This window comes from Lactuca virosa, chromosome 8 (genome assembly GCF_052849685.1).
Source record: "Lactuca virosa cultivar CGN04683 chromosome 8, Lactuca_virosa_CGN04683_v6, whole genome shotgun sequence".
In the NCBI taxonomy this organism is placed as follows: Eukaryota; Viridiplantae; Streptophyta; class Magnoliopsida; order Asterales; family Asteraceae; genus Lactuca; species Lactuca virosa.
Window position 1 is genome coordinate 314,001,175 of NC_136433.1, and position 72,089 is coordinate 314,073,263.

Sequence of the window (72,089 nt, forward strand, 5' to 3'; positions counted from 1 at the left end):
AGAAGTTAGTTCAAAGTCTCATAGAAACTTAAGTCAAATTTGAAGACTAGGACTAGTATACTTGATTCCTCAATTTCGCTTGAATCTCGGAATCACTACATAGAATGCCAATAAACCGATAAAAATAAATTACAAACATTATTTATAACTATAAAAGAGTTATAATACCATAAGATAATTTAAAGTCTCAAATATTCTATTTATTTTGATATTCAAAGTTTATTAAACTCCAAAACCCTAAAAGCCCTAAAAACTCATATTTATAAACTTTAACCTTAAAAATCCTATAAAAACAATTATGAACCTTATAATATTATCTTATCATAATAATTATTATGAAATAAAATTCAATGAAAAATAAAGATTTAGTTATTAACATTTACCCTTGATTTATAAGTCAAAAATCAAGAGTTTTATGCATAAAAACTAGGTTAAGGTGCACATTTTATAAAAAGTTGGATATTTTTATAAAAGATTTGAATTTTTATAAAAGAAACAAGAGAGAGAGAGCCTCTCCTCCCTTAAAATCGGATCCCTCTCTCCCCATATCTCTCTCACACTCTCATTCTCCAACACACACACATCTCTCTTCTTTCTCTCTCTAGAAAACTCTCTCTACCTTCTCTCTACTTTTTCTCTCCAAACACCACTCCATTCTCTCTTCCTCCCTCTAAAGAACCAAGAAATATTCCAGAAAACAAACCCAAGAACACTCCTCAAACTCGAAATCTTCATCATCTTGTGGTATTCTTGAAGGTAAAATCGATTTCTACTTCACTTTTCCTTCAAGTTTTGCTCTTTTCTTACACTTTCTCCTTCTTCATCTTCTTCAAACTTGTTTTCTTTTTGTTAAAATGGTTTTTAGAACATGATGAATGTGTTTTAACACCATGCATGTATGATAAACAAGGTTGCATGTTCATGATCTTAGTGCAAAAATCGATTTTAAGGATTAAAACATCAAACTCAAGTTAAGAGTTTTTGAGAAACAAGATTTTCTTCATAAATGCATGTATACATTTTGATAAGTTTTAATCTTTTGATCTCTGGAAACATGACCAAAATATGAGGTTATCATGATATATTTAAAATACTTCAAAAGGTTTACTCAAGGAAATGATGAAAACCCACTTTTCTAACCAATCATCATGCATGCAATCTGCCAGATTTCTTTACCTGACTTTAAACTGTCATATCTCACTCATTTCTTAGCCAAAATTCGTGATTCTTTTTCTGAAATATAATATTTTGAGTTAGCTTTCAAACCCATCTGACCTCACTGAAAAATTCCAAAATTTCGATTTTCACCAAGTTTTACAAAACTGTTGCTCAAACAGCACTTTCCTTATGAACATTTGTTTTGTGTTGCATGTTCAAAGGACTTATTCATCACTAAAAATCATTCAAAAATTATTTTGAACTCTTAATATCATGTATTAATAGGTACAAAAATATCTTGATTCAAAAGTCTTTGTAACATGTTGCAAAAATTGTCAAAGTAACATCACTAATCTTTACATAAATCACAAGAACCAAGTTTTCTCTATAATTTATTGAGCCTTTAGGCATGGTGTTCAACATAAAAAATAAGAACACAAATTGTCATTGTTATCAAATTGTATGAAGATGCATTCTGGAAATTTTCAGCTCAATATATATTTCTTTTATTTTTATATGAAAATAATAAGAAAATAAAGTGTTAAATCATATAAAATACTTAAGCTAGTAAATAAATTATGGAAAAATTCTTAGATGATCCTTTAAGTTAATAAACATCTCCCATTAAGTTTCATCCATTTTTGTTACTGTTTAATATGGTTTTGAATTTTCTTTTTGTTTAGCTCTAATAAATCATAAAACCACATTAGGGAATATAAAAATGGTATCTGATAATTTTCGCAGCTTATACTCTCTTTGGAACACTTAGAAAAATATTTTCAGAATTTTTCATAGTCTATTCCTATTTTTCTCCGATTTTTGTATTTATAATGGACTAAAAACAGGAAAAATAGTTTTACTCATCCAAACATTATGAAAATTTACCAGAACACCTTTTAGTACATTAGGATGCTACATAAAAATTTTGATGATTTGTCTCTTCTGTATACTATTTTTCTTCTATTTTCCCAAGATTAAATACACTTAAACCCAATTTTTATTAGAATACATACACAAAAATCATAAAATTGGGATAAACAGTTTAGAAATTCATTTTTATATTTTTCCTAGCTTAATAATGACTAATAACAGCGTTACAAAAATTTTGGACAATTTTGGAAACTATTTTCTATTTATTTCAATTTTTATTAGAATAAATGCTCAAAAATCATAAAATTGGGTTAAATTGTCTGGAAATCTATGTTTATATTTTTCCCAGGTTAAGTACGTGTAATGACATTACTATAAAAATTTTGGGGCATTTTCTTAAACGATTTCTATTTTTCATGAATTTTTATATATTTATAGAATTAAATATATGAAAAGTGGTTATGCATATCCATAATCCATGAAAATTTATCTAGAAGTCTTTTAACATATTTAGAACCAAAATCTGAAGTTTGGGAATTTTTATTAATTGTTTAGTATTTTTCATGATTTTATGGTTATTCAAGAAACTAAAATGGTGAAAAATAGTTAGACAAATCAAAAATTCAAGAAACTTTATCTTGAGGTCTTTGACTTCAATTAAAACTGAAATGCAAAGTTTGGGAACTTTTAGAACTAAATTGATTTAGTTTTGAATATTTAATCATTGGAACACCTCTAAAATGTTAAATATTAACATTTCAATAATGGAAATTTTCCACTTAAATTGTTATATAACAATTGATTCTTTGAAACTTAATTTCCACAGAAAAATGTTTGTAACTTATCAATATTAAATTTTGACACATTATTGGCATAATTCTATTGTAGTAGTAAGTATACTAGTGTTAGATTTCGATTAGAGACTCACTAGCGAATACCATTATTGTAGGAATCGGTAGTGGTACACGTGGAACGTAGTTCAAGGCACCATTTGCATCATCTAAATGTATTGTGAGTATTCACGCACTCCCCTATTTTCAGTTTTTATGTTTTGGGGTGGAAAAGAATGTCCCGAAAAACTATTATTTGAATGTTGTATTTAAATTGATTTGTATCAAACATGATTGCTATTTTATTGCTATGTCTCTCTATGTATGTCTATGCAACACGGAACATGAGAACTTATCGTACTAAGGCCCTTCCCTTATCTCTAACCATTAACTCTTTGAGCCAATGGTCATTATGGATAGCGCTATTAGGAATTGACAACTCCTCACTCGCCCTATTGCTGGAGTGCATGATACCATATTCATCTATGGAACGATAAGCATAGATCTTGATAGGGCTTCAGTCATAGGTTTGGTTGAGACTCATTGTTTGCTCATACACATACAAACTCGTTACTTATTATAGCAATAAACTTGTTTATTAATTATAGCAATGAACTTTGTTTCTCATTACAACAACGAACTGTTATTACTGAAAACTTATATACATGTTTTAGCAATGAAATTGTTTGCTCCTTGTAGCAACGAAATTGATTGCTCATTTTAGCAATGAAACTTGTTTACTCGTTTGAGTAACGAACTTTATCTTCCATGAGAATATGAATGTTGCATCTTATTTGGGCAACATACCTTATCTCTCATGATGACAAAGAACTTTGTTTTTACAAACTTATTTACTCATCTTAACAATATACTTTTATTATTGGAAACTTTTATCAAAACTTTGATTTCAATTCATGGAACCAGTATTATTTTGTTTATCTGTGAGTACTCACCAACTATTTTTATAGTTGACGCTCGTTTTACATGCTTTTTCAGGAATCATCGAGTAAGTGGCACTTAGGGACACTTCACCTTTAGGAGCATTCGCATGTGTTGTATTTCAATTTACATTGTAATTTCTTTTAAAAGTTGTTCAAACCCATTGTGAATTTGTAATGATTTTTAATACTATGGTTGGTGTTGTCTTTTAACTTTTGCGATGAAACCCTTTGTACTGCCACGCCCTGTGTTTCCGCTTTAGCGGGGTGTGACAGTTTGTTCTGAAGGGCCCACACCGATGTGTGTGGGCCCTTCAGAACAGCCACAAGGGATGCTAACCGCTTCTATGTGACTTTTACTGATGATTATAGCAGATATGGCTATATCTACTTAATCAAGCATAATTCAGAAACCTTTGAGAAATTCAAAGAGTTTAAGCAAGAAGTGGAGAATCAGCTGGGCAGGAAGATAAAGATGCTCCGATCCGATTAAGGTGGTGAGCATCTTAGTATCGAATTCCTGGACTATCTTAAAGAGTGTGGAATTGTTTCACAGTTGACGCCACCTACGACACCACAGCTTAATGTTGTGGATGAGAGGCGCAACCGAACCTTATTGGACATGGTTCGTTCCATGATGAGTCGAGCTTCGTTACCAATCTCATTCTGGGGGTACGCCTTGGAGACTGTCGCCCATATCCTTAGTAGAGTCCCAACTAAAACGGTTGCCAAAACACCTCACGAGATGTGGACAGGGAAGGTTCCATCGTTAGCACACATCAAAGTTTGGGGTTGCGAGGCTTTCGTGAGGCGCGAGACTCACGACAAGCTCGAACCTCGAAGTAAGCGGTGTATCTCTTCTACAGACCGAGTGACAATGTTGTCTTCGTTGCGAGGAGAGGGGTTTTCCGAGAGAGGGAACTCATATTCCAAGGGGACAGTGGGAGGCAAATTGATCTTGAAGAACTTCAAGAGTCAAGCGGTGAAGGAACCTCAAACACTAGCGATCAACCAGAGGAGGAAACTCCTGTCGATCCGATTGACGAGTCTGTACCTCCGTGGCGTTCCAGTAGAGTTAGAAATACACCTGAGTTTTATGGTTTCCATATTACTACTGGAGGTGATACATTTATTAGTGATAGCACACTGGTAAATTTGGATGAACCTAACAACTACAATGAAGCCATCGCAGGCCCGGAGTCTGCTAAATGGAAAGAGGCGATGGACAGCGAGATTCAGTCCATGTAAGACAATCAAGTTTGGAACTTGGTTGACAATGCACTGGGTCGTAAGACAGTCGGGTGCAAATGGATCTTCAAGAAGAAGACAGACATGGATGGGAAGGTACACACTTATAAGGCGCGACTGGTTGCGAAGGGCTTTACTCAAACTCCGGGAGTTAACTATGATGAGACCTTCTCACCGGTAGCGAAGATTAAGTCTATTAGGGTTATGCTAGCCATTGCTGCATTTCATGACTATGAAATATGGCAAATGGATGTCAAAACCGCTTTCCTTAATGGGAAGTTGGCTGAGGATGTTTACATGAGTCAGCCGGAGGGTTTTGTCGATGCTAAGTACCCTAATAGAGTGTGTAAGCTTGAGAAATCCATTTATGGTTTGAAACAAGCATCTCACAGGTGGAATCTTTGTTTCGATGAGAAAGTCAAAGAGTTTGTCTTTTCTAGAAGTGAGGATGAGTCCTGTGTATATGTCAGAGCTAGTGGGAGTATAGTTAGCTTTTTGGTATTGTATGTGGATGACATACTACTCATAGGAAATGACATCCCAACTTTGCAGGAGGTGAAATCCTGGCTTGGGAAGTGTTTCGCTATGAAGGACCTTGGAGAAGCTGCCTATATCCTAGGGATAAGGATATTGAGAGATAGGAGTAAGATACTAATTGGACTTAGTCAAAGTATCTACTTGGACAAGGTGTTAAAGAGGTTCAACATGCATAATTCCAAGAAAGGTGACTTACCGATCTAGAGCAATGCCAAACTGAGCAAGGCTCAGAGTCCGAGTACAGAGGCTGAAATAGCTGAGATGAGTCGATGGGCATATGTTTCTACTGTTGGCTCGATCATGTATGCTATGACTTGTACTCGCCCTGATGTGGCCTTTGCGTTGAGCATGGTCAGCAGATATCAAGGGAATCCTCGCAAGGCTCACTGGACTGCGGTGAAAAACATTCTCAAGTACCTACGGAGGACTAAGGACTGGGTCTTTACACTTGGTGGTAGTGATGACTTGAAAGTGGTGGGGTATAGTGACGCCAGCTTTCAAACCAACAGAGATAATTTCCGCTCTCAGTCAGGCTGGGTCTTTACCCTGAATGGAGGAGCAATTACTTGGAAAAGTTCCAAGAAGGAGACTGTAGCTGATTCAACGTGCGAATCAGAGTACATAGCAGCGAGTGAAGCGACGAAGGAGGCGATATGGCTGAAGAACTTCATCGGAGACCTTGGAGTTGTACCAGCTATAAAGGATCCTGTGGAGATTTTCTGTGACAGCGATAATGTGGTTGCCTTAGCCAAGGAACCAAGGGATCATGGCAGGTCCAGACACATCGACAAGAAATTTCACTTCATAAGACACAAGATAGAAGAAGGACTCCTCGTGGCAAAGAGGGTATCTTCAGATGAGAACCCGACAGATCCCCTCACGAAGGGACTGAGTAGGGTTAAGCATTCACAACATGCGAGGCACATTGGGCTGAGAGATGATATTAGTTTTAATGATTAGATAGCTATTTCGAAACTTGTAATAGATAAACTGTAATTGCCGCTTGATGCTTAAATAAAAGGTGTTTTTTATTTACTAGTATGGTACTGTCTCATGTCAATTGTTTATTATTGTTTCATTTTTTGCATGTTTTGACTTCCAGAATAATTGGATTATTCAAACCATCCATAGTCGGTCATACTTTGGAAGTAGGTATTGAATCAAGACTGTCATGAATTTGGCTTGTAGATTGTCAGAAATGGTTAGAGATTGCTATGACATTCATGAGTGCTCATAAGGTCTGAGTATTGGATTCAACCCACACTCACTTGTATCACTTCATGGAATTTATCTCGAGTGATCGTGAGACGATAATATCATATAATCTTCAAACCTAGATATATGAGTTGTTGACTATGAGTTGGTCGTACATTGATAGTACGAAAACGCATCGGTAACTCGATGCTATAAAAATTGATGTTGTGTATGATTCAATGAATAGTTAGTGCAAGCATATATTGTAGAAGTTTATCTGTTCCTTTTAGTCCTTGGAGGATTAAAAGCGATATCTTGGGCCCCTCGGTGATTTTGTTTTGACCTATGTGTCGGGCACGGTCAGAACTCAATTGATGTGTTAGATTAAGTTCTACGTCAAACAAATCAGAAATCGGGAAACAAACTGCTGGACAATAGGGTTGACTATGTTCCATGTGTTTGTCCGACTGATATCTTGAGAACAGAGGATTCTATGATCAGTTGTCTAAAATGGTACGTCCAAGTTCGACAAAGGCATTTAAGAGCCACGATTCCTAGTCGGATCCTGAGGTCATACTTGCAACTATAGTTACTAGACTTATCCAAGTGGGAGACTGTTGGATAAGGTGTCTTAGTCCATAACTATATTTGGTATGTACTTGACCCGGTTTAGCATGGTCCATTTGGGTTGCACTTCACCAGAACAATTTGGACTTTTGTGAAGAGGATATTTGTGATTTGTTAATATATTATAAGTTATAATATATTAATATGAAATCATATTATTTAATTAGTATTGATCAAGAATTAATTTGGAATTAATTTTGTGATCAAAAGAGACTAATTAAATAAATGGGGATTGATTGTGTAAATCATTCATTCTTGTATAGCGGGCTTATGATTCATAATTCTTTGTGTTGGGCTAAACCAATGTGGTAACCCATGGATACTCCATGGAGGTTAAAACCCATGGAGCATAAGGAATGTGGAAAGTTATGCATATTAGGGTTTGCATGGTGTAACCCTAACCATGACTCACTATATAAGTAACCCCCTAGCTATCAAATTCGGCACTAGTGAGTGTGTGCAAGAGTGTAGCCGATTTTGTGAGCATTAGAGTCCTCTTCCAAGTTTTCCAAGTGTTAGTGGTGATTGTGATTCCACTTGAGGCATTCACATTATTGGTGTTAGGCTCTTAAAGCTCCAAGCAACAAGCTACAACAAAAGTTATGTTATCTAACTTGATTTATTATCCAAGTATCAAAGTTTTGCATGCTAGTTAGGGTAATACCATGGAAAAAGAAAGTTTGCATGTGTAATAGAGAAAACATAGATCCAAGGCATTTAGGGTTGCATGTACACCTTAGGAGTGTTAGAATGCTCAAAACCCATCAAGAACTACATGTTAGTGATAGGCTAGGGATATTCAGGAATTGCATGCCGGAATTTCCTGATGTATGATACCTAATAGCCTAGGGATTTTCATTACTGTAGTTGCTTAGTGTATGCATCATAGTTGTACATAACTAAGATTATATAGCCTGAGAATTTTTGGTCAAACAGCACTTTCCTTATGAACATTTGTTTTGTGTTGCATGTTCAAAGGACTTATTCATCACTAAAAATCATTCAAAAATTATTTTGAACTCTTAATATCATGTATTAATAGGTACAAAAATATCTTGATTCAAAAGTCTTTGTAACATGTTGCAAAAATTGTCAAAGTAACATCACTAATCTTTACATAAATCACAAGAACCAAGTTTTCTCTATAATTTATTGAGCCTTTAGGCATGGTGTTCAACATAAAAAATAAGAACACAAATTGTCATTGTTATCAAATTGTATGAAGATGCATTCTGGAAATTTTCAGCTCAATATATATTTCTTTTATTTTTATATGAAAATAATAAGAAAATAAAGTGTTAAATCATATAAAATACTTAAGCTAGTAAATAAATTATGGAAAAATTCTTAGATGATCCTTTAAGTTAATAAACATCTCCCATTAAGTTTCATCCATTTTTGTTACTGTTTAATATGGTTTTGAATTTTCTTTTTGTTTAGCTCTAATAAATCATAAAACCACATTAGGGAATATAAAAATGGTATCTGATAATTTTCGCAGCTTATACTCTCTTTGGAACACTTAGAAAAATATTTTCAGAATTTTTCATAGTCTATTCCTATTTTTCTCCGATTTTTGTATTTATAATGGACTAAAAACAGGAAAAATAGTTTTACTCATCCAAACATTATGAAAATTTACCAGAACACCTTTTAGTACATTAGGATGCTACATAAAAATTTTGATGATTTGTCTCTTCTGTATACTATTTTTCTTCTATTTTCCCAAGATTAAATACACTTAAACCCAATTTTTATTAGAATACATACACAAAATCATAAAATTGGGATAAACAGTTTAGAAATTCATTTTTATATTTTTCCTAGCTTAATAATGACTAATAACAGCGTTACAAAAATTTTGGACAATTTTGGAAACTATTTTCTATTTATTTCAATTTTTATTAGAATAAATGCTCAAAAATCATAAAATTGGGTTAAATTGTCTGGAAATCTATTTTTATATTTTTCCCAGGTTAAGTACGTGTAATGACATAACTATGAAAAGTTTGGGGCATTTTCTTAACCGATTTCTATTTTTCATGAATTTTTATATACTTAGAGAATTAAATATATGAAAAATGGTTATGCATATCCATAATCCATGAAAATTTATCTAGAAGTCTTTTAACATATTTAGAACCAAAATCTGAAGTTTGGTAATTTTTATTAATCGTTTAGTATTTTTCATGATTTTATGGTTATTCAAGAAACTAAAATGGTGAAAAATAGTTAGACAAATAAAAAATTCAAGAAAATTTATCTTGAGGTCTTTGACTTCAATTAAAACTGAAATGCAAAGTTTGGGAACTTTTAGAACTAAATTGATTTAGTTTTGAATATTTAATCATTGGAACACCTCTAAAATGTTAAATATTAACATTTCAATAATGGAAATTTTCCACTTAAATTGTTATATAACAATTGATTCTTTGAAACTTAATTTCCACAGAAAAATGTTTGTAACTTATCAATATTAAATTTTGACACATTATTGGCATAATTCTATTGTAGTAGTAAGTATACTAGTGTTAGATTTCGATTAGAGACTCACTAGCGAATACCATTATTGTAAGAATCGGTAGTGGTACACGTGGAACGTAGTTCAAGGCACCATTTGCATCATCTAAATGTATTGTGAGTATTCACGCACTCCCCTATTTTCAGTTTTTATGTTTTGGGGTGGAAAAGAATGTCCCGAAAAACTATTATTTGAATGTTGTATTTAAATTGATTTGTATCAAACATGATTGCTATTTTATTGCTATGTCTCTCTATGTATGTCTATGCAACACGGAACATGAGAACTTATCGTACTAAGGCCCTTCCCTTATCTCTAACCATTAACTCTTTGAGCCAATGGTCATTATGGATAGCGCTATTAGGAATTGACAACTCCTCACTCGCCCTATTGTTGGAGTGCATGATACCATATTCATCTATGGAACGATAAGCATATATCTTGATAGGGCTTCAGTCATAGGTTTGGTTGAGACTCATTGTTTGCTCATACACATACAAACTCGTTACTTATTATAGCAATAAACTTGTTTATTAATTATAGCAATGAACTTTGTTTCTCATTACAACAACGAACTGTTATTACTGAAAACTTATATACATGTTTTAGCAATGAAATTGTTTGCTCCTTGTAGCAACGAAATTGATTGCTTATTTTAGCAATGAAACTTGTTTACTCGTTTGAGTAACGAACTTTATCTTCCATGAGAATATGAATGTTGCATCTTATTTGGGCAACATACCTTATCTCTCATGATGACAAAGAACTTTGTTTTTACAAACTTATTTACTCATCTTAACAATATACTTTTATTATTGGAAACTTTTATCAAAACTTTGATTTCAATTCATGGAACCAGTATTATTTTGTTTATCTGTGAGTACTCACCAACTATTTTTATAGTTGACGCTCGTTTTACATGCTTTTTCAGGAATCATCGAGTAAGTGGCACTTAGGGACACTTCACCTTTAGGAGCATTCGCATGTGTTGTATTTCAATTTACATTGTAATTTCTTTTAAAAGTTGTTCAAACCCATTGTGAATTTGTAATGATTTTTAATACTATGGTTGGTGTTGTCTTTTAACTTTTGCGATGAAACCCTTTGTACTGCCACGCCCTGTGTTTCCGCTTTAGCGGGGTGTGACAGGAAATGGTATCAGAGCCGAAGGTTATAGAGAATACCGGTTTTCCTTTGGAAAACCACAACTATAGCCAAAAAATTTCAAAACGTTTTTAAAATACTGAACATACTACTAGTATAACTAATTCGAGTACGCATTATTGGACTTTAATTAAGTATAGCCTAGCCAACTATGCTTAATTAAGGAAACTTAATGTGAGGCTTGAAAAGGTTATAGTAAAATTATGTTCAAACCAATTTTCAACTTAAACTTTTGAAAAACAAAATTTTTCGGCGTGCGTACGGGCATTGCATATTATAGGCATTCATCTATATACACTTAGAAACTAAGTGCACTTTTATAACAATGCCTTTATTTAGAAATATTCTTGTCCCTTATCAAGTGCTAGGTTAACCACTTAGGTTATATCACTAGCTACTCTAGGAGCAATGCACTTAGTACTGAGAATGAGTATTCCTTGGTAGCTATTGACTTTAGATGTAAGGTTAGTAGGTAGATATACACTAGTAATAATCATAAGTCGAAACCTATACAAATTATTCCTCAATACCTCTTCATCGTCTTCGTACTAGAGTTACAACTAGGAAAAAGCGTTTCGATATCGACACGAATGATAATTGGAGCATCGCGTAAGGAGGTAGATGAGTCGCCACTAAGTAATCACTTGGATACTGCTGGACAATTGATGTGTCGGGCACGGTCAGAACTCAATTGATGTGTTAGATTAAGTTCTACGTCAAACAAATCAGAAATCGGGAAACAAACTGCTGGACAATAGGGTTGACTATGTTCCATGTGTTTGTCCGACTGATATCTTGAGAACAGAGGATTCTATGATCAGTTGTCTAAAATGGTACGTCCAAGTTCGACAAAGGCATTTAAGAGCCACGATTCCTAGTCGGATCCTGAGGTCATACTTGCAACTATAGTTACTAGACTTATCCAAGTGGGAGACTGTTGGATAAGGTGTCTTAGTCCATAACTATATTTGGTATGTACTTGACCCGGTTTAGCATGGTCCATTTGGGTTGCACTTCACCAGAACAATTTGGACTTTTGTGAAGAGGATATTTGTGATTTGTTAATATATTATAAGTTATAATATATTAATATGAAATCATATTATTTAATTAGTATTGATCAAGAATTAATTTGGAATTAATTTTGTGATCAAAAGAGACTAATTAAATAAATGGGGATTGATTGTGTAAATCATTCATTCTTGTATAGCGGGCTTATGATTCATAATTCTTTGTGTTGGGCTAAACCAATGTGGTAACCCATGGATACTCCATGGAGGTTAAAACCCATGGAGCATAAGGAATGTGGAAAGTTATGCATATTAGGGTTTGCATGGTGTAACCCTAACCATGACTCACTATATAAGTAACCCCCTAGCTATCAAATTCGGCACTAGTGAGTGTGTGCAAGAGTGTAGCCGATTTTGTGAGCATTAGAGTCCTCTTCCAAGTTTTCCAAGTGTTAGTGGTGATTGTGATTCCACTTGAGGCATTCACATTATTGGTGTTAGGCTCTTAAAGCTCCAAGCAACAAGCTACAACAAAAGTTATGTTATCTAACTTGATTTATTATCCAAGTATCAAAGTTTTGCATGCTAGTTAGGGTAATACCATGGAAAAAGAAAGTTTGCATGTGTAATAGAGAAAACATAGATCCAAGGCATTTAGGGTTGCATGTACACCTTAGGAGTGTTAGAATGCTCAAAACCCATCAAGAACTACATGTTAGTGATAGGCTAGGGATATTCAGGAATTGCATGCCGGAATTTCCTGATGTATGATACCTAATAGCCTAGGGATTTTCATTACTGTAGTTGCTTAGTGTATGCATCATAGTTGTACATAACTAAGATTATATAGCCTGAGAATTTTTGGTTTAGCCTTATTTCCTATTCCTTGTTTGTCTGTGGGCTTAAGGAAGAATCAATTATTCGACTGTCTATGTGATACAACGTTATGTATGAATAGCATACACGAATGGCTACAGGGTTAGTGCAAGTTTCATGACTGATTATGTGAGCAGTCGGTCAGATGAGGGATGATTAAGCCACTCTTGAGAGAATGAGTATAGGATGTATACATATTCTAGTTATGGGTTTGTTTTTGGTTAGTTTGTGGCATTGAGACAAATACATGTAGGTGTGGAAGGTAGTATTGGCCCGTACTACTAAAAGCATAGGACTCGTACGTGTAGCAAGTCACAAACCCCGAGGGTTTAGCCTCTTTGTGGTTGTAATAGTACAATGTGGCATTTCTGATATATTTTGGTTCATTTTAAATATGTTGTTCATGAGATGATCTGGTTCTGGATCTGGAGCGGGTGGCTAGGATAGGTCGGACTTAACTGATGATCAGATATGAGAGTTGATTGCCACTAAGGTGGCTACTGCGGTCTTATTTTCTATTCTGGAACTGTTTGGGTCTATCAAGACAGTTATTATTGAGTTGTTCGATGATCGCTATGCTACCCTCACCGAGACTGCTATTGTTATAGCCACCGTAGTCATCGCTGCTGCAGGAGGCCGAGGATGAGGCTCATTCCAGTATAGGAATTCAATAACATGAAGCCCCCAAAGTTCGTCGTGGTCAAGGACCCAAATGTGGCTATGATATGGATTTCGGATGTGGATGGTTGTTTCTTCACCTGCTCCTGTCCAGAGGACTGGAAGGTCAGGTGCGCCCTAAACCTCTTTCGACTGGGCGCGAAGGACTGGTGGAACCTGCTGACTGGATCCTATACTCCTGAGCTAAGCATTGTTGTTACCTGGGAGCAGTTCTCGGAGATGTTCTGCACGAGTTATGTTCCCCTGATGGAGAGGGAGAGATTGTTTTAGGAGTACTTGGATTTGATACAGATAATAGAGATCACCAAGATGTTCACTGAGACGGATTTATTCTGTCCCGAGTTTGTTGCTTCAGAGCAGGCCCAGATGACGTGATACTTGAGCATGCTCAAGACTAACATTCGACAGTTTGTGTCTACCCACCGCTACAGTACCCTCTCCGAGCTTCAGGATGTCACGTGGAGACAGGGGATTAAGATCCATAATCATACGAGCGAATGGAGGTAGGCTCCCGTTCATTCACAGCCTGCAGCAAAGCAGTTCAAGCTCGCTCATTCACGATCTGGGAGACAGAGGGGCCGTACTTGTGGCAAGTGCGGCAAGGTTCATGAGGGTGATTGTCGATCTTCTTCTGAGTGCCACAAATATGGCAGGGAGGGTACATTTCTAGGGATTGTCATCAGCAAGCCCCGTTAGCGAGCACCAAGATTTGTTTCAACTATGAGCAGGTGGGCCATGTGAAGGCCAACTGTCAATTTCTTGCTGCCAGGCCCATGTAGGCGCCAACTACTTCTACCCTTCAGATCACGGATGGACACCAGGGTAGGGCGGAGTTCTCGTGGGCTCAAGGTCGTGCTTTCCAGCTCATAGCAGAGGAGGCCAGGGCAGCAGCGGACGTTGTTATTGGTATGTTTTCATTTATTAATCTGTCAAATTAATTTATGGTATGCTAATGTTTATGATTCTGCTAGGTACTTTCTTAGTGAATTCCTTGCTTGCTCTTGTGGTTTTTGACTCGGGTGCGAGTCGGTCCTATGTGTCTCAGTCCTTCAGTAGGAGCTTTGATATGCCTATTGGAGAGTTGAAGTTTCCATTGCGGGTTTCCATCACCAACAAACATGGTGTTTCTACACTGAGCATTTTTCAGGATTGTACCTTTGAGATATTTGGAGTGCATTACCCAATTGATCTGAACCCTATCCCCATGGGGGATGTGTGCGTGATAGTAGATATGGACTGGTTGAGCAAGTATGGTGCGATGATTGACTACAAAGGTCAGCGGGTGATAGTTCAAACCCTAAGTGGGGGAGAACTAATTATTTATGGAATGGGTACCAACTTTGGATCTGCCTTTTGTTCTGCTGCCAGAGCTTAGCAATATTTGCAACATGGGTGTGAGGGTTACCTTGCGTATATGGTTGACACTCGGGCCGGGAAGGAGGTTTCGGTTTCAGATGTACCAATAGTCAGAGAGTTTCAAGATGTGTTGTTGTAAGAATTACCTTGTGTGCCTCCTGAGAGGCAGGTTGAGTTCAGATTTGATTTGGTTCCCAGTGCGGCCCTGATTGCTAAGGCGTTGTGCCGCTCAGCACCGCCAGAGATGCAGGAGTTGTGCTCTTAGCTTACGGAGCTGTTGGGAAAGCATTTTATCAGACCAAGCAGTTCGCATTGGGGAGCATCGATCTTGTTTGTGAAGAAGAAAAGTGGGTCTCACCGCATGTGTATTGATTACCAGGAGTTGAACAAGTTAACAGTGAAGAACTTTTACCTACTTCCATGGATTGATGATCTTTTTTATCAGCTGCAGGGTGCATCTTGGTTCTCCAAGATCGATTTGAGGTTGGGGTATCATCAGATGAGGGTTAGAAAGGAAGACATGGAGAATACCGCGTTTCAGACTTGTGATGGTCGTTATGAGTTCGTGGTGATGCCGTTTAGGCTCACCAATGTGCATTTGATGAATCGAGTGTGTAGGTTGATGCTCGATTGATTAGTTATTTTTTCATCGATGATATCCTGGTCTATTCCAAGACTAGGGAGCAGCATGAGGAGCACCTTCAAGAGCTTCTTAGAGTTTTGAGGCGGGAACGACTCTATGCGAAGTTCTCAAAGTGTGAGTTTTAGTTATGGGAGGTCCAGTTCCTAGGACACCTCGTTAACCAGAACGGGATTTTTGTCGATCCAGCCAAGATTGAGGTTGTTATGAAATAGGAGGTCCTAAACTCTCCCTCAGAGATCAGGAGTTTTCTAGGTTTAGTAGGGTATTATCAGAGATTTATTCAAGATTTCTCCAAGGTTGTTGTAACCCTCACTAGTCTGACGAGGAAGGGCATAGATTTTCACTGGGGGCATGAGCAACATATTATATTTGAGACATTGAGGCAAAAGTTATGTGAGTCCCCAGTGTTGACCCTCCCTAAGGGTGTTGAGGACTTTGTTGTATATTGTGATGCATCCATCATCGGTCTAGGGGCAGTACTTATTGAGGATTTTGTTGTATATTGTGATGCATCCATCATTCCTGGTTGGCGATATGGTTTTATTGAAGGTGTCACCCTGGAAGGGCGTAATACGCTTCAGGAAGAGGTGCAAGTTGGGGCCCGGATATATTGGGGCGTTTCGAGTGATTGCCAGGATTAGTAGAGTGACCTATCGAATGGATCTGCCTGAGAAGCTCAGTCAGATTCACAGCACCTTCCATGTCTCTGAACTACGGAAGTGTGTAGCTGATGATTCAGCAGTGGTTCCTTTAGATGATATTCAGGTTGATAATCGCTTGAACTATGTTAAGAGGCGAGTGGAGATTTTGGATATGAAAATGAAGGCCTTGCACAACAATGTGGTTCTAGTGGTCAAAGTTCAGTGGCAATATCAAAAGTGTTCCGAGTGGACTTGGGAACCTGAGGCAGAGATGCGGGAGCACTACATTGAGTTATTTGCAGCGTCGGACTTCGAGGATGAAGTACGATTCAAGTGGGGGAGAGTTGTAACACCCAAATCCCAAGGTAATTTGGGAATTTAAGTATTTAAGGTCGCCACAACGTGGGGGAAGGCGCCACGACAAGGCGCTTTGAAGAAAAATCGCGGGCTCATTTAAGGTCGCCACAACATGGCAATATATGGCTACGACGTGGCAGCTGGAAAATGACAAACCCTATTTCCAAGTTTTGCTACCTATTTAATGGAATTAGGAGGCTAGGGTTTGCTCACGCTCAGCCTCCATCAGCCCCCTTTGATACTTGAAAACCCAAATCTTTTCTTCCTTTGTTTGAACCTTGTTTTGGTGATTTTCGAAGACATTAAAGAAAGGAAGAAGAAAAAGTGAACTTAGAATCTGCAAGCAAGCTATCATCCTTGTTGTAGCAACCTCCTGGACTCTTGTAAGTACTCAAAAATCGAACCTTTATGCTTTATGTGACTATATCTAGCTATTTTGTCACTTAATCTTCATGTTCTTGATTATTGGTTGGTGGGATCTCGTAAAGTTTGCAACTTTAGGAATCTCCATGCCATTTAGGGCATGTGGGGACTTGGATCTAAAATGTTAGTGAGCTTTGATGCCATACATGGATCATTGTGTCAAAAACCCTCATTTTGACCTAATAAGGGTCCAAGACATGCATTGTACATGCATGTATGGAAAGTACGGGTTTATATGTGGTTATAAGATGCTAGAAAACATTATTGGAAGTGTGGATCTAGTAGTCTTCAAGAGAAAGTGTGACGATGGATATATGCAGAGTTTAGTTCATGATGACATATCTACAGGATTGGTAATTAGGGACGATCAAATCAGGATTCCGACTGCACTTTCAGTGAGTTTGGAATTTTCTCTGAGTTTGGAAGTTTTTTTGAGTTAGTTGCACAAGGGTGGGATCTTTTTATTTTACTTAAGGTTGGAATTTTGTTTTGGTTGTTAGGAGAAGGTTTCTGTTAACAATTAAGGTTCGTCAATTAGTTAGATCCGATTGAAACTCACCTTTTGGTTAAGGTTGTGTTGAAGATGAATCATAGTCGCCCTGTGGAGCGTTATGTATTTACATAGGGAGTGTGAAATCTTGACAGTCCAACAAATGTTGTCATGAGGGTATATGTGGACTGAGTAAGATAGCCTCAGAAGACTTGGACCAACTTTATGGAATGGTTTTCATTTGATTTATTGCTTTCGAGTTGGAACAAGCGTTCAACTATCTATCTTATTTTATGGTTGCACACGATCATGATTTCATTGGATGTTGCTTCAGTGGAAGCCTGGTCTCTAGGGGTTGTGTGCTATATTATTTTGGTAAGTGCTGAGTAAAATATTGTTTGGGTTCCTACAAGTCGGTAGGACGATGGTCGTGTGCCTATAGGTCCAATGAGGTGCTGGTCGTGGGTCTTCAGGCCCATGGTTGGATGATGGCGAGAATAATGTGGAACCGTGAGTTTATCTTTCTAATGAGTAGATGGTGTCATGTCGTATCGTGAAAAAGTAGGATACAACTTTGGTGGATGAGACCTTTAGGTCTTGGTTTGCTGGTCTTTTGGGCATATATGAGAAATAGAGCAGTGTGGTATTGCTATTGGTGGCTCAATGGCCGAAAGGCTTTGTTCGAACATCTGTAGGATGCTAACTTGTTGGAAAAGTAACAGTTATTGATTGCTAGTTCCTTGTTGATCTTCTTCTTAGGGGATCATTGTTTGTTTTTATGATAATGGTTTCATGTAAGTTATGTTACCTGTGATGGAGCGGTGGGTGATGGTTACTTGTTAGGAAGTCAATTTTGTATTTGACGTCCTTCGGGAATAATTTCCGGATTTAGGATTGGTTGAAATTCACGATCGGGTTGGCATAAGTGTTCGTTCTACATGGTTTGATGGTGTTTCTAGTTAGGGACTAGGGTAGGTATCACGATTGGGTGATCGTCGGCCATTATGTATGTTCCAGGAGTTTTATCCTAAATGATTCCCAGTTTTGTAAAGTATGAGTTGGTTTATAGAGGTAGTTTCAAGAGTTTTCCTGGTTTGAGTCGTTTTCACTATGAGTGGGGTCGTACCATTCGGGAAAAGGGAGATGTTTCAATTGATTGTTTTTAGGAGATTAGGTTCTTAGTGGTTTCTCAAATTTTCTCTATGGATGTTTTGATATTTATGAAGCGGTTGGAGGAAGCATGTGGATTACGTTGGTGTTGTTATTAGAAATTCTAATCGAGCCAAATTTCGAGGAAGAAATCCAATTTACGTGGGGGATAATAATAACATCCAGTTTTGGGATGTTTTCGATTTCGAGTTAGCAGGACGTAATTGGATCGAATAAAGGTATTGGGATTCAATGGAATAGAGATTAGACCCCCAATGGATGTTGATAATGTTGGTTAAGAGATTTAAGCGCTTGAATGGTGCGTTGGAGCCAAAGGGAAAAATAGGAAAACTGAGATTTCAGACTTCTTGCTTGAATTAATGAATTTAGTTCGGTATCTTTTAATTCAAATGTAATTGGATAGAATTTTGAGGCTCATTAATACCTTCGTGTGTATATATAGATCACCGGAAACACAGTTGGAACGAAGAAGTTATGACTCTCTAAAGTTGGAATGGAATAGGTGAAAACCCGTCACCACGACATGGTGAGAAGTTCACCATGGCATGGCACACTGTTCAACCTAATCCCATCAATTAGAGTTTTTTTTTTGTATTTAAAGGCTCAATTATGGATTTTAGGTCATTTTGGAAACCTCCATTGTAGAATATTAGCTCTCTTCCAAATCCTATCTTCCCTATCTTCTCTCATCCATTATATTGGTTTTTGTGGCTTTTGGAAGGAAGCTTCTTGCAAGATGGAGTTCTGGAACTTTTCCTTAGGAGATCTTAGCTCTCATCCATCTTCTAGACCTTGGGCATGATTCAAGTTTCCATGTTTACGCTTATAAGTTGTTAGATCTAGATTCTAAACATGTCTTGGTTTAAATGAAGATTGTGTTATTGGATATGATAAAGTCTGCAACTTTATCATTCCACCTTGTCCTAAGAGTGTTTTGGTTTACGGATCTAATCTTTCATGATCTTTGGGCACCATGTTTGAACATGCATGTCCACCTGGAATGGTGTGGAGCATGCATTAGACATGCATGTCCATAAAGTTATCATTTTTATCAGCAATAAGTATGTTTGAAGGCCTTTTGGAAAGTATGAGATTTGAACTTGTCAAATTAAGCACTAAATGGATTGAGTGATTTTCTTTGGGACCACGTCATGACATAAGCCTGGCTACGACGTGGTGGCTAGGAATCATCGAAATCTGATGACGGGACCACGACGCGGTCAAGGGCTTGTCCGCGCCGTGGTGCTCAAAGCGGGTTGACCGTTGACTCTTTGACAAGTTGAGTTTTAGTCAAACCTTGGTAGAAATGAGTGTTTACATAAGGCCTATCTATGGCTTGGATTTAGGTAGCTTGTGTTAGTTGTTTCTGTTCCTAAGGTTGCAGTTGAGATTCTGTTGTTTAGTTCAGGTAAGTTTTTTCACTGTGTTACCTATATCATATGATGTATGCGAGCTGTTCATAGCTCGAAGTTGCTAATAACCCAAGTTATTGTATGTGAGCTACTAGTAGCTCGGGGTTGTTGATTACCAAAATTGTTGTATTCGATTTGCTGATAACTTAGGGATGATGATAGTCCATAGGGTTGTGGATAACATATAACTGTTATATATGTTTTGTTGTGTTGTGTTGTACGTGATACTTTAGGGAACTCACTAAGCTTTGCGCTTACAGTTGTGGATTAAATGTTTTCATTCACTTTTGCAGTTCGTGAGGAAGTGTGACAACTGTCAAATTCAGGTCATTCTCGGACTTATGCATCTTTTCATAAACCATATATACACATCATGCCATGGCCTAGTAGTAGAGATTAGGTCATAATCTTGTAGAAACTTGGATCCAACTAAAATCTAGGACTAATATACTTTACTCTTACGATTTTAGTAAGTTGTCCAATTACTGTAGGAAATGCCAATACCTGAATTAGAACAAACTTCAAACATTTGATAAAATTGAAAAAGGGTATAAAACCCTAGAAACAAACTAAAATCTTCTAATTTCACATCCACATGTTGTTAAATATCTAACAAAATCATAAAGCCCTAAAATGCCCTAAAACCCAAAATTTATAAACTTTATTTTTTTTTCAAACTCCATAAGATTTATTATGAACTTAATAGTAATATCTAAGAGTAATAAAAATTTGGAAATATAATCAAAGATAGGAAAGATTAAACCATTTATCTTATTCCTAAAGTTATAAGCTAAATTATCAAAGATTAATGCATAAATCAACCTAAATACAATTTATAATTTTTTTAAAAGTTTATAAAATATAAGAAAATGATCTAAATGTAATTATGAGAGAGAGGGCCTCTCTCATCCCCCAAAAGTCGACCGCCCTCTCTTTACTCTCTCTTACACTCCACCACATACACCACTCAACACTCTCTTTCTCCCTCTCTAACTCACGGAAATTAGCATCCAAGAAGTTCTTTCCACACCAAAAGTCATCTTCTTCAAGTGTTCTTCTTAAGGTAATCACCAAAGCTAAGTATTTTTTTCCTTCATTTCTACTCATAATTTCACCATTCTATGCATTACTTTCTACTTCTACTCCATTCTATGAAAAGATTTTGAACCACATACCATATCCACGATTTTGAAGATGATGGTGGTAGGTTTCAACACAAAAGCAACATGCATGTTGCACAAGGTGGAATCCCATGATCCAAACCTATGTCAAAATCAAAATAAACCACTTTTATACAAGTTTTGGTAGAGATATCATAATATTAACCAATGTTTACTTTCAAAAACGATTTTTTTAAACTTTTCAAACTCATGCATGGCCTTAAACCAACATGCATGTGTTGATCTTCAAGCCTAAGATGTTTGATAATCAAAGTATGTTGTTAAAATGTTCAAACTCATGCATGAAGTGATTTTAATCCTCCAAACTATCGAAAACTCATATTTAACATGAATCCGATTTTTCCCAGAATCTTACCAACAAAATGAGAAGTTCTGGAAATTTTCAGAAAATAATTTATTTTTCTCGAATTAATATAATTATTTAATGAAAATAGAACAAAACTTTATATAAAATAATTTTTACAGCCAATAAATTCTGAAATTTTTTTGAGACGACCCATACACTGATTAAAGACATTGTATGAAGTTGCATGAACTTATAGGGTTGTTTTATGTTAATTTTGAAATTGTTTTTGTTAAAGAGAAATAAATAGTAAAATATTTTTATGAATGTCCAAAACCAAATTTGATAATTTTTGCAAATTTTGGACATCATAAAGAATCCATGCAAAAACTTACAGATTTTTCCATGACAATTTAGTATTTCCCGATTTAATGACTTGTTAAGAGATTAAATTGATGAAAAATAGCAACACTTATTCAAAAATTATGAAACTTCATCGGAATATCTTATATTACATATTGATCATAAATAAAGAAGTTTGGCGAATTTTACCTTCTGTTTAATAATTATTCACGAATTAATGTTTATTTAAGTGAATAAAACAAAGAAAAATAGCCAAACTTATTGAAGAATAACTTGTATACTTATACCAGCTTCTATATGTTTAATAACCGTATTACAAAAAGTTTGGATAATTTTGGAAACTGTTTTCTATTTATCTCTATTTTTGTTAGAATAAATGCACAAAAATAATAAAATCAGGTTAAAGTGTTTAGAAATCCATTTTTATGTTTTCCCAGCTTAAGTATGTTTAATAACATTATTACAAAAAGTTTGGTTAATTTTCGAATCTGTTTTCGATTTATCTCCATTTTTGTTAGAATAAATGCACAAAAATAATAAAATCAGGTTAAATTGTTTAGAAATCCATTTTTATATTTTCTCCAGCTTAAGTATGTTTAATAACAGTATTACAAAACGTTTGGGAATTTTTATCATCTGAATGCTATTTTTCACGAATTTATATTGATATGAAGGCTTAAAAATTTGGAAAAATAGCTAATCACATCAAAAACTCAAGGGAAATTTTCTAGAAGACCTATACTGTGTTTGGAATGAAAATCTAAAGTTTGAAATATTTTGGAAACTGTTTGATAGCATTTATAAGTTTTAAGAGTTTGAAACACCTTTAAATATGTTGAAATACTCTCAAATAATATTACAAAAATTTGGAAAACATATCCAAAATTGTCTTAATCACATGAGTTATAAAATTTCTCCATTTTAGAAAAAGTGTTACCAATTAATATAAAACCAATATTAGAACAAAATTTGGCATTTCTCTATATGTATAATTTAGTATATTAGCGTTAGATTTCGACATAGAAACTCACTACTGTGTGTTTGATGTCGTAGGATCCCGGTAGTAAGTCATTGGTGTATTCTGAGGCACCATTTGTAGCAACTTCAAACATTGTGAGTATTCACGCATCCCTCTATTTTCGGTTTTTATGTTTTGGGGTGGAAAAGCATGTCCGAAAAACTATTTATTGTTCGTTGTATTTAAATTGATTTGTATCAAACTTGATTGCTATATTTTGCTATGTATGTCTATGCAACTTGAAACATGAGGCCTTTTCGTCTTCAGTCCCTTTCCTTACACTTTACTCCAACCATTAACTCTTTGAGCCAATGGTCATTATGGATAACACTATTAGGAATTGACAACTCCTCACTCACCCGATTGCTTAAGTGTATGATACCATATTCATCTATGGAACGATAAACATAGATCTTGATAGGGCATCAGTCATAGGCTTGGTTGTGAAGTCATTGTTTTCTCATATACATACAAACTTGTTTATTAATTATAGCAATGAACTTTATTTCTCATTATAGCAATGAACTTTGTTTCTCATTATAACAATGAAGTTTGTTTCTCATTGTAGCAATGAACTTTGTTTCTCATTATAGCAATGTACTTGTATTTGTGGAAACTTTTATACCAAATCTTGATTTAGTAAACTTGTGAACTCACCAACTATTTTCAAAGTTGACCCTCGTTTTACATGCTTTTTCAGGAAATAATTAGTAAGTGGATATAAAGATTCGTCATCATAGAGCACGCTGCATCGTGTGAAAGTTATTTTATGAAGTTATCTTTTGAACAATGTCATTTTAGAAAACTTGTATTTTGTTTTGTTTAAATTATGGGTTGTAAACTTTTAACTACTACTATGGTGATGTATCTTTATCTTTTGCAATGAAACCTTTATCGTTGGCATACTTGTGTTTCCGCTTTAGCACGGTGTGACAGAAATGGTATTAGAGCTAAAGATATAGAGAACGTAAGTTGTCTTTTAAGAAAACACAACCTATAACCAAAATCTATAAATTTTCTTTTACATCGAACATACTACTAATGTAATTAGGTCGGGAGTTGTATTATTGGACCTCAATTAAACATAGCCTGATCAACTATGTTTAATTAAGGTAAGATTTTACAAGACTTGAGGTAGTTATAATGGGAATATGTTTAACCTAATTTTCGTGAAAACTTTATTTCAAAAATTAAAAGGTGATTTTTGGTGTGTGTAAGCATTGCATATTATAGGCATTCATTGTTATTTATTTCATGTCTCGTTAAAACTATATATCAGTCCACTATGTCGACATCGTCATCCTCTCGCGCTACCCCCTCGATTGATGAGTCCGGCTATGTCACTGTTGTCGCTCGACGTGATCCCCCCCCGCCTCTGTGGAAGAAGACCCCCGGAAGACATGGAAGACACGGTAGACTCGGTGGAGATTAGCAGCGACAGCGCCCCGAGTCAGCAACGCGATGCATTGCCTATATCGGTGTTGCCACAGCCGCCACCCTCAGGGACTCGTATCCGACACACTGCGAGGAATAACATTTCTAGGCCCGTGGCGATGTCATCCGATGGAGCAGGACCTAGTAGGGTAGGACCCAGCATGGCAGGACCGAGAGCACCCCCACCACATCGATTCATTGGGATACCTGTCAGGCCGGTAGGTATGACCCACGAGGAATCCCGGAGAATGCAGTGGATAGCATCAGACCTACATCAGAGTCTCACAGTGATAGCTGAGCATCAAGAGGTTTTGGATGAAGTGACGACAGGAATGGACGTCCTGTTTTCAGCGTGCGATGGAGGCTATGGATACTGCTAGAGCTGCCAGCTGAGTGGCAGGTTGTGCGGTGACTGCATGTTATGTGTTCGGAGGGATGTTACTGATCATGGTGTGGATGTTTCTTGTTGGGATAGCGATTCATATTCGGTTCTGATTTCAGTATTATATTTTATCATGTAATGAAAACCCATATGAGATGTCTTTTGGGAGAAACATTAAAACTTTGTTTTTGGAATGATGTATTGTTTTTGTATTAGAACTATTTCAAATGGTCATGAAAAAGATTATTTTATGTTTGAAAACTTTTACTATGAGATCAAACCCTAGATCTTATTTAGTCAATGATTGAATAAAAAGATTTTTTTTCTCTCAAATCTATATGCATAATAATAATGCAAGCCATTAATTTGACAACACATATGGTTTTCAAAAAGGTAGTAAACCAAATATTATACATTATTTTATATATTTATATATATATATATATATATATATATATATATATATATATATATATATATATATATATATATATATATATATCTTCTCTTGTGTTTTAGAACCATGTCAGGAAGGCCTACTCGCGGGCGCCCACAGAACGAAACACCCGATCTTGCTCAATTGGTAGCACAACAACTCATGGCAGCAATCCCTAACATTGTTACTCAAGTAACTGCGGGTCTTAATGCTAACCAAGGAAGTAGAGGGGGAAGTTTGGGAAGAAATGAAAGAGAATGCAGCTACAAGCCTTTTATGGCCTGTAAACCTAAGGAATTCCATGGAAAGGAAGGTGCGGTCGGGTTACTGAAATGGATTGATAGCATGGAGTCAGTCCGTCACATTAGCAAATGACTCGAACGCAATAAAGTGGAGTATGCAACTTGTCTGCTCCAGGATAGGGCATTGACCTGGTGGAATACCCTAGTGCAAACCCGAGGCCGTGTAGCGACATATCAGCTAACTTGGGAAGACCTGAAGAAGCTGTTGATAGAGGAGTATTGTCCCAAGGATGAAATTCAGAGGCTTGAATCTGAGTTCTGGAACCATTCTATGGTTAGAACACAAATAGAGAAGTACACAGTCCGATTTCATGAACTAGCAAAACTGATACCTCACATGATCACTCCTGAGGACAATCGCATTGACCGCTACCTTTGGGGTTTTGCACCTGAGATTCGGGGAAAGGTTATTGCAGCTAACCCAACCACCATTAAAAGTCCAATAAGTCTAGCAAATCGACTGACCAATGATGTGATTCGAACGGGAGCTTCGGAAAAGGAAAACTCTAGTAGCAAGAGGAAGCCAACAGATCCAGGAGAGAAGAAGTTTGAAGGCAAGTCGAGGAGGAAGAAGAAAGTCTCAAGAAACTTTATGGTAAGAGCCCAGGAGCAAGAACCGGTGAAAACTCAGGAACAGAGAGTCATGGAAACTTAGGAGAGAAAGCAGTACACAGGACCGCATCCGAAGTGCAACAAGTGTAACTTCCATCATAAAGGAGCTTGTCCTGTGTGCCAAAAATGTAACCAGACATGCCATTACCCAAAGTATTGTAAGCTGAATAAGGATGGAAAAAGGGTATGTTACGAGTGCGGGAGTGCTGATCACCTCCATAATGCTTGTACCAAACTAAACAGGGGGCTGGTAACAACGAACAAGACCAGGCTAGGCAAAATTTCCAAGGAAATCAAGGTGGGCGGGCAAGAGGTGTAGCCTTTGTGATTGGTGAAGAAGAAGCTCGTCAAAACCCTGAAGTGAGTACAGGTACGTTCCTCCTAAACAATCACTTTGCATTAGTAATATTCGATGCGGGAGCATATAGGAGTTTCGTTTCTTTAGCATTTAGACCATTAATTGACTTGAAATCGAGAAAGATGAGGAATACTTATGCTATTGAACTTGCTGATGGGTATGAAATTAGGGCTAATGAAATAATTCCAAGTTGTACTTTGAACTTAGCTGATAAACTCTTTAACATTGACCTAATTCCCATAGAACTAGGTAGTTTATATGTAATTCCCATAGAACTAGGTAGTTTATTCCTAGTAATGGGGTATGGGCGTCAGTCTACACAACACCAGGCCCGCCAATGAACCCGACATGTCTAGTATCACCACAAATACACGAGTGGTATCGAAAACATAAGACAAGAATCACCTTATCCCCGTACACACCGTATGAAGCATCTCCAGGAAACACGGAAAAGGCAAGACTATTTTAATAAAAGGGGGTTTACCCTTACGAACTAAGGACTAACGTAAAACCCAGAAGGGGAAATCATGAACCAGTTCGAACCCCTGCTATAAAAATAGGTTTTCATCTGACTCAAGAGGCAAGGCATAAAAAACCTTTGCAATTTTATCATATTTGAGATCTAAGATCTGAATATGACTTCTAACTTAGGCATCAAAGAGCAATACCAGGGGTCCGCCCTCGGTATGACTTTCTAACCTATATTTGTCACATATCATGCAGCATGTTACCTAGACTGTGTTGAATCTATATGCCCAAGAATCATTATTGGGTCACACCTTTATCAAGTTGTCACATTTTTTATATTTATTATTAATATGATTATTAATAAATAATATCAATTCTTTTATTTAATTAGGGAATACTTATTGTTTTGTGAAAATAATAATTATAAGAGAATATAACTAGTTATTATTTCATATGGTATCAATTAGTAAGTCATACACAACCTTTTTGAACTAGTTGGATCTATTTGTCTTTTACCTAAAGGGAAAGTTTATATTTTATATACTTTGAGTTTATAAAAAATAAAAAAAATCCTTCTCTTTTGAAGGGTGTGGCCTAAAATATTAAAGAAACATTGAGGTTGCTTGTCAACCTCCATGCCATGTCTTCCATTCTTCTAAAGGCTACCATTACTTTAAAGTATTTTAATGCTAAGCCCTTACCTTGCATGGAGTATATAAGAGTGCCTTATGCATGCAAAACTAGCTCTTCTTTTTCTTCTCTTTTTTGCTCTCTAAAACTATGAGTTTTATCCCTTTACAACACTCTCCCTTTTTCAAGATAGATGTTGTTGTTTAGAGCCTTACTTTGAGTCTTCCTTGAAAGCATTTAAGGCGTAAAGAAAAAAGTATTACAAGAAGGAACTAATATTCCAAGTGCCTTACTCTTGATGGTGGATACACATAGAGAAATTATACTCTTGAATTTTTGCTATCTTCATCAACACCCCAAAACCATGTGGGTTCATAAGCTTCAAAGGTTGTCATTCTAAAAACTCTTTGGTTGTTTTTATTTCATTCGAACCTCTATAAATGGATCCTTGAGTGTTTTGTTTTGTTATAAACTAAAAATAAACTTGTTATTTTTAACGCTTCTGTTGACCGGTTTTTATGAAAAAACTAACTTATATTTTGTATCGAAACCCATCAGACTGCTCATTGGAAGAAGCCCTTAGGGAGATAGCCACATCGAATCCGGGTCACCACGTAGAAACATTGACACCATCCATATATAACCATGCAAGAAAAGGAACAATCATCTCATCCGACCAACGATACACCATTTAGCCCAACCAACTTAATCCCCACTTTCACACCGACGGTATCGACAACTCAGGCCGCTGAACCACATATCTACAACACACTTTCGACCCAGCCAAATGCACATCATGACACGAAGGCTGATGAACGAGAAACAGGACGAGCGAAAATAAACTAGGCATGAAACTTTAGTCACGATGGAAACAGTTAGAGGTTTGGGCACATCATGTGGAAGCGCATCTAGAAAACTAGAAAAACTTACAACAAAAAACAAAGAATTCGTGATGAAAACGTTGCCACCTTTGTTGTAGCAGCACCTAGTCGGTAGCCTAGTAGCCAACCAAAATGTGCATCCATACACGCCATTACTGCCACATTTCTCGTTCACATGTTATCTGGCATATTGGCCGCCTTAATAGCAGCAAGTGTATACCATGTAACTTGCCCCAGAGGGACAACCCACACCTTAACAACCACACATCATACAGCCCGTACATCATAAAAACAATGGCACGACTGACAGACATGTCTTACGATCAGATAGTTCACCACTTGTAAGAAGCATAAGGGAATATCAACTACCAGCCGACGCAAATATACCATAAATCACAAAATACGATGGGACAAGTTATCCCAACGATCACATAGAAAACTATAGGTGGACGATGGACGCTTACTACCTTGACGAAAAATATTGGTGTATTTTCTTGCCAACCACCTTATCTGGAGCTGCCCGGTTATGGTATAAAAGCTTGCCAACAGAGAGCATACGAGATTTCAATCAATTGCGAGAAGAATTCGTATGGCACTTCGTACAACAAAGGAGATACACGGCGGATGAACAAGCCAACCTGGGGTACAGACAGCGGGAAGACGAATCTATAAGTGTTTTCGTAGATCGATTTAACAAAGACACACTTAACACCCGGGAGACATCACACATCATGGTAATAGTTGCCTTCACATACGGTTTACGGCCAGGGAGATTGTTTAAAAAATTAGTAGGTAAACAACCATCTTCCAGAAAAGAAATAATGGAAAGGGTCTACCAGTACATGAAGCAAGAGGACACAATATCTGAAAATATAAAGACCGATCAAGGAGAAAGAGAACACCGAGTACCTTATATCAGAGGAAACACATCCGAGAACGTGAAACACCAAGCCACAAGACAAACTTGTTTCCACCGTTTCCCACAGTCCAATCGCAACATGCCATCAAACCGACATGGTCCTCGGAATGAAGTCGTTGCAGTAAACGAAATCAAAAAGAACACTTAAAAAATAGGGAAAAGACAAGAAACAAAGATCAAGGGCGATACTGTGAATTCCATGAATCTACAGGACATGACACCATCGAATGCACTATGTTGCGACGAGAGCTGGAAAACAAGATACAATCAGGACAACTTACCGACCTGATCAAAGGCCTTCGATCTATGCACCTGGAATGCATTTCACCGGTAGAACAAAAAATACCAAATGCAAGAAAAAGTGAAAGTCAAGCTGCAACATATTGACCAACAAGAGTTAACCACGGAGTGGGAAAACTGCACCTTCACGTTTGACGAGTGAGATTATAGTCACGACCACCATAGAGGAGATGAACCAATTACAATAAGTAGCCTCATGGGACAATAATACGCAAGTGATATTTACATCGACAATGGAAGTTCCATAGATGTCATGTACAATCACTTTTCAAGCAACTACCCGAACACGTGCGAGCAAAAGCAAATCCGACGGAGAACCGCCTGGTAAGCTTCGCCAACCATAACGTATGAACAGAGGGAATAATCACATTCCCACTAACCCTTATCGATTAACCTAATGGGAGGAATAGTACTTAACTAGTACGTTTTGTCATCATAAACACACCTTCACCATACGACATCATCTTTGGACGAACGACGATGCATAAGTTCAAGACCATTACATCAACAATTCATGGAACAATCAAGTTCCAAACGAAGTCAGGTGTTGAAACAATATACACCAAAAGAATGTCGAGACAAGGAAGAAAACCTGAAGAGGATCATAACATGGAAAACAACCCGAGTCGATTCGAAAACCATAAGGATAACCAAACAATGGAGGAAAGGAACGGAAAGAGCACCACCCCAAAAATACCACGCAACAACCAATAACTGTTAGACAAATGATCAGAAGATAATGATTGCCTCACACAAGAATTTAACCTATTAGTGAATAGAGCATCGTGGAACATTACCGAAGGCAGCAAGTCAGTAGTCCTTAGAAGAAATTAATGGACAATAAGCATCGTGTCGGCCATGACACTGAAAACAAAGTAGGGACCAACAAGGCAGCAAGAAGAAGTAGCGGGAATACAAGACAAACTAAGGAGATGCACAAGGGCCATGGGTAAAAAAGTAGAAGAGGGGGCGCTTGGTGTGGAAGGAGAGAAATGACGAGCCAAGAAAGGCATGACAGCTAGAAAGAAAGGGAGCCGTCAAAAGCGCAAAGCGACAAAACGAGTAACCGACATATACAATGTAAACTAGAGGATAGAAGCTCGATCACTGATAGGAAATAAAGTGTCACACCCCCAAACCAAGGATGACGGAAACGTCCGGGGGTGGCGGACTTCATGTATAGTATCACAACAACGAGTATAATAGTGCTCAAAGTAAATGCAACCATCATAAATATAATTGAAAAAGTTACACCATAGTATGAGTTTACATGTTTCAAAATCAATTACACTATGATGACAAAAATGAAAAGTTTGACGATTCAACGTCCCATCCTCAAAAGCTGTTGATTTCCTGAGAATACAAGTAGTTTTGAAAAAGTGTCAACAATTAAGTTGGTGAGTTCATAAGCTTTTGGATGTAGAGTTTGAAAACCTTTGTTTGTAATGGTAATGTATACTTCAAGAAAAATCCATTATTTTCCTTATAAAAATTCATGTAGTCTTAAATCCCAAGACCGAGAGTATGTATGTATTTTGTACTTATAACGTGTTTGTAATTGTAATGTGTACCCAAGAAAATCCAATATTTTCCTTATAAAAGTCATGTAGTCTTAATTCCCAAGACCGAGAGTATGTGTATATTTTTTACTTATAACGTGTTTGTAATTGTAATGTGTACCCAAGAAAATCCAATATTTTCCTTATAAAAGTCATGTAGTCTTAAATCCCAAGACAGAGAGTATGTGTGTATTTTGTACTTATAACGTGTTTGTAGTTTTAGATAAACAAAACCCCTTTTTAAAGTAGCATTTTCCCTGTAAACTTGAAATGTTGTTAACTCCCTATGTGAGTCGTTAGAACCATACTATAACTAGAATGAACCTGCTACAACGTTTTTCAGACGTCAAGATCCTATGACTTTTGTCACCCATAGACCTGCAGGTCCTGCTGTAGCTAGCAGCGAGGTGTGGGGTGTCAATCCCAATATAGATCTATACACAATTATCACGCTCTCCCTACAAGAGACTCTGGTTATAACTTGCAGGAAATTTTTAACCTGTACTCTAAGAGTACAATTGAAGAATTGTCTCACAACTTACGTTAACGAGTTTACGTATAGTTTGAATGTAAAACCTTTTCCGTGGTGGAAGTGAAATCACCCTTTGTGTAATAAATCCGTGATGTGAAATCCATAAACTAATCCTATTATAGTTTATCATGTAGCATATGAAAAACCCGTTTGTATTGAGTGTAAAACCTTTTTCTAAGTAAGTAGTATGTTTAGCAAAGCATAACCATAATTCTTATGTTTCACCTTGTATATTTGTAATGATAAAGGAATCTTACAATTCAGTTAGTAATTTCTGTTATTAAAATGTAAATTAACAGAAAACACATGTAAAATATGAAATCATCAAAGATAAACACTTTGCTCAACATGTTACAAAGTGTTATGAAAGTTGTAAGCTGTTAACTAGTTTTTAACCTTTCTGCATTGTTTTAGAAAACCCATAGAAAAATCATATGAAGCCGAAAACTAAATCCGTAAACTCAGAGAGTTTAGTAATTGTGTCTAGTTTATTCATAATTTTTGTTATGATTTTTAGAAGTCTCTAACTTGTGTGAAAATGCTCATATTCACAGACTGGTCCGGATTTGTTTCTGAATTGATAGATAGTTTTATAAAAATCACCATAAATTGTATAAAAATCGTATCGAGATGTGCAAGTAGTCATTAGAAAGGTATAAACCTGAACTACTTTCATATAAAACAGTTTTGAAAGATATTAAGTTTAAGATAGTCAAAACAGTCCGTGAATGGGACTCAACCTTTCTGATGAAAGCTGTGGTTTGAGCTTAGTTAACTTTTTGATGTATTAACTTGTATCCCCCCCCCCCTAAAACTAGAAGAAAACATGAAAATGTAGGGGTATGAACTCACATTGAGTGATTTCCTTAGATGTATGCTGAAGAGAAAGGGTTTCCAAGTCAAGAACACTTGATAGGAGCTTGGAGAGTTGAAGATCTAAGAACAATTATGGTGACATTTGTTATGAGAGATTCATAATCTGAGTGAAGGAGTGAAGAATGTTCAATGTAGGATGAGAATACTTACTGAATGAGGGTGAGAAGCTCAAAGGCAGCCTTGGAGTCTCGAGTTCTTTGAGAGGGAAATGAGAGAGAAGTGTTTGTTTCTTGGTGAAAGGGTGAGTAAAGTGGAAGGAGAGATGGGGGTTTCCAACTTTTGATCAAGATACCAGCTGGAGGAGAGGTGTGAGAGGATAAATAGTTGACTAGGTATGGATGAATAGTGACTGAGGGTTGTCCTATGTGGGTATGGGGGTTAACTTGAGTCATACTTCATGGAAAGATCAGCACTCTATCTCAATATCTCACCCACTAGATATTGTTCTTAAGTTGAGATTTCCCCTAAAACGTGATTAAAATATGAATATATATGGTCTTATATGTCAAAATATAAGTTTGAGTGAAACGCGAAAATCATGAAAAACGAGCTTAAAACGCAAAAGTGGTCGAAAACCGGGAGAAAGAAGCGAACCTGCGAGGGTTCCGGAGCCAAAGGTGGATATTCCGAAGCTCTTTCATGGTTCCGAAGTGGGGAGTCCGAAGCTGAGATGCGGAATTGTCCGGTTCTGGACCAAGAGGGTTCCGGACTAAGAGGGTTCCGGACCAAGAGGGTTCCTTTGGGTTTTCTCCTTTGGTTTTGGGTTGTTTTCGACTGAGGAAGGTACATAGAGAGATTTGGGAGAGATTTCATATACTTGGAGAGATTTGGGAGAGATTTCACATACTTGGAGATATTTGGGAGAGATTTCACATGCTTGGAGAGATTTGGGAGAGATTTCACATACTTGAAGAGATTTGGGAGAGATTTCACATACTTGGAGAGATTTGGGAGAGATTTCACATACTTGAAGAGATTTAGGAGAGATTTCACATACTTGGAGAGATTTCACATACTTGAACAGATTTGGTAGAGATTTCACATACTTGGAGAGATTTGGGAGAGATTTCACATTTGGGAGAGATTTCACATGCTTGAAGAGGTTTGGGAGAGATTTTACATACTTGAAGAGATTTGGGAGAGAGATAGATACAATCGGAGAGATTGAGAGAGACTTTGTCGGGAGCCTTTATTAATGTTTTTCTTCGTAGTTCAAAGACCGTAGGCTTAGTTACATCCCATTTTGAGTGTTATACACCCCCGAAGGGCACGTGATAGTGTTTTATAGAGTTGTTACTTCCCTCCTTCTGATTAGGGTGTAGAATTTTGAACATTTGAATCTTTCAAGTGTTACTTTGCATTTAAGGTTTAGAGTCATACATTAGTAACCATAAAGAAATCCCTAATCATATTAGCACTAGTCGAGTTGACCAGTTTGACTTGTTGACTTTCTTTGACTTTGACCTGATCAGAAAGTGACGGTTGTCACATAAAGTAAGAAAATAAGATGGCACACGACGAACGTGCTCGTTGCAGTTAAATCAAACCAACCTACTAAAACCATGTTGCAGGAAAAATAGCCAAAAATACCATCGTTTTTTATAATAAACAAAAACGGAGGCAATCATGGAAACCCAATAATATCTTTATTCTTCAAAAACTTTGTAATTCGGACAACCGACTACAACTTTAAAAAAAGGTCGAAGTTTAACACCCCGACCAAGGCTACCATCTTAGATCAAGAATATCTTTATTCTACATAAACTTTGTAGCTCGGCCAGCCGACTACAACTTTACAAAGGTCGAAGTTTAATACTCCGAACTAGTCTACCTGCATATCCCAAGAATATCTTTATTCTTCATAAAATTTGTAGCTTGGCCAGCCGACTACAACGTTACAAATATCGATGTTCAACACTCTGACCTAGGCTACCTGCTTTGCCCAAGAATATAATTTGTAACACTCGATTCCAGGTTTGAAATTAATTCTAAATGTCTTTATGATTCCCTTTGAACACGGCGTGGTGAAGCCTTACCACGACGTGTCGTTAGACCTTTGGCCCGTGAACGTTATGAGACCAACATGGCGTGTTTGTGTCATAACACGGTGTATTGTCGGTTGGTGAAGAAAATCTAATTTTTAGGGTGTTGCACCCTATTTAAAGGCATTAAGTCCTCATGCTTGGCCTCCTTACCAGCCTCCATTGCCACTAAAACCCTAAATTCGTTCCTTAAGCCTCTTGGTGGTGTTCTTGAGCTAGTAAGAAGTTCTTGGTGCTCATTTTTGTCCTTTGTGAAGGAAGAGGAGATCTTGAAGTTGCCTTGCTTGGTGGAAAGGCTTTGGATGAATAATCATCTTCTCTTGTGCAAGCTTTATGAGGTATCAAGTGTGAACCTTAACTTATAGATGCTTAGGTCTCCTCATATTGTGCTTTGTTATGCTTTTGGCCCCTTTTTGGGTTGTTGAGATAGTGAAGTCGTTTTAAAGGCTTGTTATTCCAGATCTGGGTTTGTATTGGACTCCTTGAGCATAAAGGTGCACGCTTTACGAGATAATTGGTTTCATGCATGCATTAAGTCACTTATTAAGTCCCTTTTAAGCTTAAGAGCTTCGTTTAGGAGTGAATGAACGTAAAGTTGGCAACTTTACATGGTTTTCCAGCTCAAGGAAGTCAGATTTATGTTTACGGGCTATGTCTTCAAGGATTAAGTGCTTATTGGTTAAGCCCTTGCACTATCAAGCCTTATGGTTGGGTTTTGGACCCTTTTGGTAGTCCATATGGGTAAAGTTGGAAACTTTACCTTCCTATATCTCATTTAGGTCTAGATATGATCTTTAGAGCTCCCAGAGTTGAAGAAGGTAGCTTAATGTGTTAATTTGTTGGAATTCAGGCAAACACGGCATGTTTGCAAGTCAACACCACGTGTTGACTGGGGTTTTCCCCGACTATTTGGATGATAGCGAAATACGACGTGCTTGCAAGTCAACACGTCGTGTTGGGTCAACGTGGACTATTGACCTTGACCTTGACTTTTGTCTTTGACCAAGTTTGACCTAAGGGGGTGAAGAGGTATTTTGAGTTGTATCCAAGGATTGGTTCTGTTAGGTGTTGGTTAGAGCTTATATTCAGAACCGGGGACCTATTCAACTATCGCTCAGATTCAGAGGTGAGTTTCCTCATTGGGTTTAGCGGGTCTAAGGCACCAATGTCGGCCCTTATTGATTATGCTAGGAATGCTAGGAGTCTGCGTGACCCTTGCATGTGTTATGTGTTGCTATGTATACCGGGCGGGGATCGATGTCGGGCGAAGCCCGATGACTGGAACATAGGCTATTGTGTGTGTTAGCATGATTAAGTGATATATATATATATATATATATATATATATATATATATATATATATATATATATATATAGTATGATGGGCAGGGCCTAAGCATAATAGATCTTTAAACCGAGCGGGGCTCAATGTCGGGCGAGGCCCGATGTGGGGCGGGGGCCCAGTATGTAACTTATTATGTATGGTATGGGGTAGTTTGGGGAACTCACTAAGCTTTGTTTACGGTTTTTAGTTTATGTTTAGGTACTTTTTGTATCAAGGGGAAGAGCTCGGGATGACTGCATCGCACACACCATGTGGTTTCCGTTTTTGAGATATTACTCTGATTGAAATGATGTTTGATACACTTATTTTCTTTTGGGTTGCATGGATAATGTGTTGGAATACTGTTTTATTAAATTAAAAACGAAATTTTTGGATCATATTTTTGGGATGTTTCAAGTTGGTATTAGAGCCTTGGTTTGAGGGATTTGGGCACACTCTCAGGTGTGTCTTAACTCAAACTGAGGATTTGGTAAGTTTTTCAAAAAGGAAATACATTTTAAGAAAAGGGTTTTTCTAAAATAAGCAAGGTTGTAGTGCATCCAATCCGCCGAGCTCAAGTAAGTTTTCCCAAATTACCCATACATGTTATATGATATGATTTGATATGTGAATCTATGAATCGCATGCTAGTTAGGGCTAAGGATCTGCTTTGTTTTTGAATGATAGAATGCTAGGAGAGATGCCTTTGTATGCCTATTGTATGAGCTTTTAGACTTGCATGCTAGTGTTGATCAGCCAGTGATAGGATGGCCTGGTTAGGTGATGCTTGTATCTGATTACTTGATGCTCGAATGCTTCTTGCTTAGTGCTTTTAGGAGTTCTAACTAGTATTAGCTAACTAGTAAACGAATATGCTAAGTTACATATTATGGGAACTAAATAATTTTAGAAGGTTAGGTCTTAACTCTATTGCGCAGCTCTTGTTTGAGTCCAACCGTTATATTATGAGACTTCTCATTCGAAGAATTATTTGGTTTTAGTGATATGTAGATGTATTCGGGAGCTAGTTAGAGGGAGTTAGCGGGAGTTCCTTTTATAGCTGATAGTGGAGAGTGGTGTGGAGTTTGCCCAAGGAAAACCTAGGATGAGATCTAGTGTTGGGAGCCTTATCTGTAAGGGGAAATTGTAGGGATATAAAGTGACATGGTAGACTTAATGAAATCGTTGAGGAAAGTACGGATATATGTGGAAGGTAGTATGGGCCCATACTACTGGAAGCAGAGGATCCATACTCGATTCAAGGAGGGTTGCGATGAAACCAGGGAGCTTGTAGAGTTGTGATTTCCCGATATATATTTCGATGCGTATTCTGATGGTTTATATGGTCTATTTTCAGTATGGTGGTATTCTGAGGCAGACCTACTGGCAGTTCTGGTGCTGGGGATAGCTCGAGCTCAGGATCTGGAGTCGGGCAACTCGATGAACAGATTAAGGAGTTCATCTCGTCCGAGATTACTCGTTGCATTCTTGATCAGACTCTTGTGATCTTCGACACAGTCAAGAAGGGTAGGTCGAGGCCGTGATGAAATGGGAGGTTCCGAGGTCTCCATCTGAGATTCATAGTTTTCTTACTTTGTTTGGTTACTGTCATAGATTTATCCAGGACTTCTCCAAGATAGTTGTTCCTTTGACCCGACTGACCAAGAAGACGGTTACATTTTGCTGGGGGCCTGAGCAGCAAGCAGCTTTCGAGACACTGAGATAGCGGTTGTGTGAGGCGCCGATTCTGACCCTGCTAGAGGGTGTTAATGATTTCGTGGTCTATTTTGATGCTTTAATCACAAGTTTGGGGGCAGTGTTGATGCAGAGGAGTTGTGTGATCGCTTATGCTTCGAGGCAGCTGAAGCCTTATGAGGCAAATTATCTGACGCATGATTTGGAGTTGGGGGCCGTGGTTTTTGTCCTCAATATTTGACGACATTACCTCTATGGGGTCTGTTGTACTATTTACATGGATCACAAGAGGCTGAGATACTTGATGGACCAGCCGAATCGGAATATAAGGCAGAGTCGATGGTTGAATGTGGTAAAGGATTATGATTGTGAGATCCTTTATCACCCGGGGAAGGCCAATGTGGTGGTTGATGCTCTCAGCCGCAAGGCGGTCATGGATCCGACTAGAGGCATATGTTTTTGGATGACCGTGATTACTCCACTATTGGAGCAAATTCGTGAGGCTTAGGTCAAGGCTATGAAGGAAGAGCACCGGAAGAGCGAGCACATTATGGGTCAGGTGGCTTCCTTTGATTATGATAGTCGTGGATTGTTGACTTTGCATCAGCGAGTCTGGATTCCGTATTGGGGAGGTGTGCGGCAGGTTCTGATGGAGGAGGCTCACAATTTGAGGTTCTCCATTCATCCCAGGGCGACGAAGATGTATAGGGACTTTCGCCTTGATTATTGGTGGCTCTGCATGAAGCGGGATGTGGCATGGTATGTGGAGTGGTGCTTGACCTGTAGGAAAGTCAAGGCCGAGCATCATCGTCCTCACGACAAGATGCAACCATTGGAGATTCCTGTATAGAAATGGGATGACATCACCATGGATTTTATCATGAAGCTTCCCAGGACTGCGCACGGAGTGGATTCGATTTGGGTCATCGTGGATCGTTTGACCAAGAGCGCTCATTTTATTCCGGTTCAGGAGAGTATTTCAGTAGAAAAGTTGGTCGAGGTTTATATCCGGGAGGTGGTGGCACGTCATGGGGTGCCGGTATCAGTGGTTTTCTGACGGGGATGTTTGTTTTACTTCCAGATTTTGGAAGAGTTTTCATGACGAGTTGGTCACTCGTCTTTATTTCAGTACAATATTTCATTCGCAGACTGATGGTCAGAGTGAGAGGACTATTTAGACTCTTGAGGATATGTTACATGCATATGTGTTGGACTTTGGAGGGAGTTGGGATAACTATCTTCCGTTAGCAGAATTTTCGTATAACAACAGTTATCATGTCAGCATTGATCGAACTCCTGTTGATATGCTTTACGGGAGGAAATGCAGGACCCCGATTTGTTGGGGCGAGGTCGGTCAGCAGGTTATGGGGAGTTCTGAGGTGGTGCTCAAGACCACTGAGCTGATTAAGTAGGTTCGGAGCAGGCTCCAGACAGCTCAGGGTCGGCAGAAGAGTTATGCCGATTGGCGCCGATCAGATTTAGAGTTCCAGGTGGGAGATATGGTTCTCCTGAAGGTTTCACCTTCGAAAGGTGTAATCCGATTCAGGAATCGAGGCAAGCTGGGCCCCAGGTATATTGCTCCATTTAGGGTTTTGGCTCGGGTGGGCCAGGTTGTTTATCGCTTTGATCTTCCAGATGAGCTCAGTCAGATTCATAGTACGTTCCATGTCTCTCAATTGCAGAAGTGCTTAGTGGATGATTCCGTAGTGGTACCATTAGAGGATATTCAGGTGGATGACCGCCTGAATTATATTGAGAGACCGATGGCGATTTTGGATTGGGAGCCCGAGGACGAGATGAGAGAACACTACCCAAAGTTATTTGGGGCGGCCGACTTCAAGGACGAAGTCTGATTCAAGTAGGGGATATTTGTAACACCCGATTCTAGGTTTGAAACTAATTCCAAATGTCTTCATGGTTCACTTTGAACACGGTGTGGTGAAGCCTCACCATGGCGTGTCATTAGACCTTTAGGCCATGAACTTTATGGGACCAACATGGCATGTTTATGTCATAACACAACGTGTTGGTGGCTGGTGGAGAAACCTTAATTTTTAGGGTGTTGCACCCTATTTAAAGGCCTTAAGTCCTCATGGATGGCCTCTTTACCAACCTCCATTGCCACTAAAACCCTAATGTCGATCCTTAAGCCTCTTGGTGGTGTTCTTGAGCTAGTAAGAAGTTCTTGGTGCTCATTTTTGGCCTTTGTGAAGGAAGTGGAGATCTTGAAGTTCCCTTGCTTGCTCGAAAGGCTTTGGATCCATAATCATCTTCTCCTGTGCAAGCTTTCTGAGGTATCAAATTTGAACCTTGACTTACAGATGTTTAGATATCCTCATATTGTGCTTTGTTATGCTTTTAGCCCCATTTTGGGTTGTTGAGATAGTGAAGTCGTTTTAAGGGCTTGTTATTACAGATCTGGGTTTGTATTGGACTCCTTGAACATAAAGGTGCAAGATTTATGAGATAAATGGTTTCATGCATGCATTAAGTCACTTATTAAGTCCCTTTTAAGCTTAAGAGATTCTTTTAGGCACGCATGAACATGAAGTTGGCAACTTTACATGGTTTTCCAGCTCAAGGAAGTCAGATCTATGTTTTGGGGCTATGTCTTCAAGGATTAAGTGCTTGTTGGTTAAGCCCTTGCACTATCAAGCCTTATGTTTGGGTTTTGGACCCTTTTTGGTAGTCCCTATGGGTAAGGTTGGAAACTTTACCCTTCTAAATCTCATTTTGCTCTAGATATGCGCTTTAGAGCTCCTAGAGTCGAAGAAGGCAGCTTAATGTGTTAAGCTTTTGTAACTTAGGCAAACACGGCGTGTTGACTGGGGGTTTCCCCGACTATTTGGATGATGGCGAAACACGGTGTGCTTTCATTTCAACAGAGCGTGTTGAGGTATTTTGAGTTGTATCTAAGGGTTGGTTCTTTTAGGTGTTGGGTAGAGCAGATATTCGGAGTTCGGGACCTATTCAGCTATTACTCAGATTCAGAGGTGAGTTTCCTCATTGGGTTTAGCGAGTCTAAGGTACCAATGCCGACCCTTATTGTTTATGCTAGGATGCTAGGAGTCTGCGTGACCCTTGCATGTGTTATGTGTTGTTATGTATATCGGGCGGGGCTCGAGGTCGGGCGAGGCCCGATGACTAGAACATAGGTTATTTTGTGTGTTAGCATGATCAAGTTATATATATATATATATATATATATATATATATATATATATATATATATATATATATATATATATATATGCATATATATATATATATATATATATATATATGTGTGTGTGTGTGTGTGTATGTTTGTGTGTGTGTGTTGTATTTGTATGGTGGGCGGGGCCTAAGAATAACAGATCTATAAACCGAGCGGGGGCCCGATGTCGGGCAGGGGCCTATACCAGGGTGGGGGGCGGGCGCTGGGCGAGGCCCGATGTGGGGCGGGGGCTCAGTATGTGATTTATTATGTATGGTATGGGGTAGTTTGGGGAACTCACTAAGCTTTATGCTTACAGTTTTCAATTTATGTTTCAGGTACTTTCGGTATCAAGGGGAAGAGCTCCAGATGACTGCATCGCACATACCATGTGGTTTCCTCTTTTGAGATATTAGTCTGATTGAAATGATGTTTGATAAACTTATTTTCTTTTGTGTTGCATGGATAATGTGTTGGAACACTGTTTTATTAAATTAAAAATGAACTTTTTGGATCATATTTTTGGGATGTCTCATATTTATTCTTCATAAACTTTGTAGCTCGGCCAACCGACTATAACTTTACAAAGGTCGAAGTTCAACACTCCGACCTAGGCGACCTACAACTGCAATTTAACAAAGGTCGAAGTTCAACACTTCGACCTAGGCTACCTGCTTAGCCCAAGAATATCTTTATTCTTCATAAACTTTGTAGCTCGGCCAGCCGATTACAACTTTACCAAGGTCGAAGTTCAATACTCCGACCCAGACTACCTGCTTAGCCCAAGAATATCTTTATTCTTCATAAACTTTGTAGCTCAGCTAGTCGACTACTACTTTATAAAGGTCGAAGTTGAAAACTCCGACCTAGGGTACCTGCTTAGCCCAAGAATATCTTTATTTTTTATAAACTTTCTATCTCGGCCAACCAACTACAACTTTACAAAGGTCAAAGTGCAAGACTCCAACCAAAGCTACCTGCTTAGCCTATGAATATCTTTATTCTTCATAAACTTTGTACCTCGGCCAGCCGACTATAAATTTTCAAGGGACAAAGTTCAACACTCGACCTAGGCTACCAGCTTATTCTATGAATATATTTATTCTTCATAAACTTTGTAGCTCGTCCAGCTGACTACAACTTTATAAAGGTCGGAGTTCAACACTTCGACCTAAGATACCTTCTTATCCCAAGAATATCTTTATTTACATAAACTTTGTAGCTCAGCCAACCGATTACAACTTTACAAAGGTCGAGGTTAAGTACTACGACCTAAGGTACCTGCTCGGCACAATAATATTTTTATTCTTCATAACTGTGTAACTCGGCCATCCAACTTTAACTTTATGAAGGTCGAAGTTCAACACTCCGACCTAGGCTACCTGCTTAGCACGAGAATATATTTATTCTTCATAAACTTTATAGCTCAGCTAACCGACTACAACTTTACAAAGGTTGAAGTTTAGCACTCCGACCTAGGCTACTTGCTTAGCCTAACAATATCTTTATTCTTCATAAAATTTGTAACTCCTCTAACCGACTACAACTTTACAAAAGTTGAAGTTAAACACTCCAACCTACGCTACCTCCTTATCCCAATAATATCTTTATTCCTCACAAACTTTGTAGCTCGGTGAGCCGACTACAACTTTACAAAGGTGGAAGTTCCACACTCCAACCCAGGATACCTGCTTAGCCCAATAATATCTTTATTCTTCATTAACATTGTAGCTCGATCAACCGACTACAACTTTACAAAGGTCGAAGTTCATCACTCCAACCTAGGCTACGTTCTTAGCCAAATAATATATTGATTCTTCATAAAATTTGTAGCTCGGCCAGCAGAGTACAACTTTACAAAGTTCGAAGTTCAACACTCCGTTCTAGGGTACTTGCTTAGCCGAATAATAACTTTATTTTTCATAAAGGTTGTAGCTCGGCCAGGTGACTATAACTTGTCAAAGGTCGAATTTCAACACTCTCACCTAGGCTACCTGTTTAGACCAAGAATATATTTATTCTTTATAAACCTTGTAGCTCGTCCAACTTCCTACAACTTTACAAAGGTCGAAGTTCAACACTTCGACCTAGGCTACCTGCTTAGCCCTAGAATATCTTTATTCTTCATAAACCTTGTAGCTTGGGCAGCCGACTACAACTTTACAAAGGTCGAACTTTAACACTCCAACCTAGGCTACCTAATTAACCCAATAATATATTTATTCTTCATAAAATTTGTAGCTCGGCCAACTGACTACCACTTTACAAAGGTCGAAGCTCAACACTCCGACTTAGGCTACCTGCTTAGCCCAAGAATATCTTTATTCTTCAAAAACTTTATAGCTCGGCCAACATGACTACAACTTTCCAAACGTTGAAGTTCAACACTCCGACCCAGGCTATCTGCTTAGCCCAATAATATCTTTATTTGTCATAAACTTTGTAGATTGGCCGGCCAACTACTACTTTACAAAGGTCGAAGTTTAACACTCTGACCTATGGTACCTGCTTAGCCCAAGAATATCTTTATTTTTTTATAAACTTTATAGCTCGGCCAACCGACTACAACTTTTGTTGGATTAGTGTCTAAGTCCATAACTATAATTGGTATATACTTGACCTGATTTGGCATGGTCCATTTGGATTGCATGGCATCGGAACAATTGGATAGACAAAATGAGAAAAATGATACTTATGACTTATATTAATATATTATAAGTTCTAATATATTAATATGGAATCATATTATTTAATTAGTATTGATCAAGAATTAATTTAGTGACCAAAAAGGAACTAATTAAATATGGACTCTATATATATATATATATATATATATATATATATATATATATATATATATATATATGATGGGCCAAGTTCATTTAGGTTGGGCTAAGATTTCATCGATAGTCCATGGAGTGTTTAACCCATGGATCCTATGGAAATGAAAGGTCATGGGTATTAGGGTTTACATGAATGTAACCCTAATCCTCCACACTATATAAAGAGGTCTATGGTTCATGAAATGGAACTAGTGTGTGTACACAAGAGGGAAAAACCGAGTTTGGTGCAAGTATCTTTATTCTCAAGTTATTCCAATGGTTCTTGGTTTTTTGTCAACCATTTGAGGTGCAACACTTGGGTCACTAGGCTCTTAAAGGTTCAAGACTTCAAGCTCCATCAAAAGGTATGTCATTCTACTAGATTCTTGTATTGTATATACTTCTTGTTATGCTAGTTAGGATGAAACCTTGGAATATTGAATATTTGCATGTATAATAGAGAAAAAATAGATCCAAGGTTTATAGGGTTGCATGTACACCATAGGAAGAATGCTCAAAACCCATCAGTGGTATCAAAGCCTAGGCTTGTTTTCAATTATACTTGATGCAATTTGCTGGAAAAAGCTGGAAAAATTGATTTTTTTGTTGTCTGGATAGGGGACTCGACGAGTCCATTAAGGGACTCGACGAGTCCATGTGCAAATTCATCCAACTCGTCGAGTTGGTTCATGCACTCGACGAGTTGGACCCCCTGACAGCATATATTCGAGGTTTTTGGCTGGAATTGGACTAGGAACATTACCTAAGCTGTTTTTGAACTTGTAAACCTATTTTTGATGTGATAATGTTCATGCTAATCCAATTTCAAAGATAATTTTCAATAGATTCATGTTTTGTATTAGTTTAATGGTTAGGCTAATTTCATGAAAATTGTTTGATTTGAATTATCTTGTTCTTATGAGTTGATTTAGATTAATAGAATAGTTATGTGATAATGTATTTTCAATCCAAATTGATCTAAAAGTTGTTCATAATATGTGTTTTTGTAACTTGTCTTTAAGTTATATGAAAAGTCACATTTATGATTTTTAAAACTCATAAGATTTCCATAAGTTATGAAAATGAAGAGTCTCATTTTTAAATGTTTTAAAGTCTTCCATAACTTGTCCTCACGTTATGAAACTTGAAGGGTTTTTCCATTAAAACTACTTTAAACTCATAAGTTATGAAATTGAAAAGTTTTTTGAATTGTTCAAAACTTTCCCTCAAGTTTTGGAATTTGTAAAGTTTCCCCTCATGAATACTTTAATTCCAAGTTAAACCCTAAGAATTTTAAAAGTTAAAATTCAACCATTATACTATTATAATATTAATAGTTAATAGTTATATATATATATATATATATATATATATATATATATATATATATATATATATATATATATATATATATATATATATGTATAAGAACAAAGTCAGTCTTACCGTTAGTAGGCCTCATTTACGAAGTTGGTCTATAAGGGGGGTATAAGGTTAATGTCTATAAAATGGAAGTTTAATGGGTGTCCACTCTCACCCACCGCTTCCTTGACTGGTGGAGGATCGTTAGCCGAACGGGTAGGACAAGACTATTATTCTCCCTTCATTAAAAGTATAATGATAAATACTAAGTAACTAAACACTTATAAATTCCCAATCTTAGATACTTAGGAAAATGTAAATTTGGTGCTAACCCATGAAATTACACTTTGCACCTTGCTTAAGTCGTTAGTGGAGCGTGTGTGGTTAACCGACACACTAACTTGGATTTAACAAGGTTGGCAAAGGGTGGCTTAAGGTTTATCATAGATCAGTGGAGCACGTGTGGTTAACCGGCACATCGATTAGGTGATAAAAATTAAGAGTACCAAGTATATTTGCATGGTTATTCACACCTTTTTTGTGATCCTCGGCATCCCAGTCACAAACTTGAGAGGGCACAATCGAGATTTAAACATGTCATTGAAAAGTTCAATGAATCTCAAAAGATCTAGGAGTTTCAAAGCCAATTAAAAACCTAATAATTTATTTCGTTTTTCATGGTGGAAATTGGTGAATCGTCATTCACCTACCTTCAAATATTTTGTAGCTTGGATTACGGCATCCCTCTTCCAAGTTATAAAATATTGTGTTGGGTCCTAGCCTTAATATTTCATATTGGGTGTTATATTAAGGACTTAAATCAACTAACTTGAATATCTCCCATTGTAGATGTCTGGTTCAGACAACTATGATCATCCCAAATCCCTTGGAACAAGCTTTCCTAATGAAGATGATGTCCCATGGTTGGGTCATGGAAATAATACTTCGCTTCCTCCACCTCCTCCAATTATTCTCCCTAACCCACAAGTTCTTGAATAGTTCAAGGTCACTCAAGCGCTATTGGCAAGCAAGGTCTATGTGTGCTCACATTTTGGAAAGGAAGTCACATATTGACAAGCCGGGAGAGTTTGGTGTCAAAGTCTTGAGGAAGTTGGTCGTTGACTAGGCTCTTCAATCACTTCCTAAGTCACATAGTGAGTTCCTTTGGGACTACTATGTAACAGACTATAACATGACCCTTAATGATCTTACCTATTTGCTTGATGCTGCTGAATCAACAATGATTTGGGGCACTGGTAAAGCAAATTTGATTGGAAGATCGACTTCCCAAACTTCCATGGACATTGACAATGGTAACATTGGAAATCCAAAAAAGCTTTCTCTTCCCAATGGAAAGGGATCGGCCATAGTCAACTTGGTTGACCAAATGGTAAAGGGAAAGGTTAAGTCTAAGATAGTCTCGTGTACCATTCCCAAAGGATCCATACGTTTCTATTGCCAAAGGAAGGGGCATTGGTTGTGAAGCTGCCCTAACTACCTGAAAGATCTGAGAGAAGGAAGAATCAAACAGTTTGACTCTGCTTCAGGTAAGTCCACTATCTAACTCTGTTAAGTTCCTAATTGTTGATTATTAATACATGATGTGACTAGATTACATTTTGATGTACGGTAGGATCAAGCAAAGGGGAGGAAACTTAAAGGAAGAGTATGCTGAATTTGATCGCGAAGATGGATTTCAATCGCATGATTTGAAGATTGGATTTTTGAGCTGCTGCTAAGGAGTTATGATAGATTGCTAGGAAATATGTAATAGCATAGTTTGCATTTAAATTTGCATTGTAAGGAAGAAGTTTTTTCCGCATTTTATAAATAAATAAAATTTTGTTCTATTTTATTATATCTCCTTACAATGGCATTTGTGAAAAATTGATGTTTATATGATTCCATTGATAGCAATATTGGAAAATGGATTTGATTCTTTCATTTGTGGTAGTGTCTAAATTTACCAAATAAGGAAAGATTCTCATCACCCAAGTTTCAATTGGACCGAAACTTGGAATCATGCAAGTTGTATTGTATGATGAATGAGAATTTTCATCTTTGGAAAATTAAAGACTAATTCCTTGTTCATATGTATATGTGAGTCAAGTAAAGGACAAGGGGACCAGGTACAGTCGGTTGTGTACTGATCAGGTCCACCACAAAGATCGATAAGGCTATTTGTCATGATTTACTAAAGTTTAGTAAATATGGTTATACTTACAAGTTGAAGTATAATTCTGAAACATTGGAAAAGTTTCAATGTATGGCAGAACAAATGAGAAGAATCAAATTAGGCAGAAAGATAAAAGTTTTTCGAATCTGAAAAGATGGGAGACTACTTTAGTATCATGTTTTATGATCATCTTAATGATTGTGAGACCATATCACAATTCATCCTCTAAGGACATATTAGTGCATTCTTATGGCTAAGAAGATGAGTCATGAGTTGTTGAAGTGGTTAAATCAAGAAGATGAATCATACTTCGTTCCAAAACGATTTTTAGAGTCATACTCCAAGATTGTAACTTGAGTGGCACATCTTAAAGAAGGTTTATAACACTTGTCAAATGTAAGAGTAAAATGATTTCTACTCTTATACATTTGAAAATTGGTAAGTTGTGATGTTTTGGATAAAACAAAGACCAACTAAGGCAAATTGTGTGAAGTGTTTGTCTTGATAAAGAATCCGCACTATCTCTTGAATATTTGTTTTGTCAAGGAATGATTCTTGACAAGAGAATCTTATATGTCAAGAGGTCAGTGGGAGTCTTAAACATCTTGGAAAATTTTCAAGAACTAATCAAGAATAAAAAACCTATTGGTTATCACCAGCACATGACTTGAGGTTTGTAACCTATCGTGTTGACATATTCTTGTTTCTATGCCCATTCCATTTAAAGTTGACTATGCATGTGAGTTCTATGAGTTCTCAGTTGCTTGCATAACAACTTGGAAGCAATGGTAGGCCCTTGTGCTGCCAGGTGGCAAGAATTTAAGATTGAACAAGTTCAGTCCATATGAGTTTGAATTTGTCACTAACCTTGTCTTGTGATTATGGTTTTGACAAATTCACATGGATAGGAACACATACACCATAAAATCTAAGTGTCATAAGGTTTCTCTCCGATTCATGAAAATGATGGTGAGGAAACGCTTTCACTAACTAGATTTTAAGTAGAGAGCAATTGTGATATTTGCATTCTCAAAGTCGTTAGTGGAGCGTGTATGGTTAACCGACACACTAACATGGACTTGTGAGAAATGGAAAAGGTCTAAACAATTGCGACTATGATTACGGCATCCCTTTTCATAGTTCTAAAATTGTTTAGACACACATGTGAGCTATCTAAGGAAAGGTGTATGACTTTGATAAAGTTTTATCAAAGCATCTCGTATCAGAAATCTGAACTTTGGTAAGAAAGTCAATAAAGTATTGATTTCTAGAAGTCCAGCTGATTTCTGAGTACATGTCAAAGCTAGTGGGAGCATAAGTGTTATGCTAACAATTATCATGTTAGTGGGAGCATGATAATTATGATAAGTGTTGCAAGTTAGCAATGTTAATTATAAAAAACAAAAGTTTCAATTGGGAAAAGTTGTTTTGCTATAATTAAGGGAGAGGAAATTATACTTCATTTCAATTCTAAAAGCTTATATTGAGATTTTAATCATCTTTAGTCAAGGATATATATATATATATATATATATATATATATATATATATATATATATATATATATATATATATATATGAATTTTATGTTGGAATGGTTCAACTTAAGGAAATTATATATATATTGCGTTCTCAATATTTGATTATGATTACGACATCCCTCTTCATAGTCGAATTATGAAAACATGGCAAATTAAAAATATTGTAGCAAAAGACTGGTCTGGGATCATGTATTTATGTGAGACATCATGGATCGTGTCCCATATGCTTCGGATATAGGATCTATTACATGTGCTATAATATTTATCCTTTCTAAATTTTCCAAATGCCTAGGGCATTAAGAGGGGGAAAAGGTCTAGAATTGGATATGACTAAAATGATTAAGCAGTTATTGAGGACAATCTGAGGTTTTACCAAAGATTGGTTGCTCATAGATAGTTGGAAGTAGGGTGTAAATTTTTGGAAAGGACCATATTGACATATTCTGAAAAGAGGCGACTCTTGTTTGGAAGTGATAGTCAAAATGGGAATGTGGAAATGTTTTCCATATTGGGAGTTGGATATTAAGAATCTATGAGAAAGTTAGAAACTTAATGCAAGAAGGATGTTCAAAGGAATGTACTTTGAATTTGAGACTTCGGTTCCATGGAATTGATCTCCATTGGAGTACTTTGTAATGTCTGTTGCCAAGTCTTTGTGACTTTGTGCATAGTCATTACAAGAGGATCAGTGCATATAAGTTTTGAATCTAACAGATTTCGGTAAATAGCAGGAATTTAGAATTCTTACATTTACGATGAGGATTTGGGATTGTGAAATGAGAATCATTGGAATTATGTTCAATTGATCTATTCCACAAAGTAAGGATCATAGAAAAACATAGTGTGCATACTTGGTGTATGGCATAACTATAGTTTGGATAAACATAGTGTGCATGCTTAGAGCATGGCATGACTATTGTTTTGATTCAAGTATAAAGTTGATGATTTGAAACATTATGCAATGAATAATGTGTAATCAATATGGTGATAAATAAAAGGTGTTCTATTTATGCTCATAAGTTCTGAGACCATATTGAATTCGATTATTCTTGTGTTTCACTTTGCATGTTTTGACTTCCAGAATAACTAGGTTATTCTTCTAAATAACTAATTTATTCAAACCATCCACAGTCCATAATACGTTGGAAGTAGGTATTAAGACAAGACTATCATGAATTGGGTTTGTAGATGTCTAATGTGTTGGACATAGCAAGAGTTGCTACAACATTCATGAGTGCTCCTGGAATGAGATTGGAGTATTGGATTAAACCCACGCTCATTTGACTCACTTCATGGATTTTATCACAAGTGATCATGAGACGATAATATCTTATATTCTTCAAACCTAGAGATATGAGTTGTTGACTATGATTTGGTTATACATTGATTGTACGGAAACGCATTGGTAACTCGATGTTATAAAACGTGCCTTTGTGTATGATTCAACAAGTAGTAGAACAAGCATATGAGTCGAAGTTTATCCATTCCTTTTACCCTTGGAGGGATAAAAGCGATATCTGTGGGCCCCTCGATGATTTAGTGATGACACCCCTAAGTGCTTGGCCAAGCCTGGACTGATTTGATTTGTTCAATTAGTCAGTCGTCATAAATCGGAAATCAGGAAACAACAAATGGACAGAGAGAATGATTATAATCCATGTCTCAGTCCATGTGATATCTAGAATGGAGGAATATATGATCCCTTATCTAATGGACAAGTCATTGACTAGGTCAGAGTTCGACAGCGGCTTTAAGAGCTACGATTGCTAGTCGGGTTTTGGAGTCATACACAATAGTTTTAGACTTATCCAAGTGGGAGACTGTTGGATTAGTGTCTAAGTCCATAACTATAATTGGTATGTACTTGACCTGATTTGGCATGGTCCATTTGGGTTGCATGGCATCGGAACAATTGGATAGACAAAATGAGAAAAATGATACTTATGACTTATATTAATATATTATAAGTTCTGATATATTAATATGGAATCATATTATTTAATTAGTATTGATCAAGAATTAATTTAGAATTAATTTAGTGATCAAAAAGGAACTAATTAAATATGGACTCTTATATATATAAGATGAGCCAAGTTCATTTAGGTTGGGCTAAGCTTTCATGGATAGTCCATGGAGTGTTTAACCCATGGATCCTATGGAAATGAAAGGTCATGGGTATTAAGGTTTACATGAATGTAACCCTAATCCTCCACACTATATAAAGAGGTCTATGGTTCATGAAATGGAACTAGTGTGTGTACACAAGAGGGAAAAACCGAGTTTGGTGCAAGTATCTTTATTCTCAAGTTATTCCAAGGGTTCTTGGTTTTGTGTCAACCATTTGAGGTGCAACACTTGGGTCACTAGGCTCTTAAAGGTTCAAGACTTCAAGCTCCATCAAAAGGTATGTCATTCTACTAGATTCTTGTATTGTATATACTTCTTGTTATGCTAGTTAGGATGAAACCTTGGAATATTGAATATTTGCATGTATAATAGAGAAAAAATAGATCCAAGGTTTATAGGGTTGCATGTACACCATAGGAGTGTTAGAATGCTCAAAACCCCATCAACTTTACCAAGGTCAAAGTTCAAGACTTCGACCAAAGCTACCTTCTTAGCCCAAGAATATCTTTATTCTTCTTAAACTCTGTAGCTCGGCCAACCGACTACGACTTTACAATGGTCAAAGCTCAACGCTTGACCTAGGCTACCTGCTTATCCCAAGAATTTATTTATTCTTCATAAACTTTATAGCATGGTCAGCTAACTACAAATTTACAAAGGTTGAAGTTCAACACTCCGACCTAGGCTACCTACTTATCCCAAGAGTATTTTATTCTTCATAAAGTATGTAGCTCAGCCAGCCGACTACAACTTTACAAATGTTGAAGTTGAATATTTCGACCTAGGCTACTTGCTCAGCCCAACAATATCATTATTCTTCTTAAACTTTGTAGCTCGGCCCGTCATCTCCGACATTACACAGTTCGAAGTTAAACACTCCGACCTAGGCTACCTACTTAGCCCAAGAATATCTTTTTTTATTCATTAACTTTGTTGCTCGACGAGCCGACTACAACTTTAGATAGGTCGAAGTTCAAAACTCTGACCTAGGCTACCTGCTTAGCCCAATAATTTATTTCTTCTTCATAAACTTTGTAGCTCGGCTAGCTGAATAGAACTATACAAATATTGGAGTTCAATACTCCAACCTAGGCTACCTGATTAGCCCAAGAATATCTCTATTCTTCATAAAATTTGTAGCTGGGCAGCCGACTACAACTTTACAAAGTTCGAAGCTCAACACTTTGACCCAGCCTGCCTGCTTAATCCAAGAATATCTTTATTCGTCATAAACTTTGTAGCTTGGATAACCGACTACAAATTTACAAAAATCAAAGTTCAATACTCCGACCAAGGCTACCTGCTAAGCCCGATAATATTTTTATTCTTCTTAAATTTTGTAGCTCGACCAACCAACTCCAACTTTACAAATGTCGAAGTTCAACAGTCTGACCTAGGCTACCTCCTTATCCAAGAATATCTTTTTTCTTCACAAACTTTATCGCTCGGCCAACCGAAAACAACTTTATAGAGGTCAAAGTTCAACACTCCGACCTAGGCTACCTGCTTAACCTAAGACTATCTTTATTCTTCATAAAATTTGTAGCTCAGCCAGCCAACTACAGCTTTACATAGGTCGAAGTTAAACACTCCAACCTAGGCTACCTGCTTAGCCTAAGAAAATCTTCATTCCTCATAACCTTTGTAGCTTGGCTCGCCAACTACGAATTTACAAAGATGGAAGTTCCACACTCCAACCTAGGCTACCTGCTTAACCTGATAATATCTTAATTCTTCAAAAACATTGTAGCTCAGCCAACCGATTACAACTTTACAAAGGTCGAAGTTCAACACTCCAAACAAGGCTACCTGATTAGCCCAAGAATATGTTGATTCTTCATAAAGTTCATTATTCGGCCAGCCGACTACACCTTTACAAAGGTCGAAGTTAAACACTCTATTCTAGGCTACTTGCTTAGCCCACTAATATCCTTATTTTACATAAATCTTGTAGCTCGGACAGCTGACCACAACTTTCCGAAGGTCGAAGTTCAACACTCCGACCTAGGCTACCTGCTTAGCCCAAGAATATCTTTATTCTTCATAAACTTTGTAGCTCGACTAGCTTCCTAAAACTTTACAAAGGTCAAAGTCCAACACTCCGACCAAGGCTACCTGCTTAGACCTAGAATATCTTAAATCTTCATAAACTTTGTAGCTTAGCTAGCCGACTACAACTTTACAAATGTTGAAGTTCAACACTCCAACCTAGGCTACCTTATTATCCCAAGAATATCTTTATTCTTCATGAACTTTATAACTCGGCCGCCGACTATAACTCTACAAAGGTCAAAGCTTAACACTCCGACCTAGGCTACCTGCTTATCCTAAGAATATATTTATTATTCATAAACTTTGTAGCTCAGCCAGCCGATTACAACTTTACAAAGGTCAAAGTTCAATACTTCGACCTAAGCTACCTACTCAGCCCAAGAATATCTTGGCCAGCCAACTACAACTTTATTCTTCATAAACTTTGTACCTTGGCCATCCAACTGCAACTTTACAATGGTCGAAGTTCAACACTCCGACCTAGGCTACCTACTTATCCCAAGAATATCTTTTTTTTCTTCATAAACTTTGTAGCTCGGCGAGCCGACTATAACTTTAGCAAGGTCGAAGTTCAACACTCCGACCCAGGTTACCTTCTTAGCTCAAGAATATCTTTATTGTTCATAAAAATTGTTACTCTTCCAGCCAACTACAACTTTACAAAGGTCGAAGTTGAAAACTACAACCTAGGATGCCTGCTTAGCCCAAGAATATCTTCATTCCTCAAAAAGTTTGTAACTCGGCCAGCCGACTACAACTTTACAAAGGTGGAAGTTGCACACTCCAAACTAGGCTACCTGCTTAGCCCAACAATATCTTTATTCTTCATAAACATTGTAGCCCGACCAGCCAACTACAACTTTACAAAGGTCGAAGTTCAACACTCCAACCTAGGCTACCTGCTAAGCCTAAGAATATCTTGATTCTTCATAAAAATTTTAGCTCAGCCAACTGACTACAACTTTACAAAGGTCAAAGTTCAACACTCCGTTCTAGGCAACCTGCTAATCCCAAGTATATCTTTATTTTTCATAAACTTTGTCACTCAACCAGCTGACTACAAATTTCCTAAGGTCGAAGTTCAATCAACCAGCTGACTACAAATTTCCTAAGGTCGAAGTTCAACACTCCGACCTAGGCTACCTGCTTAGCCCATGAATATCTTTATTCTTCATAAGCTTTGTAGCTCGGCCAGCTTCCTACAACTTTACAAAGGTCGAAGTTCAACACTCCATCCTAGCCTACCTGATTAGCCCAAGAATATTGTTCTTCTTCAAAAACTTTGTAGCTCGGCGAGCAGAATACAACTTCACATAGGTGAAAGCTCAACACTCCGACCAAGGCTACCTGCTTAGCCCAAGAGTATCTTTATTCTTCAGAAACCTTGTAGCTCGGCCAACTGAGTACAACTTTACAGGGGTCGATGTTCAACACTCCGACCCAGGCTATCTGCTTAGCTCAAGAATATCTTTATTTTTCATAAACTTTGTAGCTCGTCCAGCCGACTACTACTTTACAAAGGTCGAAGTTCAACACTCAGACCTAGGGTACATGCTTAGCCCAACAATATCCTTATTTTTTATACAATTTCTAGCTCGGCCAACCGACTATAACTTTACAAAGGTCAATGTTCAAGACTCCGACCAAATCTACCTGCTTAGCCCATGAATATATTTATTCTTCATAAACTTTGTAGCTCAGCGATCCGAATACAATGTATAAAGGGAGAAGCTCAACACTTCGACCTAGGCTACCTGTTTATCTTAAGAATATCTTTATTCTTCATAAACTTTGTAGCTCGGCCAACCCTCTACAACTTTACAAAGTTCGAAGTTCAACACTCCGACCCACGCTACATGCTTAGCCAATGAATATCTTTATTCTTCATAAACTTTATAGCTCGGCCAACCGACAACAACTTTACAAAGGTCCAAGTTCAACACTCCAACCTAGGCTACCTACTTAGCCTAAGAAAATCTTCATTCCTTATAAAGTTTGTAGCTCGGCCAGCCAACTACAACTTTACAAAGGTAGAAGTTCCACAATCCAACCTAGGCTACTTGCTTAACCCGATAATATCTTTATTCTTCATAAACATTGTAGCTCGGCCAGCCGACTACAACTTTACAAAGGTCGAAGTTCAACACTCTAACCTAGGCTACCAGCTTAGCCCAAGAATATCTTGATTCTTCATAAAAAAATTTGCTCGGCCAGCTGACTACAAATTTACAAAGGTCGAAGTTCAACATTCCATTTTAGGCTACATGCTTAGCCCAAGAATATCTTTATTTTTCATAAACTTTGTTGCTCGGACAGTTGACAACAACTTTACAAAGGTCAAAGTTCAACAATCCGACCTAGGCTACCTACTTAGCCCAAGAATCACTTTATTCTTCATAAACTTTGTAGCTCGGCCAGCCGATTACAACTTTACAAATGTCGAAGCTTAACACTCCGACCTAGGCTACCTGCTTATCCCAAGAACATATTAATTATTCATAAACTTTGTATCTTAGCCAACCGATTACAACTTTACAAAGGTCAAATTCAGTACTCCGACCAAAGCTACCTGCTCAACCTGAGAATACATTTATTCTTCATAAACTTTGTACCTTGGCCAGCCAACTACAACTTTACAAAGGTCGAAGTTCAACACTCCGACCTAGGGTACCTTCTTAGCCCAAGAATATCTTTATTCTTCATAAACTTTACAAAGGTGGAAGTTCCACACTCCAAACTTGGCTACCTGCTTAATCTGATAATATCTTTATTCTTCATAAACATTGTAGCTTGGCCAACCGATTACAACTTTACAAAGGTCAAAGTTCAATACTCCGACCTAGGCTACCTGCTTAGCCTAAGAATATGCTTATTTTACATAAAAAGTTTAGCTCGCCTGCCGACTACAACCTTACAAAGGTCGAAGTTAAACACTCCAACCTAGGCTACCTACTTAACCCAAGAATATCTTCATTCCTAAAAACATTTGTAACTCGGCCAGCCGACTACAACTTTACAAAGGTGGAAGTTCCACACTCCAAACTAGGCTTCCTGCTTATCCCAAAAATATCTTTATTCATTAACATTGTAGCTCGGCCAGTCGACTACAACTTTACAAAGGTCGAAGTTCAACACTCCAACCTAGTATACCTGCTTAACCCATGAATATATTTATTATTCATAAAAATTTTAGCTCAGCCAACTGACTACAACTTTACAAAGGTCAAAGTTCAACAATCCGTTCTAGGCTACCCTCTTAGCCCAAGTATATCTTTGTTTTTCATAAACTTGGTTGTGTGGCCAGCTGACTACAACTTTCCTAAGTTTGAAGTTCAACACTATGACGTAGGCTACCTTCTTAGCCCATGAATATCTTTATTCTTCATAAGCTTTGTATCTCATCAAGCTTCCTACAACTTTACAAGGGTCGAAGTTCAACACTCCGACCTAGGCTACCTACTTAGCCCAAGAATATCTTTATTCTTCAGAACATTTGTAGCTCGGCCAGCCAACTACAACTATACCAAGGTCGAAGTTCAACACTCCGACCCAGGCTACCTGCTTAGCCCAAGAATATCTTTATTCTTCATAAACTTTGTAGCTCGGTCAACCGACTACGACTTTACAAAGGTCGAAGTTCAACACTCCGACCTAGGGTACCTGTTTAGCCTAATAATATCTTTATTTTCTATAAACATTAGGATCATATAATGGAATGTCACTCTCGTTCAAACCCAGATTGTGCTCTACATTCATCATCTCACAGCCAACTCTCCTGCCAAAGTTAACACAAATGGTTTGAAGATCATAGCTAGCCTCGAAAAAAGAAGACTCGGCGATGAGTTTATCCACTAACTTCAAGATCCTATGAGATAACACCCAAGATACATCCCCATTCACCTTGCTTAACTGGTTCTCCAGCCCAACCACACTCGCCTACAAATCTATGTTCTGGAGGAAAGAGTCACTCAAGTCGTCCTTCAACTTCCGAACAGCATGTTGCAACATAGCTATCTTGTCCACCGGACCAATCTTCTCCAACTCAAGAGACGTTATCATAGCCTTTAGCGTTGAAACCTCCTCAAAAACATCTTGATAATCAACTCATTACTTTCCAAGACGGCTTTCTCACTTTACACAATGGACAATTCACCCCTCACCTTATCCATATCGACCTGATAAACCGTTTCCATATTCTGAGAGATTTTCTTCAACTCATCGACCTTATCCTCAAGCTTTACATAAGATCATGAAATAATTACACATTATGAGAAGAACCACTAGACAATACCACGAATAGCTTAACAAAGATAAGATATCTTTTTTAAATTCGCCTCAAAGGCCACGATTCTCTAGATGCAATGCCTCATTTTCATCAAGCCACAAGATAACCTCCTGACCTAGAACCATGTTTTCAACAAGTTTAATTTGATACATATCTCGAATATCCTCTCTACGACCTTGGATGACACTTGAGTGGGTCTCTGGAGAGGCAAAGTTTTCAAAGAAAGAAATGGCAAACTTTGGCTCCATTAAACTTTGCTCTCGCCTAAATTCCCAAGCAGGAACATAAATAGGACCAGATGGGTGAAGAACATTGGCATCACGAAGAGGGTTGTCCATATTCAATTAAGTTATGTATGAAGAAGTATGACCCACACCAAGGCTATTATTAAAATCATGGAAAGCGCCAGAATCAAGGGAATGATACCTCTTCAGAACCTTACCACTACTACCTAACCCACTAGCCAGAACAGCTGCTTGGGTAGCCGAAGAAGAAGAGTCTCTGCCTCTTTTACGACAGACTAAAGGTTGTTCACCACTCCCATCACCACTATCATCATCAGAAACAGTCACATGATCAGTAGAAACAAGGGGAGTATGAAGATCGTTTGTATCATCATAAGAGTCATGTAGTTTAATCGATAGCTCCGAATCAACCTCTTCATCATTTTGAGTATTACTACCATTACTACCACTATAAGTAAATCTATCATCGATAAGTGGGAGGTTAAAATCGTCAGAGCCAAGATCTCACACTATAACCTTACCCTCAACAAAGTCATACAACATAAATGGTAACCGAATCCCATCTACACGAACCAAATATCGGATCAATGCACACAACTAAAGAAAGTCAACAACATTTGTAAAAACACATACTTGGACCATGGACAAATTAAGTGGGAACAACACCAAGATGCAACAAATACGGACTCATGCCAACTTTCCCCAATACATCTTCAGGGAACTTCTTCATCATCACATTAAAACAAAAAAGCTTAAATATGTCTTGGCCCAAGTCACTAGTCCTCTAAGGTTTTTGGTCATCAATTGTTCTATGTAGGTGAAATTTGTTTCGATAAGGGAAGCAATAAGTGTTCTACCAGATAAATTCATTTTTCCAGTTTTTATGGAATTAGGAAGACCCTCGATAAAACTTCGTCCCCTTGATCGAAAATAATACCAAGCCACATTACTATAATTACGGAAAAAGTACTTCAACAAAGCAACAGTGGGAACAATAAAAAAAGGCGTGGCGGAGCAATTCAAAACAGATAACCTTTGAAATCAAATTTAGTTTTAGTTGACAAGTGTGAATCCTGTATGATTCAATAATCGAGCCAAAGAAAGACGAATGAGGCACACGAAGACCGGATTCGAAGTAGTAAAGATAAAAACCAACCTTATCTAATGGTGTGCGATCGATAACTACATCGGGAGCAGGAAGAGTAGCACCATCCCCATCAACAATATTATACTTAGCAGAAACTTAGTCAAGATGCTCACGACTGAAGGAAGATTGAACGACGGGCTTCATTGAATGAGAAATTATCCTATAAAATGTATGAGGATTCGAGAAAAAGAAATAGCAAAGAGAATGTAGAAGAACAAGGAAGAATAAAAGGACGAAAATGTCACATATGTGATAATCATTTATGAAACGGAAAGCAGGAAAGCCAACTACTAAAAAAGGGGGCTCAAGTGCCTATAGGCCTATGTGAAGACCTAAGTGCGTAAGCAAGCCACACCCTATGAAGCATCTCCATGAATCACATAAAAGGAAATAATATATTAATAAAAAGGGGGTTTACCCTTACAACCTAAACACTAATGCAAAACCCAGAAGGGGAAATCACGAAGCAGTCCGAACCCCTGCTATAAAAACAAGTTTTCATCTAACTCGAGAGGTAAGGCATAAAAAACCTTTGCAATTCTATCACACGTGATATCTAAGCTTCGAATATGACTTCTAACTTAGGAATCAGAGAGGAATATTGGGGGTCCGCCCTCAGTATGGCTTTCTAACCTATATTTTTCACATATCATGCAACATGTTACCTGGACTGCTCGTTGGAAGAAGCCCTTATGGAGATAGCTACATAACATCTGGGTCACCACGTAGCAACAACTAGCGATGTTAGACAGTTCAATAACTGCTCCATGGATTGTTCACCTAGATGAGGCTTGAGTTAGAGGAGATCGTGACATAGAGTATTTTTAGGCTACTTAGGGATTAGGCCCATGTCATGCTTGGGAAGCGAGCTATTGAGATTTCTTTGCATGCTATCAGCCATAGTTTAAGGTGAAGAAGGACCCTATCGCTAGTGTGAGGTTGATTGTATATGTCAAGGATGCTTTTCAGACTATCTACCATCTCGAGGAGGCCAATGTTCGCTATGCTACAATCCTTCTAAGATATGTAGCCAAGGACTGGTGGAAGCTGGTTGGTAACACCTTGTTACATACTGAGGTTGCGGTTATGACATGGGCTAGACTTCACGATATTGTTCAAGGAGGAGTTTGTTCCAGCTATAGAGGCTCATTAGTTTACTTATGATTTAATTGCATTGGAACAAACTACAGAGTATATGAATGAGATCACATCGTAGCTATATCAGAAGTTGGTGCTTTGTCCTGATTATGTGGCTACAGAGGCTATGAAGATGTCCAAGTACAATATTATGCTAAGAGATGACATCAGAGATTTTGTGGTCACCATGTGGTTCCAAACTCTCCGTGAGATAATTTAGGTGGATCGCATTCACAACATTGAGTTAGAGAGATAGTCAAAGCTAAAGAGGTTGGCCCTTACCCAGACGACCAACCACATAAAAGTTTAAGACGTCTGGCGTTAAGGGGATGGCAAGAATATGATACCGAGATGCAGAAAGTACGGGAAAACCATAGTGGGGAGTGCATGGTCGGGTTATCGGTATGCTACAAGTATCGGTCGTTGGGGCACATTAGAAAGGAATGTAAAGAGCCTTCAAAGTTGTGTTTTAGATGCAATTAGTTTGGGCACATCAGATTAGAGTATCTAAACAGGACTGGACAGCAGGTTATGGCTCCTGCTCCTACCACACTGAGGATCACTGACGATGGGTATAAAAAGCCCATAAGAAAAAAGGGCCTTAGGTAGGGCACATCACCTTATTGTTGAAGAGGCTATCACAGCTCCAGATATTATGATATGTATTCTCCTAATTCTATTAACCATTATCATTGATTGTTATCTATAGTCGAAGATATGTAATCATCTACTTTTTATGTGAATTTTGTGCCTGCTCTTGTTCTTTTCCACTCGAGAGCGAGCCAAAATTTTGTGTCACTTTCTTTAGCAAGAACTTCAGTTTTACTTTTCAGATGCTTGACTCGTTGATGTAGTTGAGATTGGCGATGATAGTCTGGTTAGTGCAATTGAAGTTTTCATAAATTACACCATCAATATGTAAGATGATATATTTCCGCTTGAGCACATTCTAATTATGCTGGGTAAGTTCGATGTTATTATGGGAATGGATTGGTTGGATCAGCACTATGCTTTGACAAATTGTAAGTAGAAGTTGGTTTGGTTTTAAACCCTAAGTGGGGAGAAGAGTGAAATGGCAATTATTTGTACTACAACTAAGGCTTGGAAGTATTTGCATCATGGATGGCCTATATTATAGATGGAAAGAAGTACCGGAAGCGGTTGTCTATTGATGAGGTTCCTATAATCACGAAGTTTTGAGATGTATTCCCTGATGACTTGTTGGGTGTTCCTCATGAACGAAAAGTATAGTTTCGGATTGACATTATCGTGGGTGCAACATGTATTGCAAGAGCACCTTATCGACTTGCACCGCTTGAAATGCAAGAGCTATCTACCCAGTTGTAGGAGTAACGGGATTTGAGATTCATTGCTCCTAGCAGCTCTTCCTAGGGAGCACTAGTTTTATTTGTTTGAAAGAAGGACAAATCCCTTCGGATATGTATCGATTATAGAGAATTGAACAAGGTTACCATCAAGAACAAATATCTATTACCAAGAATCGACTATTTATTCGATTTGCTTCAGGGAGCATCATGGTTTTCTAAGATAGATCTTTGCTCTGGTTATCATCAGATGTGAGTTAGAGAAGAATATGTTCTTAAGATTACTTTCCATAGTAGTTATGGCATTACGAGTTCGTGGTGATGCCTTTCGCCCTGAAAAATGCACCGTAAAAATTCATGGATTTGATGAATAGAGTATGTAGGCCTATGTTGGACAGTTCAGTGATCGTATATATTGATAACATTCTAGTGTATTCGAAGACCCAAGAGGAGCATCTACGCGAAGTTTTAGAGACCATGAGGCGTCAGAAGTTGTACGGAAAGTTCACAAAGTGAAATTTCTAATATTAGGAGCTCTAATTTCTTGGGTGCCTCATATATGATCAAGGGGCTATGGTCGATCCGACCAAGGTTGAGGCGATGATGAATTGTGGGGTCCCAAATCCCCCACTGAGATCAGAATTTTTCTCGAATTAGAGGTATATTACTCTTAGTTTATCCAATATTTTTCCAAGATAGTGGTTCCTTTGATCAAGATGACGAAGAAGAATGTTCTTTTTGAGTGAGATATTGATCAGCAACAAGCCTTCAAGATATTAAGAAGGCAGTTATGTGAAGCGTCGGTTTTGACACCGCTAGAAGGCAATGACAACATGACAGTTTATTGTGATGCTTCTGTAGATGGGTAGAGTTATTGCATATGTATCTCGACAACTGAAGCCACATAAGACTAGATACCCTACCCATGATTTAGAACTCGAGGTCGTAGTATTCGCCTTAGTGATTTAGAGGCACTACTTTTATTGAGTGAAGTGCATGATTTATACTTATGATAAGAGTTTGGAATATCTTATGAATTAGAAAGAATAAATATAAGGCAACGTCGATGGCTTGACATTCTGAAGGATTACGATTTAGAGATACTTTACCACTCGAGTAAAGCGAACATTGTACCTAATGCGTTGAGCCACAAGAAGAAATTTGCACCACCGAGGGTTACTTGCATGAGAATGACCTTAGACACCTATCTTTTTTAGATAATCATTTAGGCTCAGTAGGAGGCAATTGAAGAGAGTAATCAAAAGAAGGAACAAATCAAGGGACAAGTTCATAGCATGATAAAGGATAGTCAGGGATTACTAAATCATTATGGTATAGTATGGTGTGACATCCCCCATTTTCAGAACAAATTAAAACATTTTCGTTACGCTGTATAAATTGAGATGCAAAAACTCCCAGTTAAATAAAACATTATTAAGGTAACAAAAGTTATTTTAGTAAAACCTTGAGGATGTCATTTGTTCATATCCAAACATACGTTACAACGTAAAATATAAAAGGTTCTGAAACTATAGATTACTGACACATCTCTTATTCCACTCAGCATTCTAACTAGACTATTGCAACCTTGGTTCCACTACATGTGATGCATAGAAATGAGTGGGTCAGGTTTGGAAAAACCTAGTGAGATACATAGGGTTTTTAAGCCCATAATATTTTAATGATACTCATAATTAATATGAATCCTGCAAACAAATTCATCGAATAATATAAAATTTGACCTAAGACCAACTACTCGGCCCAATCAATCCTCATAGATCCTAAGGCAATGATTGTGTGCAGGAATTACCCATACTCATAAATCATTTGACCAACTGTTTGACTACGCAGCTAGGGGTGTCCTTGCCCACTGTAAGTCATATAAGGCAACAAATGTTCAGATATTTGATAAATAAGGTATCCTATTTTATCTACGTCCATGGGTTATAAGTCCATGCTAGCAACGTAATTCACTAGACTGCCGAGAATAGTCAAGTATTGTCATTTATTCTGGTCGATGACCCAGACATACTTGCCAGTTATCTGATCTGGACCCACCATTTCTGGTCATCTAAGAAAGAGGAGAAACACTCTGCTCTGATTTCATACACCTTACCCCAGTCATGAGACCTAATCGATATCCAACATAATCTCAACTAAGTAAAAGTCTTATTCATATCGTGTTTCCTTCATGTTGTAGTATCATATTATGCAATATTATTCACGTATACCTCACCTCTGTCATAGTAGAAATATCACGAAACATGGAATCTTTGGCAATTATCTACCAACGCTTTTTAAGTGCTCCAAACGCTCGTTCGATATCTTTTCTAGCTTTTTCTTGGACTCTCTTAAATCTTGACCTCCAAGGGTCATCCGGACATGACAAACTTTTAACGAAAACAGAAAGGTCGGGATAGATCCCATCCACAATATATTACCCAAATTTGTATTCCGTTCCTCAGAGTACAAATGACGAATCTGGGGCAATACCGTCATACACCTTGTTGAATATTGGTCGGTTATTGAGAATATTAATATCATTAAGCGAACCGGCACTACCGAAAAAGGCATGTCAGCTCCACAAATTCTGTGAGGCTACAGCTTCAACCATGACTGCAGGATAATGATAAATGCCCTTAGTGTATTGTCCATGATATGTGTTAGGAAACATACTCCATTTCTAATGCATGCAATCTAAACTTCGTAACATCCTAGGTAAACCATGCACATTCGCATGATAAGCATACAACTTTTGTATGTGACTAGACGTAGGACGATGAAAACATCATGGACCGTACAACGACATGAAAGATCTGCATAATTCGGTAAGACTTTCTCGTGTGGTACGTGCAGACATCTTAAAACTCTCGTCTAGTGCATCAGGGGTGGCATATGCTAACATACGAAATATAGCAGTACATTATTGAATTCAATCAAAGCCTAACGTAACCCTTGCATCTGGGCATTGCCTCGTATACTCAGACACTAAACTCACACCCTCAACAATAAGCATAAACAAATCTTTACGCATCCGGAACCATCGCCAGAAATAATATCCATGAAAGAGAGCATGCTCGTCAAAATAATCATGCATGAGACGTTGGTGGGCTGCTTCACGTTGTCTTTGGATATATTTTCTTCGTTTACATTGCGCAATGTTGGATTTATGGTTGTCAAGATTTTGTTCTAGCATGTTGCGTATGGAGAAGACTGACGGTACTATGCTATCAAAAACATCATCCGATGAAGACGAAGACGAAGATGAAGACGAGGACGACATTGTTTTTTATAGGAAAGACACAATTTGTGATAGATGGATTGATAGTTTGTGTGTATGAAATGTTTTTTTTTAAAGAGACAAAAGTCTCAGGCAAACTTTATTAATAAAGAATAAAAGAATTACAACGAAAAAATAAAACGACTTAAAACTTTATGAAATGTTGAGAGTGTGGTCTTATATATAGTGGGCAGAAATAATATCCATGAAAAGAGAGCATGCTCGTCAAAATAATCATGCATGAGACGTTGGTGGGCTGCTTCATGTTGTCTTTGGATATATTTTCTTCGTTTACATTGCGCAATGTTGGATTCATGGTTGTTAAATTTTTTTTCTAGCCTATTGCGTATGGATAAGACTGACGGTACTATGCTATCAAAAACACCGTCCGATGAAGACGAAGACGAAGACGAGGACGACGTTGTTTTTTTTATAGGAAAGACACAATTTGTGATATAAGGATTGATAGTTTGTGTGTATGAAATGTTAAGAGTGTGGTCTTATATATACCGGATGATATGGACAAAAGTAGGTGAAATATTGATGGAAAATTTAATGATTGTTGGTGGAAATTTAAATGTTATAAATTAAATTGTATAGACATTTTTTTATTAAATTGTATAAAACGTTTTTTTTTATAAAATTTGGTGGAAAAAGTTGGTCCATCAACTCTATTTTTTTAAATACAAACACTTAATATTTAAATAAAAAAGGTTACATAAATTTCAAACATAAAATACGATTAAAAATTTAAAACATGACTTACTTCCTAAATACTAGACTAAAACACGACTTAATACTAGATGAAAAACATAAATTAAAATTGCATCTAATACATAAAAATACTACGACTTATCCTAGTTGTATTTTTTAGCAAGATCCTATTTGCGTTGTTAAAAATCTGACGATCCTCCTCGGACAAGTTCTCTCCCGGGGTTAAGAAAAGCTTTAGCGCACGATTCCTTTCTTTTATCGCACAGTTCCTTTCTTTTATCTTTCCCAATTCCAAAAAAACCCTCAAGCTTATCGTCTAACCCTTTGATGTCGCTCCTTATCTCCTCTACTTCAGCCGATAAACTTTATGCTCCTTTCAGATTTCTTCTTGCTTTGTCTCATCCCATAGGACAAGTTGGAACTTCATAAGGATCGTCGTTGTTGAGGTTAATCCCTATGATACACGCATCGTAAGATTGATTATAGGTGGTCTTGGAAGTTTTGCTTCGTTTGGAAGCGCCCACATAATCATCAACACTTCTTAGATTAAGCCATTTTGGTTTGCCCTTCACAAATCCCCAAAACGCCTCACTGCCAAAAGGTTTTCCGACTTTGGCCTTGTAAATCTTGTGAATGTTAACTAACACATCCACCTCGTTTGCACTGCTTTGGGGGTTACAGATCGCATTCATGTAGATGATGTTAAAATCCATTGAGGCTTTGTTGGCGATCCTTCATTTCAAGTAAAGTTGATCAACATTGCGGTACTGACTTTTCATTTGGTGACAAAAATTATGCCAAACTCTAGCTTTGAAGGTTGTCAAATCTTTGTCGTCACCCCTTCGTCAGATCCTTCGACACATCTAGCTATGCTTGCACTAGTGTCATCTCTTCATCATCCGTCCACCCTTTGCTTGTATCCTTCTTTATTCATTTATTTTTTCGTGTTGGTTCTACTTCAACGGGTTCTTCAACGAGTCCTTCATTGGAAGAATCGATTGGCTCGTCGAGTAGGTGACGTGGTTGGCATTAAAAATTACTTTGGGGTTGAGGTTGAGAAAAGAATTGAGTTTCTTAAACCATCTCAAATGGATCAAGATCCAAATTTGGATGAGGTAGTGGTAAAAATGCATGGGTTGGGAGGAGTACTGATTAAATGGAAACATTTGTGGAGCCATAGAGGGAAAATATAAGCTAGCAGGAGAGTGAATGGGTTGATCATATGAAGATAGATAACATGATGGTGATGGAAGGTTTGGTGATTAAGTGTTTGAAGATGGAAGGTTTGAAGATTCTTTTTTGTTGGTTCTTTAGGTTTTTTTTGGTTGAGATGAAGACATTTTGTGTTGGTGAAATGTTGAGGGTTTGAATGTTGAGATTGTTTCTGAGAGAGGCAATGATATTTTGTGTGTGTTTAAAATGTTAAGGGTGTGGTGTAATTTATAGTAGATGAATTGTAATTGAAAATTATAAATTTAAATAAAAAGCATTTTTTTTATTAAATTATATGTTAGTTGGTGGGAAATAAATGAAAAAAATTAAATTGGGGAGTCAAAGCTTTTTGCAATCCGGTCAAAGTGGTTTGGACCAACGAAAACCCTCCAAGCACTTCTCTTCCTTCTCGCCATACCGTCGACGAGCCCATCTTAACGAGCCCCTAGAGAGCGCCAGGGGCGGTGTTTTGTGTCCATAGCGATCGTAACGAGTGTAGGTAACGATCCCCACTCTGCCTAGCCTAATTAATAATCAGGGTTTAACCCACGAATAATGGTTCAAAACATAATTTACCCTACCAAGGGCAAAATACCATTTTTCCCTTCCACACATGGCCCAACTAACCAAAGCCCAAAACTCCCTAGTGATCCAAGCGGTTTCTTGAGCGTACGTCCGTCGTACGCCTTGTTACGTCCACTGTTCAACTCGATCTTGGAAGACTTACGGGGCCATAACCAGTACGCCCATCGTACTATGGGTTACTACCAACATACTCAACAAGTATCTAAAACTCCATTAAGGTCTAAATACCTTAAGACTTAACGTCCAAACTTCAGATCCAAATCTCATGAACGTCTAGAATCATAAAGTTGCAAACTTTATGACTTTGCATGGCTACAAGGAGTCCAAAATCCAACTCTAAGTCTTATTCATGACAAAAAGTTTTAATAGATCCACCATGCATGATTGGGAAAGACCAATATCCATTTTTTATGAAACGCAATGCTCTTACATGGAAGGAAATACCCCTCATTAGGTCTGGAGTTGCTCAAACTCTCAATATCCAAGGCTATGGGACCAATAATAAAATTTTTTACTATATAGCTCGATCTAATGAAATATGAATCAAGGTTGAAGCTTTATACCTCTAGAATATTCACAAGCATGAGTAGTTGTTGGATCCAAAGGCTTGAGTGCTACACCACAACTCCAAAGGTCTTCCTTCACCACCAAGAACACCAAAATGTCACTCTAAAGCTTCAAAACTCACACACACCAGTATGGTTCCGAAATGGAGGCTTAGAGAGCTGGAGGCTGGAGTTGAGAAATGGTTTGAGGCAATAGTGTTCTATAAATAGGGTCCAAATACTAAAAATTAGGGTTTTCCATCTGCAACAGTATGCCCAGCGTACCTATGTGTACGCCTAGCGTACGCAAGGGATCCACCATCATCATTTAAACGCCTACGCCCCGCATAACTAACTCGTACGCCCGGTGTAGGGACCAAATTTGCAATTTTTTAAGGAAATAAGCTACAAAGGAAAAATACCTGGAACACCGGTGTTATATTGATTTTTTAAAATGGATGTAATATTTATTTATGCATATAGTATGTAATAAATAAATAGATAGTTTTAATTTATTTTTTTTATAAATAATAGATTAGTTTTTAGAATAGTTTATTTTTATAAAAATGTAACACAATGAAGATGAAGACCATTTTGGAAGATTAAATGACAACCCATGATTTTATAAAGTTTTTATAACCTTTATAAAATTATGAAGTTTCGCTACTTGGAGTTGTCAAAGCAAGTGGGAGGAAAAAAGTGCAACAAGTTGAAGTTTTGGTCTGTTTATGACCCTTAGGAATGGACTTGACATTTTTGTGCGATCGCTCACAAAATGTCATTGGATATGGTTGGTTTATGCACATTTGTTTTATGGCTTTGTGATGCTTTTTTTATTTATATATTATGCATGTTTGTAAAATTCGATTTTAAAGTTCTAATATATTTTTTAAAAATAAAAATGATCACAAAGAGTTTGGTGTTAATGAAATTTATATTTTAACATTATATGTTAAAAAGTTTTTAAATATAAAACAAGTTTGATCGTTTAAAACTAGCTAACGGTAAATTTTGACGATTAAAATTATATAAGTTTAAAATTGAGATTTTGGAGACTTATCAAACACCAAACCTTATTTTATAAAATGAAGGTTTATTAAAAGGTTTATAAATGTTCTTTAGCGCTCAAACGTCAAACTTAGTAACTAGATATTAAATTTGAAATTTGATCACGTCGATTATATAAAATTGGATTTTATAAAAGAACATTGCTAAAATGTGATTTTAAATAAAATTATACCATGAGTTATTTGGTGCACGTAATAAACCATGTTATCAAATATTATTTAAATTAGAGTTATAAAAACAATAAAAGACCCCTTATTAAAATCGAATCTATGCAGTCCAATTTGAAAGCACTCACAAGTCATTTGTATGCGCTAGTGGGATAAAGGTCAACTAACTGCTAGTGTTATCTTTTGATGATCGAGGTGTAGTCGCGGTTTTTATAACCAAGTTATAGGCTGATTACACATGGTCCTTAACTGGATCATTTGATTGAAAATCTGTTGTGATAAATGTCACCTAAGAAATAGAGATCTGAGGCATAGGTGGGATCAAAATGTCTATTAATCTTTTTTTATTAGCGATCCCATAATGCTAGAAATTATATATTAGAATATAATTGATACTCGGTATCTACCTTTTTGGATCCAATAAATGAGATAAATGATACCTAACCATTTATTTATTTTGCAAATTGGATCCCAGATTTTGATAATTAATGTTTTTTAGAAATTGAAAGTGTATTAATTACCCAGGCGCATGCCTACGGATTTCTGCGGTGATTGTCGATATCGTGAGGTAAATCTACTATCTCTATCCGAGAGGAGAGAAATCAAAACCTCATGTAGTTTGGTGATTTCCTTGAGATAGGTCCTTGTCAACTTTTCCATTTTATTTGCCTCTTTGATTTGTAGGAAGTGGGGGAACTTTATCAGTCTAACGATTACTACCCAATCAGTGTCGAAACCACTATACGCCTTGGGTAGTTTGTTACGAAGTCCATTAAGATTTGTTCCCACATCCACTCGAGTATTTCCAATTGTTGGAGTAAACTCGTGCTCTTTTGATGTTTTGCTTTAACTCTGTAGAGTAATTTAGGAATTTTTCCATACAAGTGGCGATTTTAGCTTTCGTGTTAGGCCACCAGTATAGTATGTTTAGATCTAAGCACATTTTGTCAGAACCCAGATGGATAGAATACTTTGACTGGTGAGCTTCTTTTAAGACTGAGCTTCTGATGTCACCGAAATGGGGTGTCTAGATCTGGTTCAAAAGTATTGTGTTCCATCACCCATAAGCATGAATTGCTTATTCATTCCGCCCCCTAATATTTAATCATGATGTTTTCATCTTTTAGAGCCTCGATTTGAGCTTCTTGAATCAATGAGGTATGGTTAGAATGGATAGTCATTGATAAAGTTCGCTCTCAAAGTGGTTTGATTCGTACTTTTTGGTTCAAGGCATCTGCTACAACGTTAGCCTTGTCGGGATGATAATGAATCTCATATTTGTAATCATTCAAGAGTTTGCCCATCTTTGTTGCCTCGTGTTGAGTTCTCTTTGGTTGAAGACGTGTTGGAGAATTTTTTGATCCATAAAGATGGTGTACTTGGTATTGTACAGGTAACGTCTCCAACTCTTCAAGGTAAAACTACAACTCTCGGCTCTAGGTCATGGGTAATGTAGTTGCTCTCATGCATTTTGAGTTATAGGGAAGCATAGGCAATAAATTGGTCCCTTTTTCATCAACATGCACCCCAATCCTTGATTTGTCATGTCGTGATAAATGACGGAGTCCTCTGTTCTTCTAGGAAGGGATAGGAATAGTGCATTTCACAACATTTTTTTCAACTTCTGGAATGCAGTTTCATTCTTAAAGGGTCGACATGTATCCCTTCATTGATGAAAATATAACTTAGAAGGTGTAATTCTCTAATTTAAAACTCACACTTTAAGAATCTGGCGTATAATTTCAGCAGTTCAAGGACGATCCATAAGTGTTCGTCATGTCCCTCCTTGGTTCGTGAATATATCAATATGTCATCAATAAATACAATCACATATTTTTCCAAGCATGGTTTGCGATCATGGTTCATAAGCTTCATGAATATTGTAAGAGCATCGGTCAATCCAAAAGGTAAAACTAGGAACTTGTAATTACTATATCGAATCCTAAATATATCATTCCAACATCATGTTAATGTGGTCCTGGTCTTAGATCTATCTTGGAGTAATAGATGGACCCTTGTAACTGATCGAATGGGTTATGTATTCTTGGGAGCGGGTAACAATTCTTGATCGTTAATTTGTTCATCTCCTGATAATCGATATATATTCACAAGGGTCTGTCTTTCTTCTTAACAAATAAAAATCATGCTCTCGAAGGTGAGAAACTTGTTCCGAAAATCCCTTCTCAAGAAGTTCTTGTAGTTTGCTAAATAATTATCGCCTCTTTGATGGAGCCCACCAATACGGAGACTTCGATACTCGTTATGCTCCTAGGCTAAGTCATTTCGAAAATCGACTTGTTGAATTGGTGGTATTCCAAGTAGATCTTCAGGAAGTACATCAGGATAGGTTGCATACTTGAGGTATGTCTGTGATCTCCTTGCTCTTTTTATCTATCACATATGTCAAGAGAGCGTAGTGATTCTTGTGTAGATATTTCCGATCCTTCGTGTAAGAGATGAATTTGAGGTCTCGTCCTAAATTGTCCATGTAAGTTATTAGGTTTCCTTTATTATTCACGGGGGGAGGGGGGTCGTACAACGCTTTCTTGGCACAATAACCTAGCATAACTCGAAGAAAACCAAGTCATATCGATAATGACATTGGTACATTCGAAAGTCAAAGACATAAGATTGTCGTAAAAGGCATGTTTGTTATTTGTTAAGACACAATTTATTAGAATTTCGTATGCAGATTTATGATGGTTTACTAGTCGTCTCTACTCCATAGGTTTCCTCCAGTCAACTGAATTCATGACTAAGTATACGTCTAAGTCCAGAGATCATAAAACTCTTATTCACATTTGAATCAAAAAGTAATTCAGCATATAAGTTGTTAATGGGAAGCATACCAGTTACCACTGATGGTTTACGGATATCGTCTCTTGTTCCAATCACAAATGCTCTAACTCGAGCTTTAATTTATGGTTCTTCAACTTTCGGCAGCTTCTATTAAAATGCTCGACTTCACCACACTTGTGACAAGTTTGTTTTCTACTAGCACTAGTTCTATGCTTCCCTGCTGCAGATGTTGGATTTCTACAAAAGTTGTCAGTGACCCCCTTTTGTTGCACCTACTGCAAAAGTAACATTCACCTATGTGATGACGGTTACACTCATTGTTGTTAGGGTGATTTCCTAAGTATAGTTTCCATAGAGTGGTTGACGCAGTGTAAGCTTTCTTGGTGTCTTGCTTTTTCTGAGAGGAATGGCTTAAAGTTCCCATGGAACTACCATCATATTTCCTTTTGTTATCCTCAGTTCTCGTGGCATCCACTTTCTTGATCAAAGTTTCTTAAAATATTACATAGGTGGCTAAGGTGTTAGTCAAATGTTGTGCAAATCGATTGTAGCTGTTGGAAAGAGT